Raw genomic sequence first — 72,089 nt, forward strand, 5'->3', positions numbered from 1 at the left:
TGTTGCACTCTTCGTCCATCCAAAAGCTATCCTTTGAACGAAGGAAGAAAATCCCTCAGGAGTCTTGTCGTGACTTGGAGTTCTCTATCGCTGAGGGAGCAGAAGACACCGGCTACGAGGGATCTTTGTGGAGGATAGCCATAGGGGTACATTGGGCGGCCATCATCGGCTCTTGGGACTCATTCATCTTCGTGCCTACTTTTGGCATCCCTTCGAGAAGACCAACCGTGCCCTCCACTCGTCTCTCCTTTGCTGAAGCTCCTGACGGGTGGTTGCTCGCATCCTTTCCTTGTGCTTGCTTCACCAATGTTTTCTCTGATAAGGTCTCCTCGAGTGTGGCCATCGTGACCATCGGCAAAAGAATCACAAGCTCCATGATTGGAATGGAATTCTCATCTCTCCTAACCCTAGGTTCCAATATGGCGACTGAAACCTAGGTGTCACCCCTCACCGAAACTGGTGGGCTAATGGACAGAACTCTGGCCTGCCTCCTACGGACCGATGTCAATTCAAGCCTCTTCATATGCTAGGGATCCATCTCGCCTTCAAAAATCACAACAAAACAACAGAGCGGGAGAAGGTTGCTATCACCTTTCGACGCTCTTGAAGCACAAATTTGAAGGGGGGAAGAAAATGAAAAGCTGCCACTGGATAATTAAATTTTCAAAAAAAAAAAGACTGTCACCTGAATGGTCCCATCGCTCACAGCCATCCGCATCAATTGCTCTAAGCTGATGTCACTCATTTTAAATGCTGCAGATAGGTGTCAATTCGAAGGCACGTACGCCTCTCGATCTGAGGTACTTTTGGGATACTCCTTTTATCTGACCCTCAAACTCAACAGTAGAAGGCTAGTGTTACGGTGGTTACCATGAGTTTTTCGGATCAGCATGGTATCACAGGCTACTTCAAGTTGCTGAGCCACCTCCATGGCCACCAACTATTATGTAGAGCCATGCTGTCCACCTCAAGTGGATCAACTCGGGCATAAGTGACTCTTCCAATCTCGCGGGAGTGATTGAAGACTGGATTATCTCATCTACAATGGTATGTCCAACGGTCCTGTAATCTCGAGATCGTACAATCTCACAGCTATGTAATCAGCTATTCGACAACCTTCTATATAAACTACCAGAGCTTCGAAGACCAAATAAGCCAATCAATTCCTCTCAGAGAGCTCGTTGCTGTTTCATTATTCTTTGAACCTGATTTGAGTATCGAAGGATTCTCGTCAGAGCCACAACCTTCGATTTAGACTTATTTTGGAGGTTACTCCAATGCCAATAACTTTATGTGAGGCTCAATCACCCTTCCTCCGACCTCGATCGATTTCTAGCAACAACACATGGCATGGGTGGGTATGATTGGTTGGCTGGTGCAAGAAGACAAAAAGTAAAAGTAATGTTTAATGTAAGTTGTTTAAAATAAGTGGCCAGAGAAAAAGAGAAAAAATAATTTAGTCTTGAACCAACTTGGATGATTAAATAGGGCAAAACTATCTAACAACTTAGATATTTTTATCAATTATTGCAACACTCAGTTATATTGACGCATCCAAAGAGACACACCAGTTAAGTGAATTTTAGGCAAGATTACTGAATTGTGCTAGCACTTTATTTATAGATTATATTTGATAGTTGGCAATCTATTCAGATTGTTGTTAATTTAATATAGTAATTTGGATTACTACATTTAATATACTTTTTGAATGGTAATTTACATTATCTTGACAATCCAAATTGCCTTACGAGAAGCAATCTGGATTGTCTTGGAGAGGAATGGCTATCCAGATTATCATTTTTTTGATAATATTGTAATAATTTTGGATAAAATTATTTCTTAAAAAAATCACATAAAATTTATTGTCCAATCCTCCCCCCTCCGTATGTACCTTCGGTCTGCGGCTCGTCTACTCTTATCCTCCATCACCTCTTGTGGCTCCTCCACACCTATCTCCATCATCTTTACGGCTCCATACATGCCTGTCCCTTTTCTACCCTCTCCAGTATATGTGATTCTTCGTATCTCTCGATCTATCACTTTTTCGTATCATCATCACATTCATATTACTCCAGTTATTTTTCATCAGAAAAAAAAAAGAATACTAAAATATAATTATTAAAAATATTTTAAAATTTTAATTTTATATTATCAATAATTTAATTATTATATTAAATATATTAATTAAATTTTTAAATAATTTTATTATAATATTATTTTTATATATTAAATATAGTAATCAATAAATGATGGTAATCTATAGTGAAGATAATTCATGTTATCTTTCAAGGTCACCAAACGCAACCATAATGTTATGCGGTGACCAGGAAACTAGCCTCACTAGGTTGCTTACGTCCGGTAAAAGTACGGAACTGAAGACGTCCCTTTTTTTTTTTTTTTTGTGTGGTACAACGTCCTAATGAATTTTCTTTGTGCACACATTACTATGGGGAAGCTTGGACTAACTCAATGATAAGAGGACGCGTGTTCGTTGTTGTCTGGGAGGAAAGAAAGGAAGGTACTGATGACAGTGGGATAAGTCCCACATGATCTTTCGCGAAGTTAGTTGGCGTTACTGATTCCCTGGCAACCTCTGACTCTGCATGTAAAGTTGGAGAAAACAAGCTTTAGATAAAATAGATGGTTAAGTTTGAAGTACTCATAACAGGATGGTGGCTCTGTCTCAAATCTAGATCTAACTTTAGGATTGGAAAATTAATCTAATATAATTGCTGCCACTTTTTTTTGATTTGTTTTTTCTTTGGGCAAGAGCTCTCTCTGATACCGGGTGTTTGATTTTGTTGTGGCATGATGGAAACAAATGCACTAAAGATAACAAGTCTGATTCCATGAGATATTTGTTGATTATTCGTACACAAAATTGGCGTACCTTAATGTTGGGTCACCATTATATTGTATAAAATGTTTGTTGGTAAAGTACTGATCTCCGGAAATCCAAATCTGAGAACAATGAGTGACTCAATTAATGATATGAGAGACCTAAAATCCTTAATTTCTGAAATGACTGAACCCCAGCTATAACACCGCGAACATCTCGTTCTCGGGGGAAAAAAAAAAAAAGAAGAATTGCTAACAAGTTATCACAGGGATCTGTAGTGCCGGACTGTGAAGTAATGATCTTGGATGAAGTGAAATTCGCAGCCGAGCAGTTGTGGAGAAACTAAATATGGTGATAAAGGTACAAATGCTATTTTAAATACTAAGAAGAGGTACAAACAGTTGCAGGGGTCTGTTCTGCTTTACCTGCTATTCAGTGGCTGCAGGACTATGGTTAGCTTCGTAGTTTGGTTTGTCAAACTTCATGAATTGCTCTGCAATTTCGGCAACAACTTTTGAATAAGATTTTATAGTAACTTTCATGTCCTGTTTGTTTAGTTGATGTGATTTTTTCAGAGAATCTCAGATTCTCAGCTTCTGGCGACAGAGCATCTCAAATAAATCTCATTGGGAAGTCAAGATGAGGCATTCTATTGTAGATTTTATCTACCAAATTCTGGCCGTCACCAATCGGGTGATGGAGGATGTGATGGACCCCGGAGGAAAGACTCCAAGATGCCTTTCTTCATTTGCTGGAATCTCTGGTTGTTCAGAAAAAAGCAAATTTTATAACAAATCAAAATAAGATTTGAAATGATGATAGGATTAACCGAATCAATAGATGATCTAAAAAATAAATAAACAAAGAACTCATGATCTTCAACAAACTTTGGTCGGTTACCATGCATGTTAGAAAACCATTTGACCCTGTAAGTCTTTTTCTTTCTGGGGAAAATAGAGGCAACAGAGAGCTGTCCCCCTAATTTATTTCATAATAAAAAAATAAATACAGATTACATAATATATAAGAGGGTATTGGAGAAAAAAAAAAAATCAAAATTTGAAAGACGATGCCAAGCTTTCAAGTCTCTTCCAAGGGCTTTGTACGGTAGAATTAGTCTTAGATGGATAAAGAATGCTCCAGTTTTTCAAAAAGAATGCTCTAGTTTTTCAAAGATTGAAGGATGTTTTACAAGACATAGTAAATAGACCATTTCTTGATTAAGAAGATACGAGCATTTCTCTTCCTTCATATCTTTCAGTAAACTGCGACCATTAGCATATCTCTTGCTGCCTTATTGTCCAAAAAACTTCTATTCTTCTTCCTTCAACTCATCCAAAGATTAAGGAATGAAGATAGCCTTCTTTTTAATCTCTGTTGGATTTTGGCATCTCAAATTCGACCTACAGTAAAGAAGTCCATAATAGAGAAGTCCAAGATGGAGAAACCTAGCAGACCAGATCTGCAGATGTAGGCGCACAGGCCCATAAAGGCGTGCGGCCCAGCACGCATGGCACGGCGGACCATCACACGGTCCACGAAAGAAATCACGGTCCATGAGCGAGGTGTGGACTATGGTGGGGACGATTTTACATGGTCTACGTGTGATCATGGATTATTTTCCATGATCAGACGACCACGACATGCGCGGACGTACGATCTTACGCGATCAAGTAGCCATGGGCGTGTACAGGAGTGATTGAACAATCGAAAAAAGATTTTGAGGCCTAACAGGAGTTTGGATTCGATTTGGACTTGTTTTGGGCTCTATAAAAAGACCTGACGACCTGTGGAGTAGAGATAAGTGAGCCTGAGGATATTGTAGATCTTGGTGAGCAATAGAGGATTTTTTTTGGGGGTTTTGAGAATATTATAAAGAATTTTTTGAGTTTCTTGTTGATCGAGAGAGGATTATGAGAGTTGAGAGTGTGTGATCTCTTCTTGTATTTGTTTATTTCTTTCATAGTAAAACTTGCATTCTCCATAGAGATAAGCCTTAAGCTGATCGATGTATTTTATTGTGTCTTTATATGATCTTGGGCGGGGGATCTGTATTCCACACTCGTGAGGAATCCTTCCGAACAGTCTCAGCTATAGTTTAAGAGTAGTCCATAAACTCTAACCAAATGTGTATCAGTCGATAATGTGTATCAGTCTTGATAACATTTTAATATTTTAGTATTATTCATCTCTCCCACTCTGATTGTATCTTTTGTGTTCTCCACAATTCATGAATAGAAATCGGGTCATCCTTACTCAGAAAAAGAAACAGGGTGATCCTAGAAGAAAAATAGGAGTTATTAATCTAGTTAAATTCGACCATACTATAATTACTAAATCTGTGTTTGAAATGTTCCAGGAGAGAACAGATATAAACTAGAACCATCTCTTTGAGGGTGCTTTTAAATCCCATGTCACCATTTTTTAACCTTGAGAGCTTAGTCACCTAAAATGCATTGCTGCCTCCATTTAGGCTTCCTCATTCTTCACTGCTATAAAATATGCACTACCATTTCTTTGGCTTATCTACTAAGGAAAAAGAGACAGAAAAGTGGGCATCCAAAAGCTTTTGTAAGGCTTTAATCATAGAGAGACGACCTTTCTGTTGTGTAGGATCCGATACTATACAATGTAGTAGGAAGAAATAAGAAACAAAACAAGAAACGCCATACAAATACGTAGATCGACTTCAAGTCTACCTCCACGGGGCGTGCAACTTTTACTATGAGAAAATAAAATATAACCAATACAAGAAGAACTCACCACTCAACCCTTATACAAGAGTCTCTCAACAAGAAATCCCAAAATCCTCACAAAAGCTCTCTAAAACCTCTCTTGAAGCCTTTTTGCACCTCTAAGACGTCACCAGCTATCCAACGCAATAAACGGCTCGTCAATCAAAGCTATATAGGCTTCAAAATCTCAAAAATACTGTTATACTAGGAATACTGAGTCCCAATCAGCCCTAGAACCATCCGTGGCCGTCCAATCATGATCGGCTTGCATCAGAGCCATTCGATCGTGCACTATAGCCTTAGATCACGTCTGATCATGCTCGAAGTCATTCTTAGTCATCCGATCATGAACAACTAGCTCTAGAGCCATCGGATCATGCAAAATCACTCGTGGACCATGCGTGGACCGCGTGATCGATCCACGCAGCCTCCATAGACCGTGCAGCACCCTGCGGTCCATGGTGGACCGTGCAGGTTGCTGGGCCTAAGCGCCAGTAAATGCGTTAGGCCAACCTGCACGTGCCCATGCTGGGCCGCACGTGCATCCGTCGGGCCCGACTACGCCACCATTGGCCTCCGCCACCTCATGCACTGTGCCACCTACTTTGAGCTTCTTTCATGCGTATCTTCGTCATCTGAACTCCGTTTGGGCTGTTCTTAGACTTGTTGGACTCTGTTCGTCATCCTGGACCTCGTTGTGGGCTCAGTGTAGATCAAATCTTAAGATATATTTTTTAATAATTTTCATCTCGATTCGATATTCGATCTCCATCTGTCTCTAAAAGTCTATGATCCATCTTGCTCCCACATCCTGAGGCATACCTACTGTCTCATGGATGGATAAACGTGAGAGTCGAGCCAGGTCGCTCGATCCCATCTCCATTATGGGCTGTGTCCACTCTGACCAAAGATCTGCTCGGAGACGTCTTCTGTGGTAATAGAAACTTCACTTTACGACATCACCTCTCATTCTCTCGAGTCTCTCGTTTAGTGTCCGATCCACCTCCACCTGGAGCTCCTGTGGGGAAATTCAGTGCAGGGGTAAAATGGTAATTTTAAATTTTTTTCAAAATTATGATTTTACAGTAGAAAAATATTAATTAATCTAATTAATTAATATGAATTTATCCTACACTAGGATCTAAATATGATATATAGCATGCATGCATTTAAATTTGAAATTCAAATTCGAACAGTAAACACTTTACTGTAATGTGTTCAGAACACAATACCTTTGTGCGGGTAGTAGATCACCGTAATCTGATCACCATCGAAAGAGTCTGATCATCGCGATGCAGCCACACAGTGTGTCTGGCCTCTGTGGATCATCCACACGAAGCTTCCGATCTGATCGACTCCTCACGAGTGCTAGCTCGTTGTAGAGCTCTTTTGACAGTCGATGCTGATCGAACTCCTTCGATCGATGTCTGTCGATTCTTCAGACGCTCCAGATTGTCAACAGACATGCTTGAGAGGATGTTGAAGATCTTTCTAAAATTTGTGGGCTCACGACGCTCGTAGCTCACCTTCTCACTTCCCGAACCCCAGGCTAAAACTCTAGGGAACTCACCGAAAACCTTGCACCCACTTTTCTTTCTTTTCTTTCTTTTTCTCTTGAAAGGATATAGACTTCCTTCTCACGCACAAGACTTCCTCACGCCCCAGAATTTTTCTTCAAAAATCTCCTTCTTACACGCCCCACTCTTCTCCTCCTTTTATAACAACGTCAAACGTCTTATCCAAAAGAAAGGATAAAGATGAGTAGTTGCACATTTGAATTCAAATCAAATTTTGAATTCAAATAGACACCAACTCATCTCTTATCCACTAAAGGTGTGAGGTGTGGCTTAAATTGTGCATGGAGTGATTTCATGAGAAATCTTTTCTCATGTAATAAATGGGGCGTAAAAAAAGGGATAAGGTGCAAAGATTGATTGCCCATTCAAATTCAAACTTTATTTTGAATTTGAATGGCCAACCAATCATCCTTATCCATTCATATGGCACATTAAAGTGGGGCATGGAGAGGGCTTGGCGTGAGAAAAAAATTTATGAGAAGTTCCTTCTCATGAATTCAAATGGATGCAATGGAAGTGAGGTGGCGCATGGAGATTGGGTCAAGATGGTTTAATTATTTAAACCAACCTAATTGAACTAAATAAGTTAGGTCCAATTAGACTAATTTAAATCCAACTAAATTAAGCTTAATTAGGCTCAATAAAATCCTAATCAAATCAGGAATTGACTAAGCCCAACCCCTGATCAGATCAGAGACCAAACCATCTCGACGATTAGGTCAACTCTTAACCTAATCGGGTCAAACCCAACTGAATCCAATTCAATTGGACTTGATCCAAAAATAATTACTCAATCAAATTGAGTTAATTAGCGATCAAATCACTAATTAAACTTCTCATAAATACTGAGTCCAAATCCGATGGGCAATCGGGCATCAGAATTCATCGATATGTAACCCTAATCGAAAAGTCCCAACCAGTGCGACTCTTGACCTCAGTACCCATAATGTGTGGAACTTGTGATCAGAGAATCCTGATTCTCAATCACTGAGTCCCAAACATGTAGGATTCTACACCAACCATTAGATCAGATAGGAACCTCTAATGTGTGTGACCCCGCAGGTTCGAACCTAAGCCGGTAGCACAGAAACCAATTTCTGTACTAATCGAAGTGACCATCTAGCACTGGTACCCGACGTCTGGATAGGTCGAATAGTCGCAATCGCAACACTCAGAACCTACATGAATATTATTACTGTATAATTCATCCTTTTGACCCCTGTGTTTAGGATGACTCAGGGTTAAACTGTCAACCCTGATCAGATCATCCGAATCGTGCTCAACTCAAACAGTCCTGTGACTCCTTACAAGGACTACCCTGACCAAGATTTTGCTAAATTAAAACATGATTGTACACATCTCCTAAATTGGAGTGGTCAATCCCATCTTGACACACGCACCGATAAGTCAAGTACTTGACTACACCTAGCAGCCTTCCGTCATTGAATTAGAAATTTAGGTAGTCCGGTGCCTAAGTGCAGTGAGTTGCTTGCAAGTCATCGTGGCGGTCTCAGGTCGGAGGAACATTTATACCCATATTCCATCGGAGCAAATTTTGACAGCAGAAATAGCTCCGGAGTCAGTTATGTTCAGTGCAGATGTATCCTTACATCTCACCTGTATGCCATACCAGTGTCTCCACACTCATTGGTTAAGAGGACAACCAACCTATATGACACACAACGACCTATGCTTGATAAACGTTGTCGTCCTTGGTAACAACATATCATTTGGTCACGAACAAATTTAAGGACTAAACGACAAATCCTCCTTTGTCGAGTCTAAATAGTCCTAAGGACTTCACTACAACATAGGAGTTCATTAGAAGATGAAACATTTTATGATGAAAAATATCAAAATAATTTTTATTAATTCATAATTCATGTACATATACAAAAATAAGCACAACCGTCAACAGGCTGACGATTGACTTTGAGACACTATTCCCAACAGCTCCACCTTGCTCTGGACTCCTCCTGGCTCTTAAAGCTCCACCTCACACTAGGCTCCTCGTTAGGTAATAATGTCTTCTCGTCCTCTTCTTCTCATCTAGAATAATTCTATCGCTACGCAACACCTTCAGAATTTCTCCATCAGCTACCGTCCTGTAGTCTTTTAAATTCAATCTGCTCAATAAGATAAGATTCTGTCTGAAATCGGATATGCATCGACCTCCCTCAATCTCCTCACTATATCATGTGTCCTTCAGCTGACCATCCCGATGCCTCTGATCGCACAGCTCGATCCATCCGACAGATAAACAGTACTCTTACTGCTCTCTAGGGAGTCAAACTGCTCCTCTCTGTAACATACGTGATAGGTGCATGCAGAATCTAAAATTTACTGCTAAAAAGAAGTAGATATCTCATCAGATATCTCCACGGCATCACCCTCTGACTCACCACTGGCCGTCACTGCAGTAGCCCTCATCTGATCCTTGAGTTGAGGGCAATCTCTGGCTAGATGCTCCAACTCATTACATTGATAATATCATATTTTACTTAAGTCTCTCATCCTGGACTTAGACCGCCCTCATCGCGATCTCCTATCGTTCTGTCTGTCACCTCTTGCTCTTCTAGAAACCACCAAAGCTGAGCTGCTGCCTAAGCTCGAAGCTAGATTCTCCCTCCTAAGAATCTCGTTCTGGAGAATCACCGCGATGACTTTATCCATCTTGATGGTGCTCTTCCCCATTAGAAGAGCAGTTATCAAAGACTCATATGAAGGGGGAAGCGATTCTAGCAAGACCAGCATCCTAGTCTTTTCCTCAACTTTCTCGCCAACGGTGAGAAGGTCGGTGAGGATCTTCTAGAAGTGGCTGAGATACTTCTGCACACTCTGTCCCTCAGTCATCTGCAGCTAGTAGAACTGTCTCTAGAGGAATAGGATGTTGGTGAGAGACTTTGCCATATTCAACTTCTCGAACTTCAACCACAGCATCATTGGGAAAGTCTCGCTAAGTACATGGATCACCACCTCATTCGCTAGGTACAAACAGATCATACTCACCACCTGTATCTGAAGCTGCCTCCAATTCTGTACCTTGATAGTAGTCGGCTTCTTCTCGCACAAGAGAGCATCGATCGACCCTTACTGGACGAGCATGTCTTTCACTCTTGCGTGCCACAAGAAGAAATTGCTCTTTCCATCAAATCTGTTGATCTCCATCTTAATTGTGCTTGTCTTCTCCATCTTCTATTTCGATCACCACCGCCGCAACCTATGCTCTGGTACTACCTTGCTCTGATACCAATTATTGTACAGGATCCGGTACCATGCTGTACAGTAGGAAGAAAGAAGAAACAAAATAAAAAACACCATACAAATACATAGATCGGCCTCAAACCTATCTCCACGGAACATGCAAGCTTCATTATAAGAGAATAAAATACAATCAATACAAGAAGAACTCACCACTCAATCTTTGTACAAGAGTCTCTCAACAAGAAACCCCAAAATCCTCATAAAAGCTCTTTGAAACCTCTTTTGAAACCTTTTTTCACCTTCAAGATGTCACCAGCTATCCAACGCAATAAATGGCTCATCAATCAGAGCTATACAGGCTCTAAAATCTTAAAAATACTGTTACTCTAGGAAAACTAAGTCTCAATCAACCCTAGAACTATCCGTGGCCGTCCGATTGTGATTGGCTCGCACCAGAGCCTTTCGATCGCGCACTATAGCCTCAGATCACGTCTGATCACGCTCGGAGTCATCCTTAGTCGTCTGATCATAAACGGCTCACTCCAGAGCCATCGGATCGCGCAAAATCGCCTGTGGACCGTGCATGGATCTTGTGATTGATCCATGCGGCCTCCATGGACCGCTCAGCACCCTGCAGTCCACGGTGGACCGCACAGGGTGTTGGGCCTGGATGCTCGCGAATATGTTGGGCCGGCCTACGCGCATGCCCTTACTGGGCCTGCCTGCATGTTGGGCTGCACGCACCTGTGTGCGCATGTCCGTCGGGTCCGACTGTGCTGCCGCCGGTCTCCGCCACCTTGTGCACCATACTATCTACTGCGAGCTTCTTTCGCACGTATCTTCGTCGTTTGGACTCCGTTTGGACTGTTCTTGGACTCGTTGGACTCCGTTCGTCGTCTTGGACCTCGCTGTAGGCTTAGTGTGGATCGAATATTAAGGCATATTTCTTAACACTTTCTTTCGTGAATTAAATTCGAATGGCCTAGTTAACCTTGGGACGGACACCCTCTACAACCAACAAGGTAGAGTTTGGGCTCATCACGCCTCGGTTGCGTCCAATAGCTCACGCTGGCAGGGACCAGAAGAGTCGTGTTTGTTCGCTAAGCTCGGCTTTCTTATTTTGAAATGGAAACAGAGAGTATCCGGCTTAGCTTTGGCCAGACATGCTAGTGGAGAAAGCTTGCTTAGCTTTGGCTACACAAGGCATTGGAGCAGCCATGTGAACAGGTTTGATGCAAGACATTGTTCGTGGTTTGATCTCGGACAGGTTAAGGACAATTCTTTTCTATGTCAAGGAACGAAACATCAGGATTGGTAGGAATGCTTGCCTTTTTTGCATGGATGAACCCAAATTTGTACAAGCGATCAACCATAAGAAGTCATGGTCATGGAACTTACGTATCCCATGGAAGAACTTCGTTCTAAGCAATTGCAAAATGCTCCAAATGTCGCACATGCCAGTGGAGGCAACTGTCACTCTGGGTGGGCTGCAGTATTAGAATGGTGTGGTAATAGTTTGTTGGCATGATACAAACAGAATACCTTCCATCAAAAAGAATCATATAAACAGAATATCAACAGGATAACACTCTCTGGAGAATGACTGTTCGATAGCTGCTCTTTTTGAGCAAAAATGGGAGCCAAGGCCATCCAATTTAGCACGCAAATGTTTAATGCGTGTGTATAAGAACCGATAACACCATGTGCTTCAGACTTGGACCAAGCCTACGAAGCCTATAACACTAACTGCATGAGCTATACTCGAGCTAGATCATGGACACCTCCTAGGGTGCATTCCATCCATAGATGTCATATTGATGGTCCTCTTCTATTTAAACTAGGGTGCCGGTCTCAGTAGGCCGGCCCAGAATTAAATGTTACGTGTTGAAGGCGTTTACTTGGGTCCACAGGTCGAATGCGGCCTGCTCCGTGTGGGCCCGAGCCCATTGTTAGAAGCTCGGATCGTGGAAAAAGTTACACCATATGTGGTGTAAAAAAAATATACCATCCCATCTGATTGGACTACGTAGCCATCACTTTCCAACATATATTTAATGTCTAAAGTTTTATTTTTTTATTTGAAATTTTGAATGACAAAAATATCCTTCTTTCTATTCATAATTTGACCACAAGATATCATAACGAAGGGAAGGATATTTTCATCATTTAAAATTTTGTTTAATGATGAAAATATTTTTTTCTCTTTTTGATTTCTAAAATAAAATATGACTTTCTGTATGTAAAAAATCATAATTTGACTGTAGGATATTATAATATAATCACATAATATCATAATTTTTTAGAATAGAAGGAATATTTTTGTCATTCAAAATTTTAAATGAAAAAATAGAATTACAGATATTAAATACATTATTAGTTACGTATTGAAAAATGATGACCAAATATTTTAAGATGATTGGATGTTACACTTCACGTTATTTTTATTACACCACATGCGGTATACAAAATTTTTTTAAAAAATTAAAAAATTATTGTCAGCGGCCGCCCAAAGATTTGGCGGTCCGGGAACCTCTTTCCTGGAATGTCACTCTTGTTCTCATATCATCCCTACGCCTCTTTTTTTTTTTTCTTTTTTTTTTTTTTGGTAAAGAGGTATCCCTACTCTTTTTATTGTTTCTTGAACTATTATCCCTGCTCTTTTTGTTGGTGAATTCGTCCTTCCGTCTCCATTGTTTCTCATAGAATATTTCTCATCATCGCCTAACTACTGGACTTCGTAAAAACCACATATTTAATTCTCCGAAGGTTGTAATCGCTCAAATATGAAAGAAAATTGTACTCAGTATATACAATATTATTAAAATAACAATTGCTTTCATCATTATTATTACGTAAAAAGTGTACGTACTGCTAGCTTTAAAAAAAAATGTCAATATTGAATGATTTTTTTTTTTCTCTCAGAACATAAAATAAAATCAATATGCCAAAAACACTAACACTAGGCAAAAAAGATATGAAACACACACACACAGATACATCCCTTCTACTAACAGCATAGCTATAGATCAAAGGTTCTACAATCTTGCTTCCTCTAGCTTTTGTGGTCGTTGGAACGTTTGCTTGGGCCAGAGGGCGGCATCTTCCCTTTAGGAAGGAGGTTGAGCATGAGTGGCTTGTACTTCTCCTTGAGCTCCACTTTTAATGGTGCTGAGCTCCTAGCGATCACTGGCGACGCCGTGCTGCAAGGGGAAAAATTCAGAGGATTGGACTCATGCGGCGGAATTTGATGGCTTTCTTTCGGCAGGGGGATATTTGTTCCTGGATTTGTGGCTGGTATACAGGTGGAGTGAATTCCATTTATAGGTCTTGAAGTGGAGAATTGGGGAATAATGAGGAGGAGGAGAAGAAAGAAGAGGAGTGAAGGGTGAATTTGGTGGAGGATTGCCATGAACATTGAGGAGAACGTCTAAGTAGTTAGGCTTGTGTAAGTGAAGGGAAGAGAAGAAGGTTTTGTGGAAAACTAGGGAGAGAAGGGACAAAGTGGAGAGGTTTGAAAGAGGAGGGTCTGTTTGAGGGGGCGGTAGAGCGGATGGAGGGGGGTTTATGGAGCGAGAAGCGAAGAAAACCCGGCGATGTTTGACTTGTTCAAGTACGTATGGAAGGAGGGAGTTGACTGTTCGTAGTGTGACTTTTCTACGTCCTTCCATTTTGGCAATATACACGGCAAGGCACGACGGCGTACGTGTAATGAAACATGAAAGCCAAAACACGTGTAATGAAATATGAAGCCGATGCACACGCCTGATATAGCGGAAACGGAAACGTGTATACTCTACAGACCAACGACTCATTTGAATGGAAAGATGTGGTTAATGAAAAAAATAAAATCGTCTCTATTATTTAGTTGGAATTTTCAAAAAAGATAGGTTAGAAAGTGGTATTTTTATAAAAATAAAATTTTTATAATTTATTGAAAAGAAAAATTAATATAGAATATGAATTTTTATTTTTTTTCTAAAAATTAATATTTTTTTTATTTAAGTTAAGATCTTTTCTTTTATAAAGGTCCTGCCTCTTCTTTCTTGCCAGGCTGTGCCAATCACATAGACTAAAGCTTATTAATGACAATGGAGACAGCTGGGGGTTATGGTTAGTTTTAATGGGTAGATGAGAAGAATTTACGCGATCGTTTCAATTCTAGCATCATCATCTGCGGATGGATACGGTGACAGTAGTGTGTACTTTCTACAAGTGGCGTTGGGTAGTCTTTGCCTAGTATTCAAGCGTCAAGGGTCAAGCAAAAGAGCCTCTTGTCACGTCTTGCTGGATCCAAGAGACTTGCACTGTTTTGAAAGTTGACTTGTCGACTTTTGACTTTCCACATGAAACGAGCCTGCCTTTAATCAATGAGAGGCTCTCGAGGCACGCGTTCCCCACCGGGTTGCCAAGTCAATACGCAATGCGGAACTGTCTTCAGGTTTCATTTGAACGGTTCAAGGTTATTGGTTGGTCAGCCAGTCAGTCGACGGGGCCTAATAATTGGGACTCCATATGTGAACTTGATATCATTTGAGAAGAAGTTTTGCTGATGCGGCTTCCATCTCTCTCTTTTTTTCATTCTGGCGTAGAAGCCTGCAGCTAAAAGGAACATGTTGGCCAGCAGCCGGCTACAAGTCCTGTGGTAGATCACTGCTGGAATCCCAATTGGGTTTGCCTCACCATTTTTTTGCTGGTGTGCTTGCCAACTACCATCAACGGCTGTTTTGTGTGAACGGTATTAGTGTAAGGAACAAAACATGTCCAAAAGATAATACCCGTGTAAAGTAGAAAGCTCAAACACAAAAATAGAAACAACAGAGCTGAAGCACAGCACTTGGGATGCGTGAGATGCATGTGCCAATATTCCTGCATGAGCCCAACATTATTGATAGTTCTCTGTATTTCCCGGCATCTGGAGATGGGATGCACAGATAATGTTTCGAATGATGGTCAAATAATCTCAGTTCACTAAGTTTACCCCATTTCCATGTTGAAGGGCCTCGTCAGATTTCTGCGGGCTATGTGAAAATGAGAGGTCCAAGTAAGTCAGGTAAACGTATCACCGATCTATAGCCCTTGGACTTTGAGCCCCCATGTCCAAAATTTAAGGTATGGATGGATTGAGCATGAGTCTGAAATCAAGACCGAACTTTTGACCACGAACAAGGTCTAAATCCCAAGCCTGGCCTTCTCATTTCTCAAGCGTTTACTTGGGCCCCAGCAAAGTCCAGCCCCTGTTCAGTTGATGAAAGTTGGACCAGATTCAAACTAGTCTGGCTTATGCCTTGCATTAGTTTGTTTAGGCTCGTAACATTAGCAGATAAGCTTGCTATTATGGGCGAAGCCCAAGAACCTTTTACAGCGAGCGGAATGCTTTGGGAAATCAAATCTTCGCTCACACTCGAGTTCGGACGTGAACTATCACTGCAACAAAAATGGTTTATAGTGACAATATCTTAGTAATGCTCAAAAAAAATATGTAACTATAAAAACTATCCTGCGATGATTTTAATAAATATCATAAAAGATACATAATATTATAATATTTTATCAAAAATGTTACTAAAAGATATTATATAGCGATGATATCTTATAAATATCATAAGAAATTGTATTCTATTATAATGGTTTTAAAAATTATAATGAAAAATTTATAATATTATGATGATTATTTATAGATATTACTAAAATTTATAATATTACGATGGTATTATATAAGAATAATATTTTATAGTTAAATAGAATATAATTGATAATATTTATAATTACATTATTAATTATTTGTCATTGAAATAAATTTTATCCTCTATATATCATTATATAACTAATAATTTTTATTATTAAATATTTATGAATTATTTTTATAATAAATTAGTATCATTACAAACTAATTTGGATTTTTGTGATAATAATATTTAATCACTAAATATGTATTTAAACTTTCTAAAAAAAATATTTCATATATTTAATAATTTTAAAATTAATTTGATTTTAACTATATCAGTCAAAATAGTTTAATAATTAAATAAAAATAAATCTTGATATAAAATCCGCTATCAATATTAAATGCACAATATCACAATTAAGTAATGGTCTATGATGTAATTACTAAAAAATCTATATGAAAGTAAATTTAACCAAGAATTTAGATCTAATCCAATCTAATTTGTATTAAAATATATATGAAAAATTTAAAGATTGCTTATATAAATTATATAATATAAAATTTTAAAATATTATATATTAAATATTATTATTTTTTACTTATAGTATAAATAAGAAGAATTATGAATTATCTTCTTTTAATGAACATTAGAAAAAATATTTATGATTATAAAAATATGTTAAAATTATTTATATTTTAAATAGTAAGATTTTTAAAATATTATAAAGAATAAAATAAAGTAATTTATTTTTCAATTTTCTTTTAAGAAGAAGGGAATTGATTTTTTGTGAAAATAATTAATTATTAAAATTAAAATATCATAATATATTTGAAATAAATATATTTTATAATATGAATAAGTTTTGAATAAGTATAATAAATTATAACTTCATATCATAAGTTAATATTATCATGATAGCTAAGTACTAGATAACTATCCAATAGATCTTATGTCCATATATAGGTGATTAATTAAAATTATAAGATAGATCAAATATCAGAATACCATAATGAAATATAATTTTAAGAGGATAATATTTGATTATAAAAATATTTATTATTAATTTATAAAAAATATATGATTAAAAATATAAATTATTTTTAAAAAATTTTTGATTTTGATTGTATCTATAGTGATAGTTATAATCATGTTAGCATAAATTTACTTATACCAATGCTTACTAAAATCATAACAATATGTGGTAATAGTTTTTAGCGATGCCACTTGTTGTCACGGATTACGAACTATTGGTATAAATTTATCAATAATTTTTTATACTTTTTACGATGGTTTTGACCGCTACTATAGATCATTTTTGTTGTAGTATATACCGAGTATTCTATGTCGTACCAAGCTTGAAATAGGAATCAGAATAGTCTTATTTCTCGAAGCATTTGATTTGTGATCGGAATCTAAATTGGAATGAGAATTAGAATAAAAATTTAAATCCTTTAAGAGAAGTGGGGATTGGATTTTAAGAGGATTGGACATTCTCATTCCATTCCATAATCAAAATTGGAATGAGGCTCTCTCAACCAAACAGCTAGAATGGGAGTCACCAATTCCCATTTCTATTCAAGATCTCAACTCCCCCCAACCATACACTCTTTGAATTTATTTTACTTCCTCTGTGGGTACAATATATTTTAGGAAAATAAATTTAAGACCATGATTTTTGGTCTTCCAACCGTCACCAATTGATGATTTGCATTGCTTGGTAGGTACCTCTTTTTCATGTTTCCCGGTAAACTTTGAGTTCACGAGTCGAACAAATTTGGTTGGTACTCCTGCAAGTACACAGTGGAAGTGAACCGCTGAACTGAAATAAACGAGGAGCCAAAAACATAATTATTTAAATCAGTAAACTGGAAGATGAGAAGATGATTGATTGATAGAAGTAACAATAAAAGAGGAACATTAGAAGTGACTCCAAGATGGTCGATTGTTAATGCTCATATTTTTGGTAGAGATCCATGATTGTGATTTCCTAATGATCATGTATTCATATTTGAGAATTAACCATAGGATATAAATATTCAAAAATTTAAGGGGACAAAGGTCTTCCTAGATGCCTATATGCTATCAAAAAAGGCACAAGCGAGATACATCTTTGTTAACTTCCAAGGCATAACAGCTTGGGATCTCATTCAAAAAAAATTAGTCAAAATATATTATTTAAATTTTTTTACCATATATAATGGTCGATCCCAAATAAATCTATACTGTAGTATCTCCTAACCCATATGAACTATAAATTGGTTCCACTATGATACCATTTTTAACAGAACCTCATTAAAAAAAAAATAAAAATGCTAACATATTATTTGGATTTCATGTTCTTCTACAAGTATTCAAAATTTTTTCAACACACAATCAATGTGAGACTAAATACAAATATGAGATGATTTTGTCATCAATTATTACAAGTACATATGATAAAAGAAGTTTATGTTACCAAAGTACTGTCATATCAAAGTTTATGTTACTAAAGTACTATCATGCCTGTTAATTTTTTTTATTTTGAGGAAATTATCCGTTATTCCAATATGATATCATTTTTAATAGAACCCCATAAAAAAAAAGACTAACATATTATTTGGATATCATGTTTCCTACAAGTATTCAAATTTTTTTCAGTACATAACCAATGTGAGACTAAATACATTAAATCTAAAATTTGAATATATGAGATGACTTTGCCATCTCATATTACAAGTATGTACGATAAAAGAAAGTTTATGTTACCAAAGCACTGTCATGCCTGTTAATTTTTTTTATTTTGAGGAAATTGTCCATTATTATTTCATTGGTTATTTGGAACTAGTTATTTATCAATCACAGAAGAACTATCAACCTCTTCATATAAGTCTAAATTTTGAGCTTCTAAGGATGACTTGCTGCCAGCGCAAAGAAGCTTGGATGCCTAGTGCCCTCTCCTGTTACATGCATTGCGTGAGCAAGGTGTTACTCTCCACAAGTGGAAGAATTTCAGGTCCATGCTTCAAAAAAATCAGGGATTATCATTGCTATCAACATAACTTGGAGACTTCATGGCCAGGTACGCAAAGTCCACTCGAAACCAGATACTTCTTCTGCTTGGTTCAACCTTGAGCTCACTCCTTCCTCTAGTTTCAACAGGCTCAACACCATGCCACGTCCCCCTTCGCACACCACACAACATAATTGTCCAGGTGGCACCACAACAGCCCTCCAAGCAAGCACAAGGCAGCCACACACCCTTCCACCTTGTGGTTCTCATCCAGGTGGCTCCCACCCGTCACACGGCTCATAAATATGGGAAGCCTTTTTGAGTGCTGATCTTGGGATAGCAGTTCTCTCTTTATTTGTGGCTTTGGAAAGACGGGATGAAGGCTCCTCCGCTGTCGTACTCGCCAAACTGCTGCCCTCCATCCATAGGGCGGTCCAAAAACATCTCGGCTCTTAAGCCCAGCAGCAGAGCCTCTAGGTTGGTGGAGGTTTGGGCTAAGAAAGATGCGAGTGAGGAGAAAGGAGAGGCCGAGAAGAGCAAGCAGTCCTTGTTTGGGAGTGTTACAGAGGCCCTTGACTTCTCGCAGGTCAGGTCCTCTGAGGATGCCCAGCTTCTGGAGGAGGCAAGGGAGGCCACCAGATCTGGAGGAAAGATGAGCAGGGAACAGGTAGTAGTTATGTACAAGTAATCACTGCTTTGGTGGGTCGAGAATTTAATTATTTCAATGTGATGGTCATGATGTTTTTGTGCAGTATGGCGCACTCCGGAGGAAGATTGGTGGCACCTACAAAGATTTTTTCAAATCCTATGTTGATGGTAATTTCTTCTGCCCTGCTATTGGCTCCCATGTCCTGTTTCCCTAAGATGGCAAAAATTATTGCATGATTCTTGATACAGAAATCAATTGGAAGAATAACAGTTTGGTGAATTTATATTATACATCAATACTATCATAAATTGTTATTATCTGTACTAATTACAAAAGAAACTAAAGGAAAAGATTTCCCCCCCGGTTAAGAAGTGAAAATAATTGATTTGCTGATAATGGAAAAGTCATGATCAATTGAAAAACTTTGCAATACTTATGGATGATTCAGGACTAGGTTAATAGCTCAACAACAACATTATAGAATGATCAGCAATAATTTTCATCTTTTATGGATAGATATCTTATCTTTACTAATCCTTGGCTTGGTTGATACCCTAGTTGATGGGCAATATGTGGAGGATGGTTGGGTGGATAAGACTTGCAAGGTATGCAAACAGGACACCAGGGGAGAGCCAAGACAAGTTGACAACCTTGGAAGATACGTCCATGTGGCATGTTTAGAGAAATCCAAATCAACGAACTTCTTCTCCAAGCTTTTCTCGAGATAAAGCTCTCCTACTACCATAATCTGTTCTTTCTCCAAATCATATATACAGTGTATCAGGGGGGAAAAGAAAAAGAACACCGTACAATCTGTTCCTTTTTATCAGCTTTATCTAACATATAAAGAGTGTCCACAATTGTTGTATACTGTCTCAAAATTTATAGAACAACTTATTAGCATTTCCAAATCACTAAAATGCTAGGACAAGTCCGAGCAGCAAACCAAAAATCTCCAAAAATCTCATAAAGCATCCGTCTACAAATTTACATTAATGCAAAAAACTGCTGCAGTAATTCTACCTTACGGTTTTTGTTCCTTTCCATAGATAGGAAGATAGACATAAAGTCTCTCAAAATTCTTTTACATAATGGCAAGCTTACTGTTGCTTCTGTATGAACTATAGATTATAACAAAGAGAAACAGCGTCATAGTGCTATTTTTGAAGCAGAAAGTTACCTTCTATAGTTACAATGAAGAACCAAAACTCCCGATGGAGGCCTTCATCCTGCAAGGATAAATCCTGCACTGGATAATGGTGCTTCCAATCTTAAACCCCGGCGTCACAGTAAACCCGACCTTAAGCTTCTCTCCTTTTTCAGTGGGCACTTGATTCACCACACTCTCCATGTAGTTCTTGGAGAAGTCATCCCCTCTCTTAGCATAAAACATCTCAGCCCTTGGAATAAAAGAATGCACCATCACCAACACTGCCCAAATCCATCTTGCCATTCTTGTGAATGCTTGATAGAACGGCGTCCTTGGGTGCCCACCGCTCAACACGAATGCTCTTTGATCTGAATTACCGAAGAATGAGAATTCCATCTGCGATGGCACCACCATAACATACTTCGATCGGCAAAATCTCCCAAAATTAGAATCAGGGTCTTCCATCAAAGCATCCAAGGGGTCCCGAAAGCTCATAACACGATCAAATTTCTCCAAACTAAAGCATACATCCTGAGCATCACCAAGCATTACCCGAGAAAGATAGGCTTCAAATGCAAATTTCTTGTGAGATCTTTCAGCATATATGACTGAGTCAGATATTAAACTGGCAGCTTCATCTAGATTCCAACCAGAAGCTTTCATTAAGCTAATGAGTGGCTTTGCAAAGTCATGGATGGATTTAGATGTGAACTTAAAGACCTCAGAAAACAAAGCTGGAGTCAATTCTTTCCAAAGTGGAAATAATTCCTCTTCAGGCAGCATTTGCTGCTTAATATTCTGCTCCAATTCCACATTCTTTCGTTCCAATTCCTCAACTTCTGACCTGAGACGGGCAATCTCAGTCTCTCTGCACTGGATTTTGGTCTCCAATTCTGCCAGCATTTCCCGAAACTCTCGAATCTTCAAACATAGAGAAGATTGAAACTTGGAATCACATTTGTGTTTCTTCATATACAAATGTTGTAACTCGGAAAGGGATTCAAGCTCAGAAACAATAAGCTCATCAGCAACATGGATCTTCTTAGGCTCATAAGGGATGTGGGCTTGCTGGAGCTGGACATAGGCTGTTTTGAGAGCAGAGATGGTGTTGAATAGCCTTGAGATCACAGCTTCTTCCAAGCACCCGGAGCTTGAGATCGGTGTTTCCTCCAATGGTTGGGGGTGGATCTTCCAGTCTCGATTGTCGACACAGCAATTGGCCTCTCCAGCATTGGAGCTGTGGAAGGAGGAATCATTGGTGGGTTTTGGGTTCTCACATACACCAACAGATTTCAGCTTGCATAGCTTGGAGATGTGTAGAAAGACGCCAGGGATGTTGGAAGAGTTCTTTGTAGTTCTTGGTGGAGCGGAGTCCATCACTCCTGTGATTTAGAAGAGTGCTTGTAAAAAGAACACTCTGTTTTATAGCTCCAGAAAAAGATAGAAAGTGATGATTTTAAGCATTTTCATTGCCTCGAGCTGGAAAGATCACTATCCAAAAACCCCCAAAGAAGCATTTTTTGAAGCTCTGAAATCTAAAAGACAAGAAGTAAAAGGAGGTGAACGTAGGGAACAGAGAAGGAAAAAAAAAAAAAATCTAAAGGCTTCGACGTTCGCAGAGAGAAGAAAAAAGACTCCGGGAAGTGATTTTTTACAATACAGAGGAAAAAAAAAAGTTAGGGTTTTGAATCAATCACAGGGTTTTAGCTCACAAAAATCGAAACCTTTTTTTTTTTTTAAAAAAAAAGCGAAATAACGGCATATGAGGAACCTGGGTAAGAGTTCAGGGTTCCAGCCAGCACAGAGATGAAAGTAAAAGAAATTAGGGTTTAGGGTTTTAGCCAACAAAGAGAATGGAGCAAGATAGATTAGGGTTTAGCTCCGATTACCTTCCGAGTTGAATCTGGTAGCACTCAAAGATGAGAACTTTCTAAATCCATAGCTTTCTAAGCTTGTCGCATCATTCCAGAAGAGAACTCTACAGCTTCCAGCTACCGCACTGCGAAGAGCGAGCACCGCACCCAGGGTTTCAAGCAGAAAAGTGGGGGAAAATAGGGTATTGAGCTTCCCGAGGCCGATCTAGGTTCGAAAGGGAGAGGCTCTCGAATCCATCCTACCTACACTGAGTTAAAGAATTAAACGTGGGAAAGTCTAGAGAGATCCGTTCCACTTTTCAAATCGAAATCGTCAAAACTAGCGGCCGACCGAATGATGTAGAAACCCTAATTTTGGGAACATGTATTTTAGATTAGATTTGGGTTCTTTCTTTTCCCGAGGAAAGAGACGGAGATTCAATAGTTGGGAGAAAAAAGAATTTTATAGTTATGTATAATATTTTTTTATTTTAGAACGTGTGAGTTCAGTCATTGGACTCTGCGCTCCTCGAAAAGTGGATTCTGGGGACGGTTGGGTTTCGGTGGAAGAAGAATCTGGCTTTTCCCGCTGTCCGGTAGCTGGTTTAAAATCGATGCATGTAGCCAGATTTTCCAAGCTTATTCGCCTCCGCACATCCAAGTGGAGGCCAACGCAGCATGTAAGTACGTGACCCCGTGAAATTTTTTTATTTGATAGAGAAGAGTGTGATTAAATTATTGTTTATGGTGGATCCAACCTTCGATGTCAGAAGCAGTGGCAGGTTCAAATGAAGTCTCCCAAAAGCCTCCTCCCTCTAATCCAATAAACCTTGGTGATGGTACATTTTGAGCTCCAGTTCCGAAACTAATTACTCTAATTACATTATAATAAAAATAATTTGAGATAATAATTAAAAAATTTATTTAAAACCTCAAATTCGTTGCCAAATAGTTTTAGCAATGATTTTTCAAACATTATTTATCCGGCCGTTATCTAAATCAAATACAACGATGTTGTGATTTTAAGCCGATGATTAAATCATCATTGTTTGGTAGAACCTTATCCAAAAATTTTTAATAAAAATCTATAACAATTATAATAAAAAAAATATAATAATTATTTTGACTAAGATAGTATTTTTTTTTTTTTGAAAGTATTGACAATGATTATTTTTATTTAGATAATAATTTTTTAAAATAATTAATAATAATTATTTATTTTATATAATAATTTATTATAAATTTTTGCAACAGTTATAATTATCTAGACAATAGTTTTCGAAAGAATTTGATAACAATTTTTGTATATTCGACAACATTATCCGTATTTAGACAGCAGTTTTTTAAAAATTATTACAATACTTTTTTTCATTTTAGATAACGATTTTTTATGTTTAACCAATGATTTTCGAGAAATCTTGAGTAACAATATTTTTTGATTATAGATAATGATTATATTATTTTTTTTATAACAATTTTTTATGTTTAAGCAACGATTTTGAAGATTTTTTGTACAATAAATTTTTAATTATAGGCAACAATTTTGTTAGACTTTGGGACAACAATTTTTTTTATGTAGGCAATAAATTTCTACCGTTACTTATCCTATTTTAAACAACAATTTACATGTTGTTATGTTCTATTTTTATATTTTAACTTATATTATCAAAATATAATCATTATGCATCCCATTTTAATATTTTGCTCAATAATTTATATTTATTAAATATCAATAAATCATGATAATGTATAACAATTAAAATTATATTTATTAAATATATTTATCGTAATAAAATCTCAATAGTATATGCATACTAAAATATAATCTATAATTTTATATACTATTAATATTTAAAAAAATATAAAAAATAATATCAAATAGTTATTATAATTTTTTTTAATTATTTTTTCGATGAATGATCTTCTCTCTCCGTAGCATTATTTCTTTTTGAAGCATATTTTCATCATGAGTGAGCATTGTAACCCATACTTTATTTTATGCTACTATCGGCTCACTTTCTTATTCTTGAAACCACTCTTGTCATGATTTACCATCTTAATATCAGATCTTAGATGGTACATAATGATACACTGAATCTTGATTCACTTTCTCAGCCCACTCCCTCCCTCTCTCTCTCTCTCTCTCCTCCATCCATCTCGCCCTGCGATGCACATCGCTTGTAATCATGCCTTCCCTCATGGTCAGTATAGCACCGTATGTCCGTATCCTAATGAGCCCAAACTGTGGTGTTTGCTTGTGGGAGTTTCAAAGGATGATCGTAGCTGGCTGTTTCCAAGGTGTAGTCTTAACTTTCATGTCCGCGTTGACCACCGGATTAAAAATCGTTAGCTTGCTCCATCGCCGTGAACAGGCAGCACAAGAAGTAACGTGAGATGGTATGATTTTCGGCAACAAAACTATTGTTTATTTCCAATGTTTTGATGTAAAGAAGGGAGCTTTGGATTTTCGGGTAAACGCGTACTTAGAGGATAATTAGGCTTCCCTTCTTTGATTCTTTCTTCGTTGGTCTGAGTATCTACCATTCAGTCATCCATGAAAGCCTCCAATAATGGACGGCCAAACGCGAATGCAGCCGATTCTCTCTTGCCACCTTGGCTGTGCATAGATCAACGAATAGTATCAATCATCCTGTAAGTGGGCATACTAGACTAATCCGAGTTACCAATTATAGTAATTATACTAGCATACATCGTGTGGCATGATTTTTTTATTTGTTTTCATATTATTCTTTAAATATGATATAGCAGTATAATAAAATATATTTAAAATGTTAGATGATTTGATAAAATTATCAGGGTATCATTACAATATTGTAATAGTTGTTACTTGAAGCCATTGAGTAAATTACATATGTGCATACTAGAGTATAGATGATATATTAAATTTCAAGATTATAAATGTGTCAATTGACTTGAGTTTGAATTGGGACTCAATTATGAGGATATAATTTTTATATATGATATTAAATATATCTTTGTAAAAAAACATTTAAAAATGTATTTATTTTGTATTTTTTTTTGTCAAATATAACTATTACTATGTTAAATAAATTGTGAATGTTGCATACATTTTATTTTTTATAATTGTTATAATATTTTTATAATAAATAAAAAATTACTATTTTATATCATGAAATTATTTGTTTTTATATTTTTAGTATTGATTTAATTAATACATAGCTTTTATCTTATGTGGAATGTGAGAAGAATTTAAATTCTAGCATTAATATTAGTATCTATGCGGATAGCTTGCAATTAATTAATAAATAACTATAATTAATATGCTAATTTAATTAATATATATTTTATATTATTAATAATAATATAAAATGCAAGTAGGATTTAAATCATGCCATTAATATTAGTATCACCTAACAAGTGCCTCATGATAGACTTGCACATGATTTACATATGCAACTTACTTGCTAGGCTAAAATAAGTCAAATCAAAAGAACCCTACAAGAAATGAATCAAACATGCTAAGGTCTAAAAATATCAAAACAAGAGTTAGGTACCTCATAGAAATAAAATAAAATAGGATGGACTAAAAGGAGAAAAATTATGTGTTCTCTTCAAGTAAAAAACATAGTTTTCTTTAATCATAGATACCTAAGGTGGCTATTCCATACCATGTTTGAATTGTTTTTTTTTTTTTTTAGGTATGCATAAATATATTGCACCGCAGTAGTTTCAGTTCAAACTTTAGACTTGGTCTCAACACCCATAATTTTGGTATGGTTTTAGAATAACCAGGTCAATGTTTAGGATTCATTAATGAAAAATAGTATACCTTGCTGAGGCTGTGGCTTGCTAAAAAGAACAATCATCTTCATTATTGTTATGTGTAATTAGATGTGCAAATGAATTGAATCGGACTAGATCATGAGTAACCTTTATCCAACTAGATTTTTGTTTGGTCCTACAATTGGATTCAGATCCAACCTAATAAAAAAATCAGATCAAGTCGAACCAAACTCATAGCTAAAATTTTTGACATATGTGGACCAGATTAGGTCCATATATTACTCGATCCCAATTTGAAAACATTGGAAACATTGGGTTCCGGTTGCTTTTGGGCCAGATCTATATATATATATATATATATATATATATATATATATATATATATAGAGTTTAAAAATAAAAGAGTTAAATTTGGATAAAAAAAATTTCTTACTCAATCATAAAATATGAAAATATCTTTGAATATATCACTTTATGACACATTTGGCCTGATAATCTTTTTCAACTCAAAAAACAATTGAAAAGAATTTCAAAAGTTTAACATCCCTGCTGGATCATATGAATAATTATATTCAAATATATCCAATAAATTAAAACAAAGCATGAATAAAATGCCAAATCAGTCATGGTATCAATTTACAATATAAAGGTCAAACTTCCCACCCAAAAATGCCACTCAACTATCTAGACCACCCACTCCCAACAAATCTTAGGCTAACGGGTACATCGGGTTCATATAATAGATTAGAAAATCTAAACTAGATTTATATAACAATTAGACCGGATCAGAAACCAGTAAATATCCTAAAATATAGAATGGATCCAAATTTGGAACTTGATTTGATCTTATGGATCTAAGTTTGGAACATGATTTGGTAATAGTATAATAATAATAATAATAATAATAATAATAATAATAATAATAATAATAAATAATAATAATAATAATAATAATAATAATAATAATAATAATAATAATAATAATAATAATAATAATAAAATAATAATAATAATAATAATAATAATAATAAATAATAATAATAATAATAATAATAATAATAATAATAATAATAATAATAATAATAATAATAATAATAATAATAATAATAATAAATAATAATAATAATAATAATAATAATAATAATAATAATAATAATAATAATAATAATATAATAATAATAATAATAATAATAATAATAATAATAATAATAATAATAATAATAATAATAATAATAATAATAATAATAATAATAATAATAATAATAATAATAATAATAATAATAATATAATAATAATAATAATAATAATAATAATAATAATAATAATAATAATAATATAATAATAATAATAATAATAATAATAATAATAATAATAATAATAATAATAATAATAATAATAATAATAATAATATAATAATAATAATAATAATAATAATAATAATAATAATAATAATAATAATAATAATAATAATAATAATAATAATAATAATAATAAATAATAATAATAATAATAATAATAATAATAATAATAATAATAATAATAATAATAATAATAATAATAATAATAATAATAATAATAATAATAATAATAATAATAATAATAATAATAATAATAATAATAATAATAATAATAATAATAATAATAATAATAATAATAATAATAATAATAATAATAATAATAATAATAATAATAATAATAATAATAATAATAATAATAATAATAATAATAATAATAATAAATAATAATAATAATAATAATAATAATAATAATATAATAATAATAATAATAATAATAATAATAATAATAATAATAATAATAATAATAATAATAATAATAATAATAATAATAATAATAATAATAATATAATAATAATAATAATAATAATAATAATAATAATAATAATAATAATAATAATAATAATAATTTTTTATTTTCTTTATTTCATTTCTTATTCCCTAGTAAATCAATCTCAATCCAATCGTATTAAAAAAATAAAAAAATAAAAAAACCTCCGATATTCAGAATAACGAGCCAATCACAAACGCCCGCTAAGAGAGCACGTAATTTAATGCTGTACATGAGGATGATCAAGGCTTCAAGCCTGCGCCACCGCGGTTGTGGAAGCCGTGATGGTCACCGCGGAAAATGCAGCCGTCCGGTCGGTCTCCACCGCCGCGGTCCACCGCCGGCAGATCCGGCACAGGGCGGCGGCCTTCCGCTTTGCCCTCTCGGTCCCGGATCCCATCAGCTCCCATATTACCCACTCGATTCCCGGGGTCGCCGCCAGCTCCGCCACCGCGGAGACACCAGCCCGCCGGCAGACCAGGACCAGCGCCGCCGCTGCGCTCTCCCTCGCCCAGTCCGACCCGCGCCTCAAAACCTGAACCAACTTCGCGGTGGACCCTTCCGCCTTCCCCACCGCCTCCGCGCCACCCCTCTTCGCCACCGCAGCGAGCACAGCCACCGCCTCCTCCGCCACCTCCGCCGCTCCGAGCGCCATCTCCACCACGCCGCCCTCCACCAACCGTGCGTTGTTCTCCCGATCGCCAGCCAGGCTTAAAATTGCCGCCAGCGCATCTTTCTTCGTGCTGGTGGGCCCTACTTTTACGAGATTGACCAATCGGTCAATGACACAACGATTTCGGCCCAATCGCCTGCGGTAGACGTGGATGGAGGAGAGGCTCAGGATCGTCGCGGCCGCGTTCTCCTTTGCGCGCCACGTGGCACCGCTCGCCATCACGTCAACGATGCCGTCAACGCCGCCGTCCGCACGCATAATCCGCCTCTTGTTGGCTTCGAGGATGGAAAGGTTGAGCAAAGCCGTAACGGCGTTAACTTGGAGGCCAGGGTCATCCGAACGGAGAAGCGGCAGGAGTAACGGAATGGCGCCGGCTTCCGCGACGAAGGCGCGGTTATCGGATCCGGATTTGGCGAGCTGGCGGAGCTCGTGGACGACACGGTTTGCGGCCTCCGTCGACGACGAGGCGGCTAGCTTTTGGACGAGGAACGACGCCGTCATCCTCGCCGCCTCGAGGGCGGCCTTGTTGGCGCTGACGGCGGTGGCCCTTCCACCGTTCCCGGGATCCACGCCGACGAACGGCACGTGCTGCTCGCGGCACCACTGGAAGATCAAATTCTTGAGGGCTTTGTTGGGGATCAGGTTGGTGTGGGTGAGGGCCTGGCCGGTATTGGGACACGTGGCATGCCCGGAGGCGATCCACCGGCTGATGGACTCCCGATCGTACGTCTGCCCGCTCGCCACCACGACGGGATCCCGCATCAGCTCGAGCGAGATCGGGCACCGGAAGTCCGCGGGGACTGCGAGATCAGTCGCGGAGAAGCTAAATTTTCCGGCGGACTCCGCCTTCGGCGTGGAGGCGCCGTAGAGGACGCATTTGGCGTAGCGGACAAGGCCGACGAGGGCGATCATCGCCGCCGTCCATTTCTCGGCAACCCGGTCGCCGATCTCGCGCTCCAGCGACTCGATCTCGTTGCGGCAGCTCCGGGAGTCGTCCAGCCCCAATTTCTCGAACACCGCCTCCAGCTTGGACCGATCGGGCACGATCTCCCTCTCGATCTCGCGGATGATGTCAAATATCTCGCCCCGGAGCGTCGCCTCCGCCGGATCCACCGCAGCCGTCGACCGCCGGCACTGGCGGCGGACCATATCCACGAGATCCCTCACATCCTCCCCCACATCCAGTTCAGCTAGAGGGAGAATGTCCAGCAGAATGGAGAGCTCGAGGGTGAGCTCGTGGAACTCGTTGGCGACGGTGTCGGCCTGGAGGAGGAGCCGCATTCGGCTCCGGGTGGAGCAATCACCGAGCAAGGCCTTGAAACGCTGGAGAACGAGAAGGATCTCTTTGAGACAGAGGGAGGCGTATCGGGGGAGATCGGGGGTGGAATCGCGGAGGAGCTCCTCGAAGAACAGTGCCAGGAGCTTCGATTTGCGGGCAATTGAAGAGAAGTTTCGATTTTGGAGGGATTTGGGAGGCTCGAAGCGGGAAATCTCTCTCGAGAGCCGAAGAAGGGATCGGACGAGGTCGGGATCGCAGGGGTCTGGGAGAGGAGGGGGAGAAGATGGGCGAGGAAGAGGGGAGGAAGAGATCGCCATGGAAGACGCGCAGGACTAAGCCAAAAGATCACCAGAGGTTTTTTCTCTCTTTTTTTTTTTTTTAAATTTTTTCTCACTGGGGAAGGGGAAGGGATAGCATTTATGCCGGCGATTCGGCGTTGTATGAGGTGTGAGCTGGAAGAGAAAGCAAAGGTTGGAACTTGGAGGAATCGCCGGCTTTTACGATTTTTTTTGAGTGACAATGACTCGACCGCGTCACGAGAAAGGGGAAGGAAAGGGAGTGAGGAGATGCAAGCCGTTGGAAGGAGAGATGGACGGCTGAGGATGAACGAGCGGGGAAGGGGTCGTCGGCTGGGGAGACGTGAGGCTCCATGGTTTGATCTTTTTCGCGGCTTCCCGGTCTCACCTTCCAGCGGAAAGGCGGTTGGAGACATCCAACCAACCTCATAACGAATTAAAGAAAAGAGATGGGCATGGAATTACAGGAGAGTCCCTGAAATTTATGAAAAATGACAAATGGAAGACATGGGGTCTATTCTTTCTCTTCATGTGTTGAAGTAAAATAAATAAATAAATAAAATAAAATATTGTAACTCATGATACATGATCTAAGTGCAACAAAATATGAGAGGCATGCTTCTTTGCAAGTATTGCAAGTACGAATCTCAGTGTTACAATGCAACAAATTTTAAAATGTTAGTTTAAAAAAATATTTTTTTTGTTGACATGACATATATATTACTAAAATACTTATGATGAATCATCTAGTCTCATCCCTGTTTTCTTCGATAAATCCATACTCCAACAAAGGAAAAAATAGAGACTATAATCATCTTTAAAATAGTGATGATTAACCATAAAAATTAATACTCAACGAGTAGAGATTCATGTTTTGTCTTAGTAACCAAGAATGAGATCATTGAGATTTTCTATGTCATTGTTTATATTAAAAAAAGTAATTAATCATCAACCAATTATAGTAAAGAAATTGATAATATTATATTCATGAAGATTTAACTTGATACTTAAGAGATCATGGTTGGCCAGCCACTTGTCACTCATTATAAAAGAAGTCCCGTCTAAGAAAAGTTATTAAGATAATTAAGAATTATTTATGCAAATAACTTAGGCAACCATGAAGGAGTGAGTTATTAAGACAAAAAACTATTTAATTGTTAGAAATAACTATCAGCCTATAACATAAGGCACCAGGTGGAAGCTAATAGAATAGAATTATTTTGTCTCCAATTATCTATGTACACTTTAAATATATTAGTTTAATATTTTAATATTACTATTTATTTTTAGTTGTATTGAACTTATTTTTATAATTTTTAGTTCATCATTATTTTAATTCTTGTTCAATAATTTTGGTTTAATTTTATTTGCATTTAATTATTTTGTTCTATATTTTCTTTCAAATATTGACGATATTTTGGGTTTTTAATTTAGTTTTATTAGGCAAGTTATCTTTTTCTTTTTAGTTCTACCGTATAATGCTATATTTCTCTAGACTAACTTTCTGAGTCACCTTCATTTTTTATTTTGATTTAGATTATTTTCTTAGAATTATTTGTTTCATTTTTCCAATTATTTGTTATTTTTATTATATATTATAAGTAGATTTTATATTTATATTATTTTTTTATGAAAAGGAAGATATAACAAGATAGTTATTTATTGATAGAATTGAAAGATCATGTACGAAGGGATATTGTTATATTAGTCTTATTACTGTATTTGATTTAGTATAGTTTTAGTTTATCTTTTTTTTACATTTGTTTTAACTAAAAATGCAAAATATAATGTTATGTTTAATTTATTATGTTAGTTTCGTTTTCATTATTTTTGCCAAACATGCATTTTGTGTCTCTATTTGCTATTTTTTTAAGAGAAGCTTTCCTACATCTTCTCTCTCTCGGCAAGATGTAGATTAGTTTTAATTAAACTTTTTCAAATACCATAATATATGGGGGAAAAAGCAAGAAAAACTTTACTATTTTCTTTAGAATTTATATAAATATATATATTTTTTGTCATCGAATGCGCTTTCCGATTGCTAGTTTACACTTTACAAACCATCCTGCAGTCTAGCGTGGTGCTTTAATGATCGCACCAATCCAAGGCAATGATCTCATCTTGCTTGTCCAAGGGATTCCGATCACCTTAAGAAAGTTGAAACAAAGCAATCTTTGCTTGTCTTCATAGTCCAACCACCCAATCTAAGAGATTCCCATGGCATCATCACTTCCAAGTTAGTATTGGACATGCGAACCAACGATTTGCTATTCCAGCACAGACAGGGCCTCCTGCCGTTGTCGCCTCTTCATCGGATGGTCAAGCTAACGTTTAGAAGCATAATCGGGTGTGGTTGGAAGGAGTTGTGATCTAAAATTGGAACGGAGATGGATGAATCTCACTCTATTCATTTGGTTGGAAGAACCTTCATTTTGATTTCGGGATAAAAAAGGAATGATCAATCTATCTAAAATTTAATTTTTATTCTTCTCTAAATATTTAAATTTTTATTTTGATTCCAGTTAAGAATCAAATGCTTCGAAGAATTTGATCATTTCGATCTGATTTCAATCTGTTCCGATTTCGATTTTAGTTGCAAATCAAACACTTCCTAAATTTTATCAAAAAAAATCATCGAAAATATTTAAAAAATATTTATTTTGTAACCGGAATCGGAACGAATTAGAATTGGAATCAGGATGGTCAAATCTTTCACAGCATTTAATTTTTAACCGGAATCGAAATTGAAATAAAAATTTGAACCGTTAAGAGAGAGTAAGGATTGAGTTTTAGGTAGATTAGATCATTTTTATTTCGTCCCATAATCTGAATCAGAATGGTATTCCTTCTAACTAAATGGTTAGAACAGGAGTTATTCACTCATATTCCAATCTCTAATTTTTTCCAACCAAATATTCCTTCGGGATCTTAAAATATTTTTAAATATATCACATACACCTAATCCTGCAAAAACCCAACCAGAATTTACTACAGGTTTTAAATCAGCATCTCGCGATTCTAATTTTCATTCTCCCCGGACATTTGAACTCCATTTTAATTTTGATCATAAATTAAATATATTAGAAGATATGGCTGTTTCAATTTTTATTGCTACCGTACCGATTCTGATTTTGATATGGGGCACGAACCAAAGGTGCTCCTAAACATATTAAAAGTCATACCACATTCCAACGGGACATTGTTTTAGTTAAACAATTCAAACTTATTGATTTTATCATAATAATAATAATAATAATAATAATAATAATAATAATAATAATAATAATAATAATAGGGTCATGAGGTTGGACATGTTCTTATCATGATAATTTAGAGCCAGCATGTGAACCACATGTAACGGTTCCATCCTTCCACGTCGGTGAAGGCAGAGTTCCAATAGAAACGTATCCAAGTTCTGAAAACCACCGGCCGACCCTTCAGCCCCCGGATTGTCTTCGGATACCTGTGTCTCTGTTCGAATCTACAGTTCAATCACCCACCATCATTCATTGAGGAATATCCGACCAGTTAGCAATGGATGATCAAATGGAACGGACGGGTCCTAACTTTAAGTCCCCTCATCTATCATCATATGTTGATTAATTAGACCCATTTTTGACTGAATAATATATGATTTACATGCAACTGGTTCAGCTGGTAAACTTAGTGGAGGTTGGATATCATTGATCTAAGCTCAAATACCATAATTCATGGTTTCAATGAATTTTGATTGAAATTCTCCATCTTCTAGTCACAGAAGAAAAGGAAAGAAAAGAAAATAAGAGACCGAGAGGCTCTAAAACTCTATTTCAGCTAGGTTCAGAATTGCACAATACTTTAAAAATATTTACCAACAGCCGGACTAGGTTGAAATTGGTCCATTGTGTATGAATTGTTTTTGGAACTAACCCATTTGCGCTTGCTTTGAGAACTATAAGGTAGTGTTTGGTAGCCTTTTTGGTATTCCTAGAATAAGAATACAAATTTTTAGAGAATAGCTATTCACCATGCTTATTTCAGATTTTTGTTTGGTTGGAAATTTGCTATTCTATGGGGAATAAGGTGCAATTAATGCAATGTTATTTTCTAACCTATAATAAGATGCAATTAATTCTCATTAAAGACCTAGAATAGGCTATTCCATGTTCCAACATGGAATAGCTTATTCAAGATAGATGGAAATAAGGTATAATTAATACATAATTAATGTAGGTTGATCGAAATTGATATTTCTGTGGGATCCACCACTACTTTAGAAGATGTTTGAGGGAATCAGATGGAGTAAGCCCTTATTCCATCTAGAATAAGGGCAACCAAACACTATCTAAGAGTTTCGCATGGTATTCCCAAACACTCAAAAGCCGGATATCCATCCTCCAATACCTAAATATTAATTTCCCCGGGACATGAACAGAAGAGAATGGTTTTACAAGGTCAACAAAGTTTGTAGATCGAGCACCATCACAGGCAACTCTACATGGATTTACATTCAAGGCCTTGTTTTTGAAATTAGGCAATGGATTGGCCAAAATAAGCCGGATCTAGGTGCATCCATCGGACACAGATTGCATCTTTTGCACGAAAGAAGAATTCATCTTCTTTTCGAAGGAAAAATCGACTTTTTTCTTGTAGGATCTTCCAGATCTAATGAGATCTGGGAGAGAATATTTCAAAAAAAAAATTATCCTACGATATTTCAGATCTAAGAACTATTAGATCTAATTTTTATTATCTGATATTAAATCTAAAATCATGAGGAATTGAGAAATACCTCTAGGGTAACTAGATTACCCTGTAGATGATCGTAGCAATGCCCGAGTATCTAAAATAGCCACGCAGTCATCTGGCCTCTACCGGTATCCACTCGAGCAGGATTTGGATTGTCTTCTCATCACGAATCTTTGCTCAAAAAATCAGATCTGGAAGATCTTCAAAAGATCTTCTGAAGCTGGAGGAGCAGCTTCTCGACAAATCTCTGCAGCCTTCTAATTAGGAAGCCACCATGCCTTGGATAAGCACCAGATGGACGCCCAACCTCTTGGACGTGAAGAGAGAAGGGAGAGGAGTAGAGGGGGCATGGAGAAGTGGAGAGGATTCAGGCTTTTGCTGGTTATTGAGCAGAGTCTCTTAACCTTAGGCGCAGATGGGGTTTAAATAGACCCTGCTGCGCCATGCAGTGCCACATCATTCGATCAAATAAAAAATTTCAATTAATTCTGAAAAAATTTTGATGGATGGAGTAATGTCATCTAATCATATCAGATAAGAATCCCCACAATCCCTCCAACTGTTGGTGCCAATACTGGATAAGCACAGTGAGATTGGCGCCCCACAGTCCAAGTTGATCAAGGAATCAGAGTCCTCATCTCATGGGACTCTATCCTTATCCACTTGGGGCGCACGCCCAATCTGAATATGGCATCCACTTTGAGGCCCAATTTAGCAGGTGGACACTCCATAAAAAATCTCCAATGACCTCTTGGACGGTGGCCTTCAGTCCAAGGTCCATGGGTCAACGTTTGACCAATGTCCTAAAATGAAAATGGTAGGTGACAGGAATTAGCAAGTGTTGTCTTAAATTTATCTCATGAATTAAGACAAATCCTTTCTAAACTGGACTGGTTCCAGTCAGACTGAGAGAAACCTTCTCAAGGTTCTTTGGGTGAGTCAAATCACATTTGGTTCAGTCGAGATAGAAAAGATTACACGAGGAGAAAGTTAGGCTCAATCGTGTGCTAGCATGATTTTCTTGAATCTAATTGAATCTAATCCAAATCAATCGAACTGGGCTAGCTCAATTGATGACATCCACACCCTAACTCTTGTTTGTGTGATTCAGTTAGGTTCATTTTCGTATGGTAATGAGATATGTCGTGATTTCATCATCGACATTATCGAAACTCCTTTCGATGGACCAGAACTCTTCTGATTCAGACAATTAGAATGATCGATCATCAAAATCATTCTAATTACTCTCAAAATTCACCAGTGACATCTAGCAGTATATGATGGTAACCTATCAGAAATGAAGACGAACCTCTCGGTGCAGCTACCTGTGTGATTGAGTTCCTCTATCATGAGTTCCGACTGAATTAGGATTAAGGTGAACTCGTCAAACCCAATATCAGTCATATGAATCAATCGATTGATTCGAGTCCGATGTGAAACTCCAATGAAAAACTCTTTTCCATTATTTCACTCTACAATGGCCATGGGCTTAAGGACTCGATCTTTCGATCATCATAGGACTACTCCTCTCATCTACCGAGGTTGATAGATCCCTTCTTGGTGCGATCTGGTTCCTACAATAAATATGCTACAGCCAACATACACCTCAGGGTTCCGAATGGCTAGGAGACCGAGTTATGATGTAGTCAAACTATAACACACTCAAGATGAACTGTCGATGTACCTCAGGTCGAAGAACTAGATACACAGCTGCAGCATTGAGCTAGTCATCGACGAGAAGGTAGATTTCCTTATGACTGCTCAAGGTGGTCACGCTCAGTACTCTCGTTCTCAATGAATACCTGTACTCTCACTTTGGTGTCTCCATACCGTAGACTCAAGACATATCTACCCTAAGAAAGCGATTGTACACCAACCTTGCAGATCGATCACCATCCTCGTGATGATCCTATGGTCAGTAGTTGTTTATGAGTTAGTTATGTAAATTCATGCCTTAAATTTTTAACTCTTGAAAATATGAATTAGCATTCCTACTAACTCAAAGGATGTATCACAGACATAATGTACACAATGTGATAGTAGAAGAACCCTTTTATTTATTTATAGTCAAAATTATAAATTTATCCTTACATTTGTACAGAAATGTGTTAGCCAATCTGACATCTAGGCACACATCTAACAAACTCCCACTTGACCTAATGCCAATTGGCTACATATCTAAGTCCCATCTTCTCAAAGTGGGCTTCGATCTTCTGCTGGCCTAATGGCTTTGTCAGCAGGTCTGCCACATTATCTGTGGAGTCGACTCTCTTAACCTCGATATAAACTTTTTCAAGGTAATCACGGATCAGATGGAATCGCCGCTCGATATGCTTGGACTTCTGGTGAGACCTTGGCTCTTTAGCTAGGGCTATGGCGTCATTTTTGTCACAGTAAAGAGGGACGGCATCCGATGACATCACTCCAAGCTCTGCGGCAAACTTTTTGTATCAGAATACCTCCTTCACAGTTTTCGATGCAATAAAATACTCTGCCTCTATGGTGGAATCAGCAATCACCGTATGCTTGGATTTCTTCCAGCTAACTGCACCATCATTGCAAATGAACAGACTCCCAGATGTCGACTTTCGATCATTTATATCAGACATAAAGTCTGAGTCTGTAAATCCCTGAACCTGGAGTTCTCCATTCTCAAAAGATTAGAAACATATCCTTAGTCCTTCTCAAGTACTTTAGGATACAATTTACAGAAGTCCAGTGCTCTTCATCTGGATTCGACTGATATCTGCTTGTGACACTCACAGCATGGGCTATATCAGGTCGTGTACATAGCATGGCATACATGAGGCTTCCTATTGTCGAAGCATAAGGAATCTTGCTCATGCGTTCGATCTCCTCAGGTGTGCTAGGGCACATCTTCTTGGAGAGATGAATGCCATGTCTAAAAGGTACTAAACCTCTTTTGAAATTTTTTATGCTAAACATTTTTAGCACTTCCTCCATGTACATCTTCTGTGAAAGTTCCAGCATCCTATTTGGTCTATCTCTATAGACCTTAATACCCAGTATAAAAGATGCCTCTCCTAGATCTTTCATAGAGAACTCCTTAGACAAACATATTTTGATTGAGGTCAACATGAAAATATCATTCTCAATCAGGAGGATGTCATCTACGTACAGTATGAGGAAGACAACTGCGCTCCCACTGACCTTCTTGAACACACATGATTCTTTCTCGTTCTTGATGAAACCAAACATTTTGATCACATCATTGAAACGAGTATTCCAGCTCCGAGATGCTTGCTTAAGTTTATAAATGGATCTTTGCAACTTGCAGATCTTGTGATTATCATCACTGGATGTGAAATCAAGAGGCTGTTCCATATAGATATCTTCCTCAAGATATCCATTTAAGAACGCTGTTTTCACATCCATTTGCCATATTTCATAATCGAAATAGGCTGCAATAGTAAGCAATGTGCGGATGGATTTTAGCATGACTTCGGGCCAAAAGATATCCTGATAGTCAATGCCTTCGCGCTGACTATAACCTTTCGCTATGAGCCTAGCCTTGAATGTCTCCATATTTCCATCTGCATCTATCTTTCTCTTGAAGATCCATTTACACCTAATAGGTACAATACATTCAGGTGAATCTACCAAAGTCCAGACTTGGTTTGAGTGCATCGAGTCAATTTCTGATCTTATTGCCTCTAACCATTTCTCGGAGTCGATATCTGATATTGTCTCGTCATAGGTCTTGGAGTCATCACCATGAGCCCTATTTTCTGTGAGGAATATTTTCTCTACCTCCTCTTGTATAGTACCTAAGTACCTTTCAGGAGGACAAAAAATCCTAGTCGATCTATGAGGTGGAAGAGGTTGTGTTAGGACTAGTTCTGATTGATTGGGTTCCTCAGGTTCTTTAGCTCGTTACTCTTGAGAGACATTCTCCTTGAGCTTAATTATTCTTCCGATGCCACCATCTTGAATAAACTGTTTTTCAAAAAAAATAGTATGTCGATTCACAATCACATTGTGATCTTTCGGAATATAGAAATAGTATCCTAATGACTCTTTAGGATATCCTATGAATCGAGCTCTAAAAGACCTGAACTCTAACTTATCCGCCTGCTATCTCTTGACATGAGCCGGACAACCTCAAATTCTGAGATGACTCAGATTTAGCTTCTTACCATGCCATATCTCATATGGTGTGGTAGGAACAGTTTTAGAGAGAACCCTATTCAACACATATATTACTGTCATGAGACAATGTCCCCAAAGAAACTCAGGAAGGTTCGTGAAGCTCATCATGGAACGAACCATATCTAATAGGGTCCGATTCCTCCATTCTGAAACTCCGTTGAGTTATGACGTTCCAAGTGGAGTCCATTGAGAGACTATGCCATTGTCCTTAAGATAGTCTAGGAACTTTCGACTAAGGTATTCACCTCCTCGATCTGATCGAAGAATCTTAATGGACTTTTCTGTTTATTTTTCTACCTCATGTCTGAATTCTTTGAACTTTTCAAGGGCTTCAGACTTGTGTTTCATTAGAAACACATACTCGTACCTAGACATATCATCGGTGAAGGTAATGAAGTAGACATAGTTGCCTCTAGCCGGCACATCAAATGGGCCACATACATCTGTATGTACTAGGGCAAGTAGGTCTGTGGCCCTTTTCCCATGTCCTGTAAAAGGAAGCTTGGTCATTTTGCCTTGAAGGCATGATTCACAAACTGGCTATGACTCAGAAGTCAACAAACTCAATAGTCCAGATTTCTTCAATTTGTTAACCCTGTCTTCCGCTATATGACCTAGCCTTAGGTGCCACAGATACCTATCATTTAGACTATCTCTTGGCCTTTTAATTCCCATGACATTCACATTTTGCTCGATATGAAATACAGATACATTAATATGTAGCTGATAGAGACCATTAATAAGAAAACCATTTGCAACTATATTATTTTCATAAAATATGTTACAATGGTTCTTATGAAAGCTAATCACATAGCCTTCTTGTGCTAAACATGAAACGGAAATCAAATTCCTGCTTATTGCAGGTACATAATAACGATCTCTAAGAACTAAATCTAATCCTAATGATAATCGCAGAGGATAGGTTTTCACAGCAACAACAGCAACTCTTGCTCCATTCCCGATGCATAAGATCATATCCCCATCTCTCAGCTTCCTGCTCTCCTCAAGACCCTGCATAGAAGTGCACAAATGAGCACTAGAATCAGAGTCAAGTATCCAACTGGATGCAGAGGAAACCGTAAGATTAGATTTTATAACGAGCATACTTCCAGAAGGATCATCTTTCTTGTTTTTCAGGGTGGCCAGGTACTGAGGACAGTTCCGCTTCCAATGACCGTCTGAATTGCAGTGAAAATATTTTTTCTTTTCAGCAGTCTTCTTCGATTTCATCTTCTTCTTCTTTGCAGACTTCTTCTTCTTTTCAAAAGACTTTCTCTTGGAAGAAGTCCGCTCTGCAGTAAGGACTGAGCCTTTTGAATCCTTCAAAGAAAGCTCAGCCGTAACCAGCATGTTCATTAACTCAGCCAAGGTACACTGCATCTTATGTATATAGAAGTTCATGATGAACTGACCATATGCATCAGACAAGGACTGAAGGATCACATCAATCTAAAAATCCTTATCTAAGATAACACTGAGCTTCTCAAGCTTCTCAATGTCCTTAATCATTGACAAACAATGATCTTGGACTGACTGCCCATCATGCATTTTAGTCTTAAAATATCTTTGGCAGACTTGATACTTAGCTGCGCGACTTTGTTCACCAAACAACTCTTATAGGTGAGCCAACATTTGGTGGGTAGTCATAATGTTCTCATGCTGGCGTTGCAAGTCATCAGACATGGCACCTAACATGTAGTACTTGGCTTTGTTATCGTCATCCATCCACTTTTTCAGAGACGCTCTTTGTTCAGCAGTCGGACGTGCTGGTATGGCAGGTTGGTCCTGGTCCAAGATATGAGTCAACTTCTCAGAACCCAAAATAATTTTGTATTTTCTCAACCAGTCCTTGAAATTAGGTTCAGTCAATCTGTGGGTGTCTAGTATTTTGGTTAGGAGGTTGGACGCAGACATATTTCTTATAGAGAGTCAAAAGTTTCTAGTTAGATTTTGTAATCAGACTTAACCAATTTGTTTAGAAATTTTATTTTTAAACAAATTAGGCTCCCACTATTTTCTCAGATCCCTACACTCCCCAAGTAGAGATGTGAAAATCTCCGTGATTAGTGATTTCTAGTGGGTGGTCCGGTCTCACCGACTGGCTCACCACCTCACCTAACAGTTATTGGTGATGGGTCAACTGATGAGTGGACAACTCTTGTTCAATGATTCTCTAATCATGGTGCACCCAAAACTTGGTCTCTAATTCATGAAGCTCACCGTGCCCAGAATATTGCTCCAATCTTTAGTTAAGTCAGACCCACCATTTGCATGAACTAGATTCCTGATTAGATCCCTCACTGTATCCAGAATATTGAGTACAACCCATCCTCTAATCCGTAGCATCCAATGCCTAATGGACATGATTGCGTCTTCCTGGTGCAACTGAGCCACTATAACCAGTCGAGAACAATCAACCCCGGGAAGGGCCCGCACATCCACAATGGTGGAAGACCTTAGACTTAATGTTTTTTTAGGAAGATTTGATTTAGGTCTCATTAAACTTGACTTGACATAGTCATAACAATTATGACTAACGTAGTGGCATGGATTAGCTCGAATTGTTAGCCACCTTAAATCAGAATTGGGTCGACACATATGGCCAGATAAGTGAGACCGATGGGAGGGATATGCCATTAACTTGACAAGAACGTATTCGAGTCGAGTAGCTCCCAATTAAAAACCAGTCAGTCGCATCTGCCCAACTTACCTTAGACACCAAATTATCAAACCAGAACCAATTGGGTTAGCCTACAATCCAGGCTCTAACCACTGAGCTAAATTAGGTCTTTACTTGATCGAGTCACATATGAATGTGATTTAACCTTGACCTAGACTTAATCCTATTAGGCTGGTCAATTATTAGCTTTCATGATCCCACGTAACCAACTTTTGATTCGGTTTGATCAACTGCTAGACCTAATTGAGTTACCCAAGCCCGAATTCAATTTTATGAAAATGACTTAGATATGAAATTCTCAATTTTAGACCTAATTTAATTTCATAAGCTTAATTCATTAATTAAGTCTTGGGTTCATAAACAAAACATGTAAATAAATCTTAGAATTTCAGGATCTAGGGTTTTGCAGAAAAATAAATTTTGATTTCTGATTAAGGATGAACGCGCAGCACTCCTACACGCCATAAGAACACCCAATTGAATGGGAGGAGAGGATCTTAAACGCTACTTTGTTCTTATGACTGGACGGCCATGAGGAACATCTTAATCAGAAAAATTAATTTAACTACAAAACTAGTTAGATCTAAGTTACATATCACATATATAATTTAGATCTAACTTATACATGCTTTGCATACATCTCATGTATTAAAATCTGATCTAATTAGCATGCTTTCAGATCTGATACATCACATATAACATCTGAAAAATAAGATTTAAATTGAACTATTCAATATGAAATTAATTTTAGACAGTTACTAGAATAATTCTACAACTAGTCTAGGCATGCAATAGATCAATCTCATGAATTAATTAAATTTTATTTTTTATTTTTTGATCTGAATATAACATTTATAACATCAAAAAATTAAAGAATAAATTAGATCTAATTTATATTTTAATCATATTAAAATATAAAACTATAAGACTATTCATAGATCAAACTACTCCTAGTCTAGTCATGCATCTCATACATGTTAGATCTACTTAGATTTAATTTTAAATTTTTTGATTTCATATCCTACCACATCTGATGTAAAATCTAAAATCTATCAATATCAAATAAAAAAAAAAAAAATTAGATCTAAATTAGATCTGAAATAGAGCCATCAACTTGGCTTTGATACCAGTTGAAGGAAAAATTGACTTTTTTCTTGTAGGATCTTCCAGATCTAATGAGATCTGGGGCAGAATATTTAAAAAAAAAATATCCTATGATATTTTAGATCTAAGATATATTAGATCTAATTTCTATTATATAATATTAAATCTAAAATTAAATCTAAAATCATGAGGAATAGAAAAATACCTCTAGGGTAACTAGATTACCCTGTAGATGATCGCAGCAATGCCCGAGGTTCTAAAATAGCCACGCAGTCGTCTGGCCTCTATCGATATCCACTCAAGTAGGATCTGGATCATCTTCTCCTTGCGAATCTTTGCTCCAAAAATCAGATCTGGATCTGATCTGAAAGATCTTCAAAAGATCTTCTGAAGCTGGAGCAGCAGCTTCTCGACAAATCTCTGCAGCCTTCTAATCAGGAAGCCACCATGCCTTGGATAAGCACCAGATGGACGTCCAACCTCTTGGATGTGAAGAGGGGAGAGAGAGGAGCAGAGGGGGCATAGAGAAGTGGAGAGGATTTAGGCTTTTTCTGGTTATTGAGCAGAGTCTCTTAACCCTAGGCGCAGACAGGGTTTAAATAGACCCTGCTGCGCCATGCAGTGCCACATCATTCGACCAATCAAAAAATTTCAATTAATTCTGAAAAAATTTTGATTGGTGGAGTGATGTCATCTGATCATATCAAATAAGAATCTCCACAATCCCTCTTACTGTTGGCGCCAATACTGGATAAGCACAGTGAGATTGGCACCCCACAGTCCAAGTTGATCAAGGGATCAGAGTCCTCATCTCATGGGACTCTATCCTTATCCACTTAGGGCGCACGCCCAATCTGAATATGGCACCCACTTTGAGGCCCAATTTAGCATGTGGACACTCCATAAAAAATCTTCAATGGCCTCTTGGACGGTGGCGTTCAGTCCAAGGTCCATAGGTCAACGTTTGATCAATGTCTTAAAACAAAAATGGTAGGTGACAGAAATTAGCAGGTGTTGTCTTAAATTCATCTCATGAATTAAGATAAGTCTTTTCTGAGCTGGACTGATTTCAATTAGACTGAGAGAAACCTTTTCAAGGTTCTCTGAGTGAGTCAAATCATATTTGGTTCAGTCGAGATAGAAAAGATTACACGAGGAGAAAGTTAGGCTCAATCGTGTGCTAGCACGATTTTCTTGAACCTAATTGGATCTAATCCAAATCAATCGAACTAGGCTAGCTCAATTGATGACATCCAGATCTTAACTCTTGTTTGTGTGACCCAGTTAGGTTCATTTCCGTATGGTAATGAGATATGTCGTGATCTCATCATCGACATCATCGAAACTCCTTTCGATGGACCAGAACTCTTCTGATTCAGACAATTAGAATGATCGATCATCAAGATTATTCTAATTACTCTCAAAATCCACTAGTGACACCTAGCAGTATATGGTGGCAACCCATCAGAAATGAAGACGAACCTCTCGGTGTAGCTACCTGTGTGATTGAGTTCCTCTATCATGAGTCCCGACTGAATTAGGGTTAAGGTGAGCTCGTCAACCCAATATCAGTCATATGAATCAATCGATTGATCCGAGTTTGATGTGAAACCCCAATGGAAAATTTTTTTCCATTATTTCACTCTGCCGTGGCCATGGCCTTAAGGACTCGATCTTTCGATCATCATAGGACTACTCTCATCTATCGAAGTTGATAGATTCCTTCTTGGTACGATCTGGTTCCTACAATGAATATGCTACAGCCAACATACACCTCAAAATTTCGAATGGCTAAGAGACCGAGTTATGGTGTAGTCAAACTATAACACACTCAAGGTGAACTGTCGATGTACCTCAGGTCGAAGAACTAGATACACAGCTGCAGCATCGAGTTAGTCATCGATGAGAAGGTAGACTTCCTTATGACTGCTCGAGGTGGTCACGCTCAGTACTCTTGTTCTCAATGAATACCTGTACTCTCGCTCCAATGTCTCCACACCATAGACTCAAGACACATCTACCCTAAGAAAGCGATTATACACCAATTTTTTGGATCGATCACCATCTTCGTGATGATCCTATGGTCAGGAGCTGTTTATGAGTTAGTTATATAAATTTATGCCTTAAATTTTCAACTCTTGAAAATATGAATTAACATTCCTACTAACTCAAAGGATGTATCACAGACATAATGTACACAATGTGATAGTAGAAGAACCCTTTTATTTATTTATAGTCAAAATTACAAATTTGTCCTTATATTTGTATAGGAATGTATCAGCCAATCTGGCATCTAGGGCACACATCTAACACTTGCATGTATGCACGATTGGATCATGCAATAGTCACTTCGAGATCCATGTAGATAACTAAATAAAAAAGTTTGAAGTGCTTTATGATCTGCATGGGATGGCATCCAATGGTCAACATTATAAAAGAAGATAATCATTCTTTCACGCAAACAACCCAAACTCCATCCAGCCAGCTTGTAGCTAGATTTTAGAAAGTTGGACATCTGCTCAAACCGACATGATGTTGGGCCAATCTTAGGATACCAATGGTATTATTAGTAGACCCCCTACAGCGATAGGTTAATATGGTGATCCCAAGTTAACATCGTGAATCGTTCTTTCGTGTGAAAAATACAACCTTGAGCCCTATCCAACTAACTTATAGCTAGATTTTTGGATGGTTTGACATTCTCTACAGGAGACATGATATCCGGTCAATTTTGGGATGCTAGTGGGGAGCGGACCCTCTAATTGACTAGTTTGATAGCTCAATATAACGAAGACATTAACAAAGAAGGTTAGAATGTCCGACCGAAAAAGGTTGCAGGAGCTTAGCGCAGCTCAGCTAGACCTAGGTTGGCACGTTCCTTTCATTCTCTCAAGTTGGAGCAGACCCCACACGCCTGTGATCTATTCGATTAATTGTCTCTCCTGCTCTGGTCAGTCCCGCACACCACCGTTGTCAGACCAACTCGAGAGAATGAAAGGAATGTGCCCAATTAAATTCTTATAAATTCTTACCAACATGAGAGAATAGGCATTCTTTTATTCCCTAAGAGCCGTATTTGATTTAGACATCGAAGGATTCCTTATTGAATATACTCCAATTGATGGACTTCATCATCTTTCCTATTTTATATCAAAGCCAGCATCGGAGCATCAGTTAGAGCAATTTCTCCACCATGCAACATTAACTTGGAGGTACTCAACATCACAACCACCACGAATCAAGCACAGCAGCCACTGGATCCTCACCGCAGAGGCATACGGTAGACCTCTTATCCAATCTTTTCCATTTAGATGGTGGACATGCCGAGAACCCAGATGACCCAGTCAGCCCAGCGTCTTGGTTGAGCGGGTTCCTTGCGGCAACAAATAGTATTATTTATTATGGACTGGGGGCATATATAGAATATTATATAACAGTGACTTGATCAAAATCTCAAGCTATAAATCGTAGTCTACAAATTGTCCCGTTCATTTTAGAATATTGGCAGATTCCATATCCTTGCAAAAAAAATAGCAAATTATATGAAATTTAATTAGATTATTCTGAAGATTTATCCCCCAGCCTCTAGAAGACCTTTATAAATAGGGCATTGAGATTGTTTTGCTCCCATAGTTAGGCTTTAGTCTGTAATTTATCATAGATAACCGGTTGAGTCTAAGGGTGTTAAGGTGACCTTGGTACCAGCTGTTGTTCTTGTCTTGCTTGTTGGGCAAGGCTCAGCTTCAAATTGCTATAATAAGTGTTGTGGATAGAAAATCTCTGTTGCCCAAATCAAAGACACCGGTGAACCTTGAAAGCAGTCAACCCAAGAATGGGCCTCCGATCTATGCATCGGCCATCAATCCACACATTAACCATCAACCTTTCCCTCGGCCCACAAGTATCAAGCAGTTGACTCCGATTTTGATCGACAAATTTGGAAAGGTTGATTAGGAGATCCTGTATATCTTTTCAAACCACGCGACTGTTGGAATTTTATGTCGGAGTATGCATGTATGTTTAAATTTTTTTTCTAAATAATACAGTAGAATAAAAAATTAAAATATATTTTAATCTAAATTATGCATGTATAAAATATAGAATACAAGGATCTACTTTATATGCTGAAATTGAACACATATTGAATTTCATGCTGAAATTAAATATGTGATCGAATCACATACCTGTTTCGTAATTTTTTTCTTCAAATTGAGATCTGAAAGAGAGTAAGTTTTCTCTTAGCCGGGCAAATGCTCAGTCTCTATGGGTATCCACTCAAGATCAGCCTGAAATAGCCCTCTTTGGTATTGATCTTTCTTTTCCAAGAATAATCACCCTGCGAATCTGAGCGAAGCCTGGATCACGATCAACTTTTTGATCCTTTCCTTGATCTTTTTTTTTTCTCTTCTCCTTTTGCTCTTCTTTTCTTGATTATGAAGCAACCAATGTCTGAAAATTGGCAAAGAAAAGAGTACGTCCAAGTTCCTCTTGGGCATGAAGATGGAGGACACCCAACTCCTTTGGGCATTGGATCCAAAGGGGAGAAGACAGGGAGGCGTAGGGGGATCTTATGGGAGACGTGGACTGTTGAAAATCTGATCTAAAGAGCCTTAGAGAAGGCCCCTTTAAATAGGTAAAAGATTTGAAACCTATTAAAAATCAAATAGCCCCTTAATACAAGTCCTACTTGCATTAGGAATCTTTGTAGCCTTAGATATTTGACTTCCTTTACGAGATCCATTAGGCGCCAACTACTGGAGTCTTTGCACCTACTTTTTCATATGCCACATAGGGCCTAGGGGATGCCCCATGCTGGTGCCACACATCCTTTTTTAAATGGGCACGCCCAACTTGATTAAATCAAGTGGCACCCCATGCAAACAATTAAGAACATTGATTAAGGATTTGAACCCTTAATGCATATGATCTAAAATCCTAGGCACCCAACAATTGAAGCCCAATGAATCTAATTCATTTAGGTTATTAGCAGATAATTAACTTGAATTAATCTTATCAAATAAAAAATGCAAAGAGAAAATTGGGTTCAACTATGTGCTAGCAAGATTACCCTGAATCCAATAGGATTTCTGTAAACCTAATTGAAACTTCATAAGTCCAATTGCTTATTCCAAGTCTAATCCCTTTATTATGTGATCGCATAGGTTCAATTCTATTTTGTAGTGAGATATACTATGATCTCTATCATAGTGTCATTGAAACTCTTTTCAATGGGTCAGAACAATTCCACTCTAACTCATCAAGGATTATCGATTCTGAGCAATCCTGGTGATCTCTCACAATCCATCGGTAATACCTAGCAGTATATAGTGGCAACCTAGTAGTGCCAAAATAGAACTTCAAGGTGTAGTTCACATGTGATTCAGTTCCTCTATCGTGAGTCCCGACAGATGGTAGGTTATGGATAAATCGTCAAACCTCATCATCAGTCATATGATAAAACCTCATCATCAGTTATATGATAGATTCGATTAGCTTAAGTCCAATTGTGATCCTCATAAAAATTTTTTTCCATCAATCACACTGCTGTGACCACAGATTCTTGGACTTAGCTTCTCAAATCTTATAGAACTACTCTTCTTTATCAAGATCGATAGATTCCATCTAAATGCACACCCTACTCTTACAGTGGACCAACTATCGCCAATATCCACTATAAGATCTCAATGAGGCCATATTTATGTGTCAATCAAACTCCAACAGTCTCACTGCGAGCTATCGTACTATCGTAGATCAAAGGATCATTCACACAACTATAGCATTGAGACGATCACTGACGATTAATTAGAAATTCAAGTAATTTTCCACATGGTCATGCTTAGTACTAGTTGTTCTTTAACAACTATCCACACTCATCACTCAGTGTCTCTATACTGTAGACTAGAGACTTATCTATTCCGAAAAAAGTGATCTATGTGTCAGTCTATCCGGATCGATCACTGTCTTCATGATGATACTATGATCGGGATTATTTTGGAATTTTATACATGTCTTTAATTTTTAACACTTTGAGAATATGTATCGAAGTATTAATTTCATGGATGATTCAAGGATGCATCACTCTTGAATAAAAATAAAATTTATCTTTTTATTGATTAAATCAATATTTTAATATATAAAATTATATCCTAGATTTATTATAATGTGTCAGCCATATTGACTTCTAGAATATACATCTAACAATTTTTACTTGGACTAAAGCCAATTGGCCACTAATCTAAGTCTCATCTTCTCAAAGTAGACTTCCATCTTTGGCTTGCTCAATTATTTTGTCAGCAGGTTTGCCACATTATTCGCAGAGTCTACTCTTTGCACCTCAACATGTTTCTTTTCGAGATAGTCATGTATACTGCTGCTCTATATGTTTAGATTTCTAATGAGACCTAGGCTCCTTAGTGAAAACTATGGCACCATTGTCTTTGCAGTACATTATCATAGTATCTAATAGTATGACATCCAGTTTTGCAACTAATATTAAAATTAGATTTCATCCTACACATCTACAGCGTACTTAGCTTCCATTGATTAGTTGTTTGAAACCTTTTCAATATATCGAACCAACATGGCATAAGAATACATTCTGATATAGACATTCTATCATCAGCATCTGTGTATCTTCCCATCCCTAACTCTGTCTATTTTTCAAAGATCAGAAATAAATCTTTAGTATTTCTTAAGTACTCAAGAATATTTTCACAGCAATCCAATGCTCCCAGTCTGGATTCGACTGATATATGCTCGTGACACTCACAGCAATGACTATATCAGATCAAGTACATAGTATGACATACTCCTATACCTAAGAGGTAGAAGTCTTCTTTTAGAGTTTTCTATGCTGAACCTTTTCAGCATCTCCTCTTTGTACTACTTTCATGACAGGCCTAGCATCCTCTTAGATCTATCTCTATATACCTTTATTCTAAGAATATAGAATGCTTCCCCTAGGTTTTTCATGGAGAATTCCTTGGATGACCATCTTTTGATCGAGATCAGCATGAAAATATCATTCTCAATGAGGAGAATATCATCAACGTATAATATGAGGAATGTTATTGCACTCCCACTAACCCTCTTGTATACATAATGTCATGGCCCGGCCCGGCCCATGTAACAAACTCAGCCCAAATGAAAAAAAAAAGAAGAAAAATAGGGGAGGAGACTCCCAAAGGGAGTCTTCTTCCTCCTCTCGCCGGCTCCCAATCGGAGTCGGAAAGAGCCCTCCCCTCTAGCTCTATTTAAGGAGGAGAACCCTCCTCTCTCCCTCTCACCGAAGATCCTAAGCCCAGTCGGCGGCAATCGTTGGAAAACCATCGCGGAGACCCGACCTGTGCCCGTCCAATTTCTCGTCGGAAAGCCTCACCAACATCGAAGGTGAGCCTCCTCCTCCTCCTTCCTCTTTTCTCTCCTTTTCTTTTCGTGCCGGTGTGCACGTTCGTCGGCAACCGAAGTCGCTGAATTTTATTGTGGAAGAGGTTACATTTTTTCTTGATTTTTGGGTGCCGGTGGTCACCGCCGGCCATCGGTTTAGGTTCCTACGGCTGTAGGTCGCCGTCCTCCTACCGCCGGTGATCCCCATGCTGACTGCATTATCGATCGGCCAACCAAACGAGGGCACCTCATGGTCTCCTGTTTCGGTCAAAGCAAGTCCGGGAAGAAGAAAAGAAAAAGAAGAAGAAGGAAAAGAAAAGAAAAAGAAGAAGAAGGAAAAGAAAAGAAAAAGAAAAAGAAAAGAAAAAGAAAAGAAGAAGGAAAAGAAAAGAAAAAAAGAAAAAGAAAAGGAAAAAGAAAAAGAAAAAGAAAAAAAGAAAGTAGAAAAAGAAGAAGAAAAATAATATAATAATAATAAATAGGATTTTCTCTCCTCTCTCTTCTGTGAAGAAAAAAAAAGAGATTAAAGAAAAAAAATAGTAAATTAATTAATAAATAATGATATAAATAATAAAATATGAGAAAGAGAGTTTCTCTCTCTTTCCCTCTCTCTTCAGCTTGAACTAGTATTTTCTCTCCCTAGAATTAGATTTTCTCTCTCTACTTTCTCTCTCTACTTTCTCTCTTTAGGTTATTTCTCTCTTCTAAGATTTTTTAGAATCTTGAGAAGAATGATGATGAATTTAAATGATCCTAGTGATGGATTTTTGATCTGTGATCACCGGACGGTACACCGACATCTACTTTGATCAGATTAGGTATTTTTAAGATTCTATTTTTCATGATTTTATTAAATTATCTATATGATAATTTTAGCATGATTTGATCTGATCGATCAAATTTGTTGAATCATATTGTCTGAAGAATCCAAGATGAGTTTTTTCTCTCTAAAAATTTTTCTTCTCTAAAATTTTCTCTCTCTAAAATATTCTCTCTCTTGATTGATTCTCTCTCTAAAAAGGTTAGTGAATGAAAAATTTTTTTTTTAATAGTCCTGATCTGATTCTAATGAAGAATTCTGATCCATGGTTGTCGGGCAGTGTACTGGTATTTATCAATTTATCAATTTAATTATCCATGATCCTGATTTAATCATATGATTTGATCATGTTGATTTCATCACTCGAGATATTGGACCAATCATAATGTTGGATTGTGTCATCTGATCAATTCAAATTGTACCTCATGAATTTTTTCTCCTCTGATTTTCTCTCTCCACTTGATTTTATGAAATCGATGAAGAAACCTCGGTCCTATCATTTCTTATCCGATTTGATCTGATAGTCAAACTTTGGATTGTTTAGGTCCTAATTAAATTTTGATTTGATGAAATTAGATGATCGGATCTAATCTAAACCGTTGAAATATGATATTCGTATTCTTTCTAATTATTGAAATTAATTCTGTATAGGATTGTGGATGTTTGATCATGGGATATCACAATATGATCTACGAACAGAATTTTTGAAAGAAAATTTATAGAATTATGTGGATTTATTGGAATACGTTCGAGGTAAGTAATGTTTCATTTTTTTTAGATTTATCGATAAATTATAATATATTTTTCTGATATGATTTGTGAAACGATGCATGAATTGGATGAATGATATTTTGTTATGAAAATATCTTATTTGAAATGTTATGATGAAGCATGATTGAACATATTGATTTCATAATATATTATATTGATTGATTTCGATACTACATGATTATATATTTTATTATCGAAATTAGAATATGAAATATGATTTATAAAGAATTCTGATATAAGAACAATATAAATTGACAACCTGACTATGTAAAGGATCCTGCCAATGGGGGCATATATGTTGGCAATTGATTTATCCTGAGGGTTTATGTCACCAGAGAGACCAGTGACAAACTGTCAGAGAGACCAGCGGTTCCGAAGGACTTTGCTGCCAGATGATTCGCAGCTCACCGCAAGAAGATACGTGGTGTTATGACCCTACCACAGAAAAAATATGATCATAGCTCATGGTTGACGAAAAAAATTGAAGAACGAAAGAAATTGAAATCTTGAAAGAAACTTGAATTTTCGAAAAAGAAATGAATTTGGTATGAATTATATTGCATAATTGGAAATTAATTTCGAATTAATGAACTCTATATGCTTATTTTCTATAAATGATTATTTATTTAAATGCCTGATGAAATCTATTGAGAAATGATCATTGCTTACTGGACTGTCTAGCTCATTACCTCCTATTTTACTGTTTTTACAGATGTTAAGGAATTAAGATGATATAAGATATGAATGGAAGAGTGATCAGAAGCAGAATCTCTATACTTTTATTTTCGGTTGAAAGTCTTATTGAATTTGATATAAGGACTATGAATCATTGTTGAATTTATTGAGATATTAAAAAAAAATTTAGGTCATTATATTTTGGATTTAAATTATTGACTAATTATTCTGTTGTTGTTTTAGGATAGTATGATAAGATGCCTTGCATGCTTATGGGAAGAGTTTTCTATGAGTATGCGGCGGTTGCCATGACCCTCGATTCACAATCTCGGATCGGGGGCGTGACACATAAGGTTCCTTTTCATTCTTGACGATATCTAATGATTTGATCGCTTCATCAAAATAAAGATTCCAACTCTGAGAAGCTTGCTTTAATCCGTATATAGATCTTTGCAGCTTGCGGACTTGATGATCACTATCACCTGATGTGAAATTCAAAGGTTGCTCTATGTAGATATTTTTCTCAAGATATCTATTCAGAAAGATAGTTTTCATATCCATCTATTAGATTTCATAATCATAATAAGCTGCAACAGCAAGTAGAGTGCGGATGGATTTCAGCATGGCTACGGATGAAAAGATTTTTTGATAGTAAATACCTTTGTGCTGACTATAATATTTTGCCATGAGCCTAGCTTTATAGGTTTCTACCTTACCATCGGTATCTATTTTTCTTTTATAGATTCATTTACATCCAGTGGGTACTATACCTTTCGGTGGATCAACTGAGGTCCATATTTAGTTCGAGTGTATTGAGTCAATTTCTGACTTCATTACATCTAACTATTTCTCAAAATCGATGTCAGACATCATCTCATTAAAGGTATTAGGATCATCATCATGATCCTTATCTTCTATAAGGAATATTTTTTTAATTTTCTCCATAAGCATATCCATATACCTTTCTGGAGGTCGGAAGACTCTGCTAGATCTATGTGGTGGTAGGGGAACATCAACTACAGATTCATGAATAATGAATTCCGAAGGATCCATAGCTATTTGCTCTTCAAAGATCTTTTCTTCAAGCTTAACTAACATCCTACTGCCACCATCTTGGATAAATTATTTTTCTAAAAATATGACATTCCAACTCATAATTGTATTATGATCTTATAAACAGTAAAGGTTGTATTCTATTGATTCTTTTGGATATCCAATAAAATGAGCTATTATAGATCTATTCTCTAATTTATCAACCATCTATCTTTTGACATAGGTCGGACATCCCCAAGTCTTAAGATAATCTAGACTTGAATTCTTACCGTACCATATCTCAGATGGTATGGTAGGAATGAATTTTGATGGAACTCTATTCAATAAGTGAATTACGGTTAATAAGGTAAATTTTTAAAGATATAAGGATAAATCAGTAAAGTTCATCATAGATCTGACCATATCTAATAGGATCCTATTCCTCCTTTTGGATATCCCGTTGAGTTGAGGTGTTTTGAAAGGAGTTCATTGAGAGACTACGTCGTTGTCTTTAAGATATTTTAAAAATTTTTGACTAAGATATTCTTTTCCTCGATTAAATCAAAAAACTTTAGTGGATTTATCTATTTATTTTTTTACTTTATTTCTGAATTTTTTAAATTTTTCAAAGGCTTCAAACTTGTGTTTCATCAGATATATATACCTGTACCATAACAGATCATCAGTAAAAGTGATGAAGTAGCTATAACCACTCCTGACCTATGTATCAAATGACCCATACACATCGGTATGTACCAGGGTAAGTAACTCAGTGGTCCTTTTCCCATATCCTACAAAGGATAATTTGGCTATTTTTCTTCGAAGACAAGATTCACAAGCTGGGTACGACTCTAATTCAAAAGAGTCAAGGATCCTATCCATTTTCAGTTTGTTTATCCTGTCCTCTCTAATATGGCCTAATCTATGATGCCACAAGTACTTTAGGTTAATTTCATCTCTAAATTTTTTTTGATCTATAGCACTCACTATTTTCTTGTTTAGATTTATATTCACATCAATATGTAAGTGATAAAGATTGTCAATTAAAAGATCACATGCAACCAATTTATTTCATAAATAAATAGAATAAAAATTTTTATTGAAATTAAAATCAAAACCATCCTATGCTAGCATAGATACAAAAATTAAATTTTGACTACATATAGGAATAAAATAATACTTTTTCAAATCTAATGTAAACCTTGATGGTAATCGAAGAGGATAAGTGTCAATGACTTTTGCAGCAACTTTTGCTTCATTGCAGATCTGAAGGATCATATCATTTTTCCTCAACCTCCTACTTTCTATTAGACCCTGCATTAAAGTACATATATGAGTACTCGAACCAGAGTCTAATACCTAACTAGAAGTAGAAGAAATCGTAAGGTTAGATTCAATTATGAACATACCTTCTAAAGGTTCGTCATCCTTTTTGATCTTCAATTTCTCTAGGTAGAGTGGATAGTTTCTCCTTTAGTGGCCTTCAGCATCATAGTAGATACTTTGCTTTTGCTTCAGCCTTCTTCAGAATGTCTTTCTTTGGCTTACTCTTTTTTTTTTTTCTTTTTCACAGGTTTACTCTTCTTCTTTCAACCAAATTTTTTTTTGGATGAAGAAGTCTACTCCACAGCAAAAATAGTACCCCTTGAACTCTTCAAGGTTTCTTTAGTAGTAACTAACATGTTGATCAGTTTGGGTATGGTGCAGTCCAATTTGTTCATATAAAAATTTACAATAAATTGACTATATGAACTCGTAAGGGATTGAAAGATCAAATTCATCTACAGTTTCTTTTGCATATCAATCTCAAACTTTCCAAGCTCCTCAATGTCCTTGATCACTGTCATATAGTACTCATGGACTAACTATTCTTCACGCATCTTCAAATTAAAGAGTCTCTTGGATACTTCGAAGCGTGCTGTGTAGCTCTGCTCACTATACAACTCTTGTAGGTGAGTGATCATAGCCTTGGTAGTGGGCATATGCTCATGCTAGCTCTACAACTCATTTGATATGGAAGCCAGCATATAACACTTAATCCAACTATCTTCATCCATCTACTTTTCATATGCTATTCTTTGCTCAGTAGTAGGATAGTTTGGCAACACTAAAGATTTTTAGTCGAGTATATGACCTAATTTTTCAGAAGTCAGGATAATTCTGAGGCTTCTAAGTCAGTCTTTATAATTGGTTCTAATCAAATGATTAGACTCAAGGATGCAGACTAGAGAGTTTGAAGCTGCTATAGTTTAACTGCAAGAGTAGAGATTCAAGTTAAACTTTTATATTTTAAATTTATATTTGCTCTATGAACTTTAAGAAGCAAACAACGACTTCCACTATTTTTTGGATCCCTCCACTCCTCGAGTGGAAAACAAAAATCTTAACGCGACAACTAGATTTCTAATTGGTGCTACGGTCCTATTGATGCTATGCACCTCACCTAATAGTTATTGGTAACATGCATGCTGATGTATGGACAACTCTTTGTCCAGATACTTCTCTAAGCATATTACAGTGACTTGGTTTTTAAGTTATATGGGCTCACCTAACAGTTATTGATCACATTTCTTAGTTAAATCTGATCCATTGTTCACGAGCAGGTGCAAAGCCATCATTGGAATCCTCACCTAATAGTTATTAGGTCCAATCCCATCCTTATCCTGGAGCAACTCTTTGTTAATTGAATGGTTGCGTATTCTCAGTGCAACTGAACCACTGTGATTAGTCGAGAACAATCAACACCAGTACCACATCCGTACATCTACAATGGTGGAAGACCTATGGACTTAATATTTATAGAGATGTTTAAGTTTAAGTCTCATCTAATCAGTTATCATATGATCAATCTAATTGGCATGGGCTAAACCAAACCGTTAAGAAACTTTATTCAAGATACAATCTTTCAAATTAGCCAGGTAAGTGGAGATTGGTCGGGGTCCCTCCGTTGTTTTTCTTAGACATCAATAAATTAGCAAGATCAACGAATGGAACCAATTAAATAATCACCTCTCAATTACTTGCCTTAGATACTAATAGGTTAATTGGTCCAAATAGGTTAGCTTAAGTGAATCAGGCTCAAACCATCAGTCAAATTAGGTCCTTAGATTAATCGATTCTACATGAGATTTAATCGATTTGATCAACAATCATTGCATGATCTTAAACTTAATTGATTTAACCTTAATCAATACTTGATTTAGTTTGATCAATTACTTAATCGAATTAGATCCATTATGTTCAAATCAAAAATTTGAGATGCATTCTAATTACATGATCTAATTTTTGATTTATCCATAATCAAAATTCTCATACATAAATACAAATTTTAGATTCTAAAATTAAATTTTAGTTCTAAATTTTTTACATAAAATATAAATTTTAAATCATGAAACTAATTTTCAGATTTAACATACAAGCATATATTTCATATATGTATGTAAAATTCATATCTAAATAAAAATTTAGATCATATCATGATATTATATATCTCATATATAAATTATAAATTATATTAAAATTAATTTTTAGATCTAAATATGTAATCATATATCTCATATATGAATTATAAATCAGATCAAAATAATTTTTAGATTTATATATACATCTATATGTCATATATATATGAACTAGAAACCTATCTAGAATAAATTTTAGATCTATGCATGCCTTCACATATCGAATATATGATCTAAAAATTAAATTTAAAAATAAATTTTAGATTCAAAATAATCATCTATATATCTCATGTATTAAGAAAAATTAAATTTTAAAATTTTTTTTAGAAATATGTATGTCAATTTCATGTGCATGAAACCCATGGCTCTGATACAACTGTGAAAATTTTATGTCGGGACATGCATATGTATTTTAATTTTTTTTTCTAAATAATATAGTAGAATAGAATATTAAAATATTTTTTAATCTAAATCATATATATACATAAAATATAGAACACAATGATCTACTTCATATGCTGAAATTGAATACATGCTGAAGTTCATACTGAAATTAAATATGTGATTGAATCACATACCTGTTTTGTAATTTTTTTTTTCAAATTTGGATCTGAAAGAGAGTAAATTCTTCTTTAGCCATGTAAGTATCTAGCTTCTATAGATATTTACTCAGGATCAGCCTGGAATAGCTCTTTTTGGTATTGATATTTCTTCTTTAAGAATAATCACTCTACGAATCTGAACGAAGTCTGAATCGCGATCAACTCTTTGATCCTTTTTTTAATCTTTTTCTTCATTTCTTCTCTTACTCTTTTTTTGTTGATTATAAAGCAACCAAAGTATAAAAACCAATAAAAAAAAGGAGACACCTAAGCTCCTCTTAGGCATGGAGATGGAGGATGCCCAACTCTTTTGGGTGTTGGATCCAAAGAGGAGAAGAGAGGGAGGCGTGGGGGGATCTTATGGGGGGCGTGGGCTGCAAAAAAATTTATTCTAATGAGCCTTAGAGAAGGTCCCTTTAGATATGTCAAAGATTTGAATCCTATTCAAAATTAAATAGCTCCTTAATACAAGTCCTACTTGCATTAGGAATCTTTGTAGCCTTAGATATTTGACTCTCTTTAGGAGATCCATTAGGCACCAACTATTAGAGCCTTTGCATCCACTTTTTCACATACCACATGGGGCCTAGGGGATGCCTCATGCTAGTCCCACACACCCTCTTTTAAGTGGGCATGCCCAACTTGATCAAATCAAGTGGCGCCCTATGCCAACAATCAAGAGAATTAATTAAGGGTTTGAACCATCAATGCATATGATCCAAAATCCTAGGCATCCAATAATTGGAGCCCAATGAATCTAATTTATTTAGGTTATTAGTAGGTAATTAACTTGAATTAATCTTATCAAATAAAAAAATTCAAGTGAAAAGAAAAAATTGAATTCAATCATGTGCTAGCAAGGTTATCCTGAATCTAATAGAATTTCTCTAAATCTAGTTCCGACTTCATAAGTCCAATTACTTATTTTAGATCTAATCTCTTTGTTGTGTAATCTCATAGATTCAATTCTATCTAATAGTGAGATATACTATGATCTCTATCATAGTGTCATTGAAACTCTTTTCAATGGGTCGGAATGATTTCACTCTAACTCATCAAGAATTATCGATCCTGAGCAACCCTAGTGAGCTCTTACAATCTATCATGACATTTAGCAGTATGTAGTAGCAACCCAATAGAGCCGAAATAAAATCTCAAGGGATAGTTCACATATGATTTAATCTCTCTATCATGAGTTCCGACTAGATGGCAGATCATGGATAAATCGTCAAACCTCATCATCAGTCATATGATAGATTCGATTAGCTTAAGTTCAATTATGATCTTCATAAATTTTTTTTTCATCAATCACACTGTTGTGGCCACATACTCTCAGACTTAGCCTCTCAAATCCTATAGGATTACTCCTCTCTATCAAGATCGATAGATTCTATCTAGATGCGTATCCTAGTTCTGCAGTATATCAATTATCACCAACATTCACTGTAAGGTCTTAATGAGGTCATATTTATGTATCAATCAAACTCTAATAGCCTTATTGTGAGTTGTCATACCATCGTAGGTCAAAAGATCATTCATACAACTATAGCATCGAGACGATCACTGATAATTGATTAAAAATTTAAGTGATCTCTTGTATGGTCATGCTCAGTACTAGTTATTCTCTAACAACTATCCATACTCATTGTTCAGTGTCTCTACACTATAGATCAGAGAGTTATCTATCTCAAAGGAAGCGATCTGTGTGTCGATTTATTTGGATCGATCACTATTTTTATGATGATACTATGATCGAAAGTATTTAAAAATTTTATTTATGTCTCTAATTTTAATATTTTGAGAATATGTATCGAAGTATTAATTTCATAGATGATTCAAAGATATATCACTCTTGAATGAAAATAAAATTTATGCTTTTATTGATCAAATTAATATTTAAATATATAAAATTATATCCTAGATTTATTATAATATATCAACTATATTGGCTTCTAGGACATATATCTAGCAGTGACTACTAGAAGCAGCTAGCTATGGACAAGATAAGGTAACCACAATCATCAAATTTTGAGAAATTAGGCCAAAAATTTTAGAATGACATGCTCAAAGAAGTCAGGACAGTCTTCCATAACACTTCCTTCATATGGCTCTCACCTCAATCTATAAATAAAGATAGTTAGGGAAACCCCAAGATATGCAATCTCTCTCTTATGCACTCTTTTCTATCTATTCTGTAAATTTTTGACTTGAGCATCAGAAGGTCTCCACCAGAGCCAACCTCGGCTAGGAACTTATTTTGTAGGTCCGACTACTATCGCCATACTGTTTGCCATCCAACTTGAGCTAATTTGGCCCAAGCCAAGAATCTACAACAACAAATCAGTGCTAGACAAAAGGCCAGGTCCACTTTCGAAAAGTAGTATGAGATCTATAGCGATGCCACCATGAAGAACATCATCACAACATTCCAATACCACGACAAGCTGGCTAGCTAAAAATTTGATTGAAAATCATACCCCGGCTCAATGATCGGAAGTGCCTCCATAGTGCTCTCAACCAGCTATGGGGATAAATCAAGACAAGTTCAACATGCTGGTCATTCAGGTATAGGTGTTGGCCATAGCGGTCAATGCCATGCAACAACCATGCCCAATGTAAGAGGCACCCCAATAGCAACCACCCAGGCTCCCCCTCGACGTCCAGAGCAAGGGAGGCAGACGTGGTTGTGTTGACCTTGGAGTTTCGAGCGAAGGAGATGCTCTCTCGCTCCTCACTCTGGTAAGGGATCTACTCCGAACCTATCTCCATCGCACCACATAAAAGTCTATCCAGTTCGTGATGCTAACATGGATTGCAAACTTCAAGAAATGAATTAGAGAATTGAGGCACTATAGCATCAGGTTGCAGATCGAAACGATCAAAATGGCTTCCGCATCGATCCTCCTTTTAGTGATAGGATCATGCAAGAGCCACTGCCTGCCAACTTCAAGATGCTATAGTTGAAAAACTATGATGGGTTGACCAACCCAGTGGATTACTTGGAGAGCTTCAAGGCTCTCATTCTTCTCCATAGAGTAAGTGATAAAATTCTATGCTGAGTCTTCCCCTCGACTCTCAAAAAGATGACTCAAAATTGGTATTCGAATTTGAAGTTGGGCTCTATTCACTCATTCGACCAATTGAGTTAGTTGCTCGTAATCCACTTCATCGGTAGCAAAAGGTAGTGCCAAAAATCTGATTCTCTGGTGAACATCAAACAGAAGAAAAGAGAATCTCTACGAGTCTATGCAAGCCACTTCAATACAACCACCCTTAAAGTACGTGATACAGATCAGTCGGTTGTGATGACCATCCTGAAGGATGGACTTCAAAAGAACTTTCTGTTAGATGTATGTCCTAGAAGCCAATATAGCTGATACATTGTAATAAAGCTAGGACGTAATTTTATACTTAATATATTGATTTGATTAATAAAAGAATAAGTTTATTTTTTATTCAAGTGTGATGTATCCTTGAATCATCCATAGAATTAATATTTCGATACATATTCTCAAAGTGTTGAAAATTAGAGATATATATTTAATTCTTAAATGCTCTCGATTATAGTATCATCATAAGGACAGTGATCGATTCGGATAGACCGACGCATAGATCATTTCTTTCGAGCTAGATGAGTCTCTGATCTACAGTGTAGAGATACTGAGAGTCTAGTGTAGGTAGTTATTAAAGAACAACTAGTACTAAGCATGATCATATGAGAGATCACTTGGATTTCTACTCAATCGTCAGTGACTGTCTTGATGCTGTAGTTGTGTGAATGATTCTTTGACCTGTGATGGTATGATTGCTTACAGTGAGGCTGTTAGAGTTTGACTGACACATAAATATGATCTCAATGAGCCCCTGTAGTAGATGTTGGAAATAGTTGGTCCACTGTAGGAGTAGGATGTGCATCAAGATAAAATCTATCGATTTTGATAGAAAGGAGTAGTTCTATGGGATTTGAGAAGCTAAGTCTAAGAGTCTGTGATCACAGCAGTGTGATTGATAAAAAAAAATTTTCATAAGGATCATAATTGGACTTGAGCTGCTCAAATTTATTATATGACTGATGATGAGGTTGGATGATTTATCCATGATCTACTATCTAGTCGGGACTAATGATAGCAGAACTGAATCATATGTTAACTACACTTTGAGATTCTTTTCGGTTCTATTGGGTTGCTACTACATACTGCTAGGTGTCACTAGTGGGTTGTGAGACTCACTAGGATTGCTCAGGATCGACAATCCTTGATGAGCTAGAGTAAAATTATTTCAATCCATTGAAAAATATTTTGATTATATAATGATAGAGATCATTGTATATCTCATTATCAGATAGAATTGAACCTATGAGATTACACAACAAAGGGATTAGATCTGAAATAAATAATTGATCTTACGAAGTCTCAATTAGATTTAGAAAAATCTTATTGGGTTTAGGATAATCTTGCTAGCACTTGGTTGGACATAATTTTTTCTTTATATTTAAATTTTTTATTTGATAAGATTAATTTAAATTAATTACTTACTAATAACCTAAATGAATTAGATTCATTGGGCTTTAATTATTTGGTGCCTAAGGTTTTGGATCAAATGAATTAAGGGTGTAAGTTCTTAATTAATTTTTTTGATATTTTTCTTTGGGCGCCACTTGATTTGATTAAGTTGGGCATGTTCATCTATTAAAGAGCATGTGGATCCTTTATGGGGCATCCCATGGGTGCAAAATAGGGTATGTTTTTGTAGGTGCAAGGGTTTCAATAGTTAGCGCCTAATTGATTTCCTAAAAGAAGTCAAATAACTAAAGGAATAAAGAAACCTAATGCAAGTAGGACTTGTATTAAGTACTTGTTTGGTTTTGAATATAATTCAAACCTTATGCCTATTTAAAGGAGCCTCCTTTAAGGTCCCTAGGCACTTCAACCAATAGCCCACGCCCCCTCTTGGAGAGTCCCACGCCCCCTTTTCTCGTCTCCCTCTCTTCTCCCTTGGAGCATCAATGCCCTAAGCTTGGGCATTCTCTCTCTTCCACGCCCAAGGGCTGTTGGGTGTCCCTCTCATTTGCTGCTTTGTAGTCTCTGGTTACTCCATAATCTAGAAAAAAAAAATGAGAGAAGAAGAGAAGAAGAAGTCAAGGAAAGGATCAAAGAGTTTATCGCGATCCAGGCTTCGTTCAGATTCACAGGCTGATTTTTCTTGGAGAAAAAAAATCAATTTTAAGAGAGCTATTTCAGACTGATCCTGAGTAGATACCCATAGAGATCGGATACTTGCATGGCTAAAAGAGAGCCTCTTCTCTTTCAGATCTAGATTTGAAGAAAAAAATTATGAAATAGGTATGTGATTCGAACATATGTTCAATTTCAGTATATGTTCAATTTTAGCATATGAAGTAGATCTTTATGGTTTATATTTTATACATACATGATATAGATTAAAAGGAGTTTTAATCTTCTATTCCGCTGTCATGTTTAGAAAAGAAAAAAATTTTGAAACATACATGCATGCCTTGATATAGAAATTCCAATACTCTCTCCTCTTCTCTCTGAAGAAAAAATATCCTAAGAACTTCACAGAAATATTGGATCGGGCTGAGAAATATGCTCAAGCGAAAAAAGCCTTCAAGAAGCATGGGATCTTGATTGATGTTATGATCGAGAAAAAGAAGGAAGATCCAAAGCTCTCCCCAATCCAGGAAGATCCCCCAAGCAGTCGACCACAGTCCAGAACTTTGCCCCAATTCTGACGGTGCAAAACCTCTCCTTGGGGTTGACAATCTAAAAGCCCTTTGGGATAATGTAGCCCATCATCAAGGTGCTTGTCTCGATAGAGAAGGTTCACAAACTATACTCCTCTAAATATATCCAGGACTCAAGTGCTCATAGAGATCAGGGAATAATTCTTCAAGATGGAGAAAATGTGATATTAGCTAGATTAATGCAATTAGAATAAGTTTGCCACTATCACCATAACCACGGTCACAACATCAAGGACTGCATCCAACTCTAAGGTGAAATTAAGAAGTTTATTCGATGAGGTCGATTGGACCATTTCATCCGATACATAAAGGGGGAGCACAAGGATCTACTGAGGCCATCTCACTAGTCAGAATAATCTCGAGAGGAAGAGCCAACAAAAAACCAACCTATGGCTAGCGTAATCAATGCCATCACTGAGAGGCATGATAGATTAGAGCTCAGGGAGTCTGCTAAATGGCAAAAGGCTGAGGGAACCATCACTTTCTCTGAGGAAAATTTGAAGGGGGTTTAGTTTCCTTATAATAATGTGATGGTTGTATCTTTAAATATTATAAATTATGATGTACACCGCATTCTGATAGATAATGAAAGCTCAGTTGATATTTTATTTTATGATGCATTCTCTAAATTGGGCATTTCTTGAGATCAATTGGATAAATTAGATTCCTCCCTTGTGGGCTTCCCCAGAGATGCCATACTGGTCGAGGGGGTCATTATCCTGCTAGTCACAGCTAGTTGAGAGCTCCGATAATCTACTATCCAAATTGATTTCTTAGTCATCAAAGCGCCCTCAATATACAATGCTATCCTTGGGCAACCGAGGCTGAATGCCCTTAGAGCCGTAGTATCAATCTACCACTTGTTGATAAAGTTTTCGACTAAGCATAAGGTCGGAGATGTCCATGGAGATCAAGTACTAGCTCGGCATTGTTACACAATTACCCTCTAGGGAGCAAGGTTACCCCATACTCTTCCTATTGAAGTGTTAGACACTTATGATACTAACCGAAGAACGAGGAGAGCCAGTGGAAAATCTCGCCACAATTCCCTTAAATCATGGAAGCAATGGATCGAATCAAACCTAAATGAGTTAACCAGAAATCAACTCCCTTCCTTCTTATCAAAAAATGGTTAGATATCTTTACTAGTCTGCCATAGACATGCTAGAAATTGATCCCAAAGTTATGATGCATAGGTTGAATGTGGACCCCTTACACCAACTAATTAAGCAAAAGATGTGAAGCTTCATCCCAGAGCAATAGAAAGCTATCTCCAAAGTGGTAGATAAACTAATCAATGCCAGTTTCATTAGAAGGTGACCTATCTAGACTACTCACAAATATCGTCCTTGCTAAGAAGCCAAAGGAATGGCAGATCTGCATAGATTTCACTGACCTGTATAAAGCTTGCCCAAAGGACGGCTATCCTCTACCTCAGATTGATCAACTGATGGATGCTATGTTGGGCCATGAGCTTCTCACCTTCATGGATGCTTTCTTTGGCTATAATCAAATCTGGATGGTACCCAAACATGAAGAGAAGACTGATTTTATAGCTGATCAGGATCTCTTCTATTATAGGATTATGCTCTTCGGCTTGAAAATACGGATGCCACCTACTAGCAGCTAGTAAACAAGATCTTTAAAGAATAGATTGGCTAGATTATAGAGATTTATCTGGATGTCATGCTGGTTAAGAGTCGAGCCTTGAAATATCACATCACCAACCTTAGAAAAACCTTTACCATCCTCTGTAAATATCAAATAAGGTTAAATCTGACGAAGTATGCCTTTTGGATCACTTCGAGAAAGTTCCTCGGCCTCATGGTCTCATGCTAAGGTATTGAAGCCAACCTCCAAAAGATCAAAGCTATACAAAAAATGATTCCTCCAAAGTCAATAAAGGAGGTCCAGTGCCTCATGGGAAGAATAGTTGCCCTCAAATAATTTATCTCCCGATCGGTCGAGTGCTGTCTCCCCTTCATCAAGATTTTGAAGCAACCAAAGGACTTCAAATGGATCGAGAAAAGCCAGCGAGCATTTGAGGAGATGGCTTATCTCAGTTTCGTGCCACTCAGCAAGTTAGAACTAGGTGAAGAGCTATTCCTTTATTTTGCTATTTTACCAATTGCAGTAAGCTTGGTGTTCATCCACAAAGAAAATAAGATCCAAAGGCCAATCTACTATATCAGTAAAATCCTTCACGACATAGATACCAGATATTCAAGGCTCAAAAAATTAATCTACGCCCTTGTCATATCAGCTCGAAAGCTTCGACCCAACTTTTAGGTCCACACCATAGTGCTTTTAACTAACTAGCCCTTGAAGCCTATGCTGCATCAGCCAGATACATCACGTTGGTTGGCAAAATAGGCAATCAAACTCATAGAGTTCGACATAAAGTTTCAATCTCATTCTTCCAACAAGATGCAAATACTGGCCAACTTTATCGTAAAATGCACTATACCTGAAGAAAACCCCAAGGAAATTGAGCTTGAAAATGAAGATCCATTCAGGGAAGAGTTCGAGGACCTATGGATTATGCACGTGGATAGATTGTCACTTGATAGGGTCAGGAGTGGGTCTGATCCTCACTGGATCAAAAAGAATCATTGTGGAAGATGCCTTATGCTTCGAATTCCTAGCACCAATAATGAGGTGGAATATGAAGCCCGCATTGTCAGGCTTAAAAGAGTGAAGGAGTTGGGCATACGTAACCTGAAGGTCTATAGTGACTCCCAACTAGTAGCTAGCCAAGTTCGAGGAGACTATGAAGCCCGAAAGAAAAATATGAAGAGATACCTGCACAATGTAGATAGTGAGCCAAGATCCAAAGGAAGCTCAGAAGCTCAAAAACCAAGCACCCCGCTACGTCCTCTATGAAGCCAAGTTATATACAAGATCTTTTTTTTTGCCACTCCTCAAAGGTTTATGCCCCTCTGAGGCTGATTATGTCCTACGAGAGATGCATGAGAGGATATATGAAAATCATTGGGGGATAGATCGCTGGCCTATAAAGTGCTTCAGTAGGAATATTACTGACCCACTATGTTGCAGGATATAGCTGATTTGACCAAACAATGTGATCGATGCCAATGGAATGCTAACATCCCACATCGACGTTTTGCATACTGACTCCCATCTGTAGGAACCAGATCTAGGGTTTCAGGGTTATATCTTGAAACTTTTTCAAGATCATACAGCGGAAGACTAAAATAAATTAAAATTTATTTTCTAAGATCAGAAGATCCCTAGATCTAAGATCCTATTACATGATTATTACATAGCATTAAATCAAAAATTAAAATATATATAAATATAGTATGAACTACATGTTGATCATATCAACATGTTTCTATACTAGCTACATCTAATGTATGTATTAAATAATAGATCAGATCTATTACCTTGCAAGTTAGACGCTCTAACCTCGCTGATCCGGGTTTAAGGATGATGTTGCAAGCCGCACACGCGTCCGGCCTCTAGGAGTCATCCACACGAGCCCACGAATCTCGATCAGAAGTCCTGCTTCAGGAAATCAGCACAGTATGCTAGTACTGCGCTGATCCTTCTTTGATGGTTGATCAGGTGCCTCCTTCTTCTTGATTTGGACTCTTCCAAAGATGGAAAGTAGAAGGAGGAGTTTCAGATCTGAGACACTCTCAGGAAACTCAAGATGGAGGGAGGAAAGATATGAAAACAAAAACCCAAGAAGAAGACCCTCTTCTTCTTCACATTTTTCTCTCTAGACACCCAAACTTGCATCTTTTATATCTCCACGACCCAAAGGTATTTCTCTCTAATTTTTGGATGGAAGAAAGGCCTCTCAAATATATATCTCTCCTTAAAATTTCACAAAGAAAGTCATCTTATATAGAGAGATATGATAGAGTCTTTGTCTAGGTCAAACACCTAGTCAAGGCTTATCCAAACATGGCAAGTTAAGGGACGCCCAACTCTTGAGCACCTCCTCCATATTTTCATAGATCACCAAAAAATGGTGTACAATATAAACCCTAAAAGCCACGAAAATTCCAAAAAAAATTTGGATAAATTCGGTGCAAAATTGAAAGAGTTTTGGATTTCTAAAACTCTATCTCATAGAATTCGAAATCCAAACTTATTCCTTTTAGATTTGATCCAAATCACCTTCCATGTAAGAAAGAAGAGAGGAGACCTTTTGTGAACGTGGGAGAGATCTGGGAGAGGGCTTTTGTCGCACAAAATAAGTAGAGATTGGCGTTGAATAAGAGAGAGGGCGTGGAGAAGGTTTATGTGGCGCAAGGTGGAATCCTAGTCCTACTAGGATTCTGTCTCATAACTTGTTTTAATTTGGTTTTTCAAATCAAATCAAATCAAAATTAGATCAACCTAATTAAAATAGGTCTTAACCTAATTAAGAACCTAATTTAATCAGATTAAATTAGATTTAAATCTGATTTAATTTTCTAATCAAATTAGAAATTAGATTGACCCAAGTCCTAGTTGAACTAGGACTAGTCTTTCCTTGCACTTGGCTTATCCAATAAACCAATTGGACTTGATCCAATCAAGCCCAAACCAAATCTAATTAAATCATATTTAATTAGACTTAATCTTAGCCCATTGGCTTAATCAAATTAAGCCAATTAGCAATCAAATTGCTAATCGATCCTCCTGCAACACTTGCACTGGGTTAAATGTCAATCGTATTGATTATTTAACCCTATAATGATTCTTAATCGTTGATCAACCATCCGATCGGATCATGAACTCTAATGTGTGTGACCTCATAGGTCCGAACCTAAGCCGGTAGCATAGAAATAAATTTTTATACCAATCGAAGTGACCATCTAGCAATGGTACCCGACGTCCGGATAGGTCGAATGTGTAGAACAACATCCTTAGAACCCATGCGGATATAGTTTTCATATAATTCATCCCCTTGACCAAAATGATCATAGGACACCCCAGAGCTCAACTGTCAACTCTGATCAGGTTGTCCACATTGTATTTCAAAATATCAAATCCATCTGATGGATTACCCTGGCCAAGGTTTTGCTAAATTGAAATACAGCGACTCATTCTTCTCCAACTCTTGGAGTGGTCAATCCCATCTCGATCACACTCTGACTTCGCAAGTACTTGACTGTGCCCAGAAGCCTTCCGTCCCTGAATTAAAAATTCAGTTAGTCCGGTACCAAAGCACAATGAGTTGCTTGCAAGTCACTGAGGTGATCTCAAGTCTAAGGGACATTTATACCTATATCCCATCAGAGACATTCTCGACAGCAGAATGCTCTGAAGTTGGTCACGTTCAATGATGATGTACCCTTACATCTCACCTGTATGCCATACCAGTGTCTCCACACTCCTTGGTTAAGAGGACAACCAACCCATATGGCCTACAGCGACCTATGCTTGATAGAAGCTGTCGTCCTTATTAACAGCCTATCATTTGGTCGTGAACAGTTTTAAGGACTAATCGATAAATCCTCTCTTTATCGAACTTAAATAGTCCTAAGGACTTCATCATAACAATGGAGTTCATTAGAAGATGAAAGCTTATGATGAAGATGCCAAATATATTTTATTTATTAACAAATCAATTACAATACTTGGTTGCTCAACCGTCAACAGCTTGACGATTGGCTTTTTTGGGACACATTTCCCAACAACTCCCACTTGTCCTAAAGCCACTCGGCACAGTATCTAATACCCATCTTCGACTTGTGGTTGTCGAACTCCTTTATTGCCAGGGCTTTAGTGAAGGGGTCGCTAGGTTCTCCTTTCCGTCGATCTTCTGAAGGTCGACGTCACCTCGATCCACCATCTCTAGGATCAGGTGGAAGCGGACGCAAGATGTGCTTCGTCGCTAATGTGCTTTGGGTTCCTTCACCTGACTATGGCACCAGTACTGTCGCAGTAGAGCAGGACTGGACCATCGAGGGAGGGTGCTACTTCGAGCTCGTGATGGATTTCCTCAGCCACACAGCTTCCTTTGCGCATCTGATGCTGCGATATACTCTGCTTCACAAACAGAGTCTGCCACAGTATGCTGCTTGGAACTCTTCCAGCAGATGGCTCCATCATTCAGAGTAAAGATATAACCCGACACGCTCCTGCTGTCATCATGGTCAGATTGAAGCTAGAGTCTGTGAACCCCACAAGTTTCAGATCTGACTCGCCATAAACCAACCATTGGTCCTTAGTATTTCTCAAATACTTAAGGATGGCTTTAACCACTTTCCAGTGATTTTCTCCAGGATCAGATTGGTATCTACTCACTACTCCTAGTGAGTATGCCACATCTGGTCTTGTACATGTCATGGCGTACATGATAGATCCCACGGCTGAAGCATATGGGACTCTACTCATACGCTCTCTCTCTTCAGGAGTTGTCGGACAATCCTTCTTAGAGAGAGAAATTCCATGGCCTATCAGTAGATAGCCCTTCTTGAATTCTCCATGCTGAACCTCTTCAGCACAGTGTCTATATACATGGACTGGGATAACCCAAGCATCCTTTTAGATCTATCCCTATAGATCTTCATCCCTTAGGATGTAGGATGCTTCACCCAAGTCCTTCATGGAGAACTGTGATGACAACCAAACTTTTATTCCTGTAGTGCGGGATGTCATTCCCGATTAAGAGAATGTCATCCACGTACAAGACAAGGAATACCACAACTGGACCATTTGCCCATTTATAGATGCAGGGCTCTTCTCCATTCTTAATGAAGCCATACATTTTGATCACCTTATCAAAACGCATGTTCCAACTCCGAGAAGCTTGCTTCAGTCCATAAATGGATCTCTGAAGCTTGCACACCTTGGACTCATCTGTGAATGTAAACCCTTCAGGTTGTATCATATACACCTCTTCAGTCAGCTCTCCATTCAGGAATGCAGTCTTTACATCCATCTGTCAGATCTCATAATCCAGATGGGCAGCTATTGCAAGCATTATCCGAATAGATTTAAGCATTGCCACAGGGGAAAATATCTCATCATAGTCAACACCATAACGTTGATGATACCCCTTGGCAACCAGACGGGTTTATAGGTCTCTACCTTTCCGTCTGCACCCCTCTTCCTTTTGAAGACCCATTTACACCCAATGGGTTTAACCCCTTCAGGTGGGTCAACCAATGTCCATACATCGTTGACCTTCATGGACTCCATTTCGGATTTCATGGCTTTAAGCCATTTCTCAGAATCAGGTCTCTGCATAGCATCCATATAGGTGATCGGATCCTCATTATTCTCATCAAGTTCGATGGGATCACCGTCCCGGACCAAGAAACCGTAGTATCTGTCCGGCTGACGCGGTACTCTACCGGATCGCTTAATGGTACAGGTATATTGGGCTCCGGATCTGATCTAATCATATCCGACTCAGGTTCAGCTATTGGTGTCGGTCCTTCTACCTATTGAACTTCATCAAGTTCAACCTTAGAGGCAACGGTTCCTTCACCAAGGAACTCCTTTTCTAAAAAGATTGCCTTAAGGCTGACGAACACCTTTTGTTCATCAGCATGGTAGAAAAAATATCCTTTTGTCTCTTTGGGGTACCCTATGAATGAGCATTTGTCAGATCTAGGTCCAAGTTTGTCTGTGACTAATCGTTTGACATAGGCCGGACACCCCAGACCCTAAGGTGTGAAAGTGCTGGCTTACGTCCCGTCCATATCTCATATGGAGTCTTAATTACAGACTTACTTGGAACCCTATTTAATAGATAACAAGCCGATTCGAGTGCATATCCCCAGAAGGATATCGGCAAGCTAGCAAAACCCATCATGGATCGGACCATGTCTAACAGAGTCCGATTCCTCCTTTCAGACACACCATTATGCTGTGGTGTTCCTGGAGAAGTCCATTGGGAGAGAATCCCATTCTCTCCTAGATATGTGAGAAATTCACTAGAAAGGTATTCTCTTCCTCGATCAGATTGAAGAGTTTTAATACTCTTCCCAGTTTGTTTTTCTACTTCACTTTGAAATCGTTTGAACATTTCAAATGAATCCGACTTATGTTTCATCAGATAGACATATCCATATCGGGATAGGTCATCCGTGAAAGTTATGAAGTAGAAATATCCACCTCTAGCACTGGTGCTCATGGGTCCACATACATCAGTATGTACTAGGCCCAAGAGCTCAGTAGCTCTCTCACTTTTTCCAGTAAAAGGTGACTTGGTCATTTTACCAAGAAGACAGGACTCACAGGTTGGAAGTGATTCATCAATCACTTACTTCGAGGATTCCCTCTTGAGTCAACCTGTTTATTCTGTTCTTGTTTATATGACCTAGCCTACAGTGCCATAAGTAGATATCTGACACACTATCTGATCAGGGTGCTTGCCAGTTGAATAGACTACATTAACAGGTTGTGATA

At 37.3% G+C, this 72,089-nt stretch overlaps 3 protein-coding genes across 4 annotated transcripts; 1 reads left to right on the forward strand and 2 right to left on the reverse strand.

Annotated features, from left to right (window-relative positions):
* Positions 1–19,331: 19,331 nt before the first annotated feature.
* On the forward strand, positions 19,332–20,527 carry LOC105052279 (uncharacterized). Its single transcript, XM_010933045.3, has 3 exons — positions 19,332–19,677; positions 19,763–19,826; positions 20,218–20,527. The coding sequence occupies exons 1-3, from the start codon at positions 19,387–19,389 to the stop codon at positions 20,385–20,387; spliced, it is 525 nt and encodes a 174-aa protein (XP_010931347.1). The 5' UTR covers positions 19,332–19,386; the 3' UTR covers positions 20,388–20,527.
* A 68-nt stretch (positions 20,528–20,595) lies between these two features.
* LOC105052278 (protein GRAVITROPIC IN THE LIGHT 1) lies at positions 20,596–23,198 on the reverse strand. Of its 2 annotated transcripts, none has more exons than XM_010933043.3 (2): positions 22,699–23,198; positions 20,596–22,344 (listed from the first exon to the last, which is right to left on the reverse strand). In XM_010933043.3, exon 2 carries the CDS (start codon positions 22,184–22,186, stop codon positions 20,849–20,851), a length of 1,338 nt encoding a protein of 445 aa, XP_010931345.1. In that variant the 5' UTR covers positions 22,187–22,344; positions 22,699–23,198; the 3' UTR covers positions 20,596–20,848. The 2 variants fall into 2 exon arrangements, with proteins under 2 accessions (XP_010931345.1, XP_010931346.1); XM_010933044.3 differs by having other exon boundaries at positions 20,596–22,191; positions 22,699–23,193.
* Positions 23,199–28,338: 5,140 nt separating this feature from the next.
* Positions 28,339–30,688, reverse strand: LOC105052277 (U-box domain-containing protein 16-like). Its single transcript, XM_010933042.4, has one exon. The coding sequence runs from the start codon at positions 30,539–30,541 to the stop codon at positions 28,523–28,525; it is 2,019 nt and encodes a 672-aa protein (XP_010931344.1). The 5' UTR covers positions 30,542–30,688; the 3' UTR covers positions 28,339–28,522.
* Positions 30,689–72,089: the final 41,401 nt, after the last annotated feature.

This window comes from Elaeis guineensis, chromosome 10, assembly GCF_000442705.2.
Source record: "Elaeis guineensis isolate ETL-2024a chromosome 10, EG11, whole genome shotgun sequence".
In the NCBI taxonomy this organism is placed as follows: domain Eukaryota; kingdom Viridiplantae; phylum Streptophyta; class Magnoliopsida; order Arecales; family Arecaceae; genus Elaeis; species Elaeis guineensis.

Bases quoted from the DNA above. Each gene is read 5' to 3' on its own strand.
- LOC105052279 (XM_010933045.3), top strand. From the start codon at position 19,387: ATGAAGGCTCCTCCGCTGTCGTACTCGCCAAACTGCTGCCCTCCATCC. The intron at 19,678-19,762 runs GTAGTAGTTATG...GTTTTTGTGCAG, and splicing joins GAAAGATGAGCAGGGAACAG to TATGGCGCACTCCGGAGGAA. The intron at 19,827-20,217 runs GTAATTTCTTCT...TTGATACCCTAG, and splicing joins TTTCAAATCCTATGTTGATG to TTGATGGGCAATATGTGGAG.
- LOC105052278 (XM_010933043.3), bottom strand. From the start codon at position 22,186: ATGGACTCCGCTCCACCAAGAACTACAAAGAACTCTTCCAACATCCCT.
- LOC105052277 (XM_010933042.4), bottom strand. From the start codon at position 30,541: ATGGCGATCTCTTCCTCCCCTCTTCCTCGCCCATCTTCTCCCCCTCCT.